This window comes from Tiliqua scincoides, chromosome 2 (assembly GCF_035046505.1).
Source record: "Tiliqua scincoides isolate rTilSci1 chromosome 2, rTilSci1.hap2, whole genome shotgun sequence".
NCBI lineage: Eukaryota > Metazoa > Chordata > Lepidosauria > Squamata > Scincidae > Tiliqua > Tiliqua scincoides.
Window position 1 is genome coordinate 116,245,883 of NC_089822.1, and position 51,938 is coordinate 116,297,820.

Here is a 51,938-nt window from a genome sequence, read left to right on the forward strand (position 1 = left end):
AGTCCACCCACATTGCAGGTTGCCTCCAACACTCCTGAGACTGGTGGGAGGCTGGTAGACTGGTACTTATCCCATCTAGGAGACAGCATGGAGTGAGGTGTGGGTGGCTCCCCTCCACTGTGTTAGGAAGGTAAGCTGGTGTCCTGAGCACTCTGTGGTCCCTCTAGCACTTAAGGGAAATAGTTACAAAGGATGGCAAAAGAGCATGCCGTTCTAGGAATGTGGATATATGATGTGATGTGTAGGATATTATGAGGCACTGTGATTCAGGGGCCAGAACACCGAGCCTCAAGACTTGAATTCAGTACCCTTGCTTTATTTATTTAAATTTATCTTCCACTTTTCCATCCCAAAGTTGCTCACCATCATCAAATTAAAAATAACAAATTCATACAACATAAAACAAAAGCAGCAGCAACTAGTGACACATAACTATAGGAGTAGAAGAACTTTCCTCCCAAGCAAGGTAAAAGCATGCCCCCCCCCCAAGTTTTCAGATGGCAATGGAAGGAGCTTACCTAATTTCATGAAGCAGGGAGTTCCATAAAATATGTGCCACTGCAGAAAAGGGTCTTTCATTCATCACCTCCAATTGCAGTTCTGAGGTCAGAAAGGCTTCAGCAGATGCATCCAGGGATGGCAATCCTTCAAGTATCTTGATCCTAAGCCATCTATTTGTATATGGCCCCTCTTGTCATATGACCCTATGGATATTTAGGTAGATGGTATAGTGTAGTTTTAGCAAGGCCTGCCAAGATTTTGGACTGACAATCAGCCTGAAGAAAACACAGGTCATGGTTCAGGATGTGGACTTACCTCCCTGCATTACAATCTCTGAGCATGAACTGGAGGTTGTCCATGACTTTGTGTACCTTGGCTCAACGATCTCCGACACTCGTTCTCTCGATGCCGAGCTGGACAGGCGCATCGGTAAAGCAGCTACCACGTTTTCCAGACTCACAAAGAGAGTCTGGTCCAACAAGAAGCTGACGGAACATACCAAGATCCAGGTCTACAGAGCTTTCGTCCTGAGTACACTTCTGTACTGCAGCGAGTCATGGACTCTTCGCTCACAACAGGAGAGGAAACTGAGCGCTTTCCACATGCGCTGCCTCCGACGCATCCTCGGCATCACCTGGCAGGACAAAGTTCCAAACAACACAGTCCTGGAACGTGCTGGAATCCCTAGCATGTATTCACTGCTGAAACAGAGACGCCTGCGTTGGCTTGGTCATGTCGTGAGAATGGATGATGGCCGGATCCCAAAGGATCTCCTCTATGGAGAACTCGTGCAAGGAAAGCGCCCTACAGGTAGACCACAGCTGCGATACAAGGACATCTGCAAGAGGGATCTGAAGGCCTTAGGGATGGACCTCAACAAGTGGGAAACCCTGGCCTCTGAGCGGCCCGCTTGGAGGCAGGCTGTGCAGCATGGCCTTTCCCAGTTTGAAGAGACACTTGGCCAACAGTCTGAGGCTAAGAGGCAAAGAAGGAAGGCCCATAGCCAGGGAGACAGACCAGGGACAGACTGCACTTGCTCCCAGTGTGGAAGGGATTGTCACTCCCGGATTGGCCTTTTCAGCCACACTAGACGCTGTGCCAGAACCACCTTTCAGAGCGCGATACCATAGTCTTTCGAGACTGAAGGTTGCCAATACAATAGTGTAGTGTCCAAGACCAAGTGACTATAGATAAGAAAATAACTTGTTCAGCTTTTGCTTCTCTCATGAGCATCCTACAACATGGCCTTGGGGCAAGCTATTCTGCCTCTGCTGGGGATAAAAACAGATACAGGTTGAGTCTCATTATTCTGGAGGGGTTCCCAGAACTCAGTAGATGGCAAAAATTGCCAAATCATTTAAAAAAAAAAAAAGTCCCTTTGCTGGGTGATTTAAAAACAGCCTTGCTGACCTTTGTGATGTTAAGACAGAGTCATTAGGCAGACAATCCAACAGTCTCTCTCCAGTGACTCCTCCCTTCACTCGGAGCAAAGTGATCTTTCTTTCACATGCTCAGGGGGAAGGGAGGGGTCTCTTGGAGTAAAGCCTGGAGAGAGAATGATTGATGGATTGTCAGCTGACTGCCCTCTCTCACATTAAGGAGGCTATTGTTAAACAACCCTTTTCATTTAAAGGGCCCTTCTCATTGAGTTGAGATAGAAAAATCTGTGGAAACTGTGGATAATTAAGTTATACCTGTAATCCCTTGCATGACTCTCTCTACAATAGTAAGGAAAACAGTTTTTAAAACTGTGATTTTAAAGGGATACATTTTTCCCCTTCTTAGCAGTGAAGAGGGCTAATTCCAAGCTTGGGATCATTAGGAAAGGCATTGAGAATAAGACAGCTAATATTATAATGCCATTGTACAAATCGATGGTAAGGCCATACCTGGAGTTTTGCGTCCAGTTCTGGTCCCCACATCTCAAAAAGGATATAGTGGAGATGGAAAAGGTGCAAAAGAGAGCAACCAAAATGACTTCTGGGCTGAGGAAAGGCTACAGCATTTGGGCCTCTTCAGCCTAGAAAAGAGACGCCTGAGGGGGGACATGATTGAGACATACAAAATTATGCATGCAAAGGAGAAAGTGGATAGAGAGATGTTCTTTACACCCTCACATAACACCAGAACCAGGGGACATCCACTAAAATTGAGTGTTGGGAGAGTTAGGACAGACAAAAGAAAATATTTCTTTACTCAGTGTGTGGTTGGTCTGTGGAACTCCTTGCCACAGGATGTGGTGATGGCATCTGGCCTGGGTGCCTTTAAAAGGGGATTGGACAAGTTTCTGGAGAAAAAATCCACTATGGGTTACATGCCATGATGTGTATGTGCAACCTCCTGATTTTAGAAATGGGCTATGTCAGATGCAAGGATGCATCTTGTTATCCAGGATGCAGGTCTCTTGTTATCAGGTGTGCTCCCTGGGGCATTTGGTGGGGCTGCTGTGAGATACAGGAAGCTGGACTAGATGGGCCTATGGCTTAATCCAGTGGGCTGTTCTTGTGTTCTTAAAAGGAACGCAGAAGAGATAAGATAGGCAGCTTGTACCAGGCCATCCTAATGAGGGATGAGTAAGTTCTGCCCAGAAAATATCTTATGAAGTCAGTCTTCACACCTGTCTTTGTGTTATACTGCTCTCTTTTAATGAGGTTAGTAAGAGGACATGTCAAATTACTCTTAATTGAAATGATTGATGTGAATTAGGTTCAAAACTGAGTAAATGATGTTACAGCACATCCTACTGGTTTCTGAAAACTTTGTAATTCAGTATGTTTAAATGTCTGATTTTACCTTTTATGCAAACCTGTAACCTGAAACACACCTATCAGGTGTCTCTAAGGTTATCTACAGCCAATTAGGAGTTTGCCCCATCTATGATGTGGCTTTTCAGCGAATAGGAAGTCTAGATTTTCAGACAAAGAACCAAGAATTGTATAAAGGTTCTGGAAACTCCCAAAACCAGTCTCTCATGCTTTGAGACATTAGTCCCATGAGATGCCCATTGCTTGCAATGCAATAAAAGCCTGTGAACCATCACTCCTGGGTACTGAATTATTCTTGAGTTGCATTTTCAACCTTGCAACATGTTTTCAGCCTTCCCCCTTTTTCCTTCTATCTCCTTTGGGGGGGGGGTACTTCCCATGTTGGCTGCTATTGTAAGACAAAAGGCACAAGCCTAGCTAGGTCTACTCAGAAGTAAGTGCTATTGTGTTCAATGGAACTTACTTCCAGGAAAGTGAGGTTAGGATTGCAGCCAGTCTTTGAGTCTGTTTGCAATTAGCAGATACACACAAAACAAAGTCTTCCCCTCCCTCAGCAAATTCATCACTCCCCCCCCTTTCCAAAACCCTCCAGGTGTCCTGCTAACAAACTCAGGGCACAATCCTAACCACATCTACTCAGAAGTAAGTCCTATTTTGTTCAATAGGGCTTACTCTCAGGTAAGGGTTGTTTCCGATTGCAGCCTTTGCCTCCTAGCCTGGGCTAGCCCTGGAGTTTCCTGCCAATTTCATGAGTGCTGTGTGCATTTTAGGAAGCAAGGCCACTCTGCCAGTCAAAGCTGTTTGAGTGTGTTTTAGCTGCACCTTTGTTTTGTGTCTGATTTAAATATCATATGAGAGCAGGGTCATTTTCTGGGCATATTTGCTTAGGAGAGATCTGTGTTTATGTCAAATGCAAAACTAGAAACATAGGGAACTATCCCCAGAAAAGAAGGTTGTGTTTTATGACAGCCTTGCAGGATTAGATGCACTGATTTTAGTCCCGGAAAAATATCCTGCGCAAATGCACCATTCTGAGCATTTTGGGTTTCATATTATAATGATAACATGGTATACCTCTCTATGGACCCAAACACTTTTACCTTGTAAGTAAATTTAATTTATTTCAGTGTTTCCAAATAAATGTGCTCAGTATTATGGTTTATGGGCAACTTCTTACATTGCGTTTTAAAGAGACAGAACACTTTAGGATTCAGTTGTCCGAGAGAATGCTTTTGATCAGATATTTTCAGAGTTCATAATGCTATTTAAGACAGAACTGTATGTGTGGGAGATGTGCCAAGATTGTAAAATATTCATGACCCTGTGACAACTTGGGGCCCAATCCTATCCAATTTTCCAGTGCCAGTGCAGCTATGCCAGTGGGGCATGCACTTCATCTATGCCACTTCATCTATGCACTTCATCTGTGTGCAGCTATGCCAGTGGGGAGGCAGACACAGAGGCCTCCTCAAGGTAAGGGAACATTTGTTCCCTTACTTTGAGACTGCACTGCAGCTGCACTGGTGCTGGAAAGTTGGATAGGATTGGGCCCTAAGGCTGCAATTCTAACCTCACTTTCCTGGGAGTAGGATCAATTGAACACAATAGGATTTACTTCTGAGTAGACTTGCTTAGGCTTGTGCCCTAACAAAGTAATATGGCCCAAGTTTTTGTAAGTTAAAGTTATTTCATCTACCATTTTACATTGCTGTCTCCTATAATACAGTAATAATAAAAAATTTAATTAGTTTAATCATGGGGGGGGGGGATCGCCAAAATGTTAGTTTGCCTCCCGTGACAGATGGGCTAGGTACACCACTGCCTGGCAGCAGGGGAGTTTTTTCTGTGGTGGGCTTTCTAAAGTGGGGGGGGGGGGCAACTTGACTCAAATCCATTAGAGTCACTAAAGGATGACTTGGAGAGTCAGAAAGTGCCCGTTAGGACTCTTTCTAGTCGACTGGAGTGAAGCCCCGCTGGGTTTTCCCAACACTGCCTGGAATGGCTCCGAAGGGGAGGCAGAGGGGCCCCTGCCAAACTCAGCGCTTTGCAAAGGGGGGCCATCCACACCTCTGTGGCCAGGACCCATTGGCAAGTCACTGCAAGGGCTTGCACTCCGCCACCCCCTCTCTGCAGAAGGCGTAGCGCTGCTGCCCCCACCTTCCTGCTCACTTGCAGCATTAGGCGGCCTGGGGAAAGGAACTCTTTCCACCCCCGTTTCCCCATAAGCAAAATGGGACGGGCCAACCCTGCGGGGTTGTTGTGAACACAGATGAGCAGCGTGAAGCGGTTTGCACGTTTCAAAGCAGCGATTTGTTCCCTGCGGACTTCTGAAATCACAGCCCCGCGTGGCCGCTCGCCCGCCCCTCGGGGGCCAGAGGACAGCGCCGGCAGGACGTGCAGCGCCCGCCCTCCAGCCTCACGTGGTGGAGCAGAAGCAGCGACAGGGGCCGGACCGCGCAGGCGCAGGCAGGAGTGCGGGCTTCTATGGAGCTCACGGGGGCTGGGGGGGCCACGAGCGGCCAGAAAGGTAAGGGGGTGGCGGGCCGGGCGGCGCGCTGGGAAGTGTCGGGGCGCGTGCGGGGAGGGGGCGGAGGAGTGCTCGCGGCGGGGCTGGCGGCAGGTGCAGAGGGGGCGCCTGCCGCAGTTGGCGGGCTTGCCTGGGAAACTTTTGCGGGGAGAGAGCCCCCCGCTCGCCTGCTGACTGCGCTCCCGCCCCGCAGGCCCCGGCAAGAAGAAGAAGCACAGGAAGGAGAAGGCGCCGCCCCCTCCGCAGGCGGAGAGCGAGACCCCCGCCGGGTGAGTGAGTGTGCAGGAGGAGCAGGGCGAGTCCAGGTGTGGCTGCCAGGGGCGCTGTCAGTGGAGCCGTCGAGCCTCTCCCTGCCCCCCGTAGCTGCGCTGCTCAGTGCCAGGGGCGCACGTGAACGCTCGCACTGGCCGGCGGGTGCAGGACTCTGGGCACGCGTGTCCGTCAGTTGATGGCTGCAACACCAGGGCAGTGACTGGTGGGTGCGGGTGGCAACACCCCAGTCCCTGTAGCCTGCAGTACAGGGCTCTGCAGCTGAACGGATTCACACGCTCAAGCAGCCTTTTTCGGGCATGGGCAAATCCAGCGATGCCCGAACCGTCCCTTGCCACTTGCACGTTGGAGAACACTGGTTCTTTCCATTCATGCGTGTTGGCCCATGGTTGGCCAGGTGTCATTTGACCATCTCTATGTGATTGAAGACAAAGTCGGTCAAGAAACGGAGTGGACGTGAAATGGCCTCTTATGTATAATATTAAGAATAAGAATAACTAGGTATTTATCTACTGCCTTGCTGGTCATTGGATTACTCTTCTGACTTTATTCAAGGCGGTTTACACAGGCAGGCATTTCTAAATCCCTCAAGGGGATTTTTACAATCATAGAGGTTCTCTCTTTCAAGAACCAACAACATTTCAGATGGATCTTCCTGGTTTGGTCTCACTTCTGGCCTCCAGTTCTCCCAGGCAGGCTGACAAGCAGCTCCATCTCTCACATGGAGGGCAGCCAAGATGCTTCTTGCTCACACCAAGAGCAGGTGGAATCACTCAGCTGGGCTTGTCAGCTGCTTCAGGGTCTCGCCATTCTCAGCCGTTCAGGGAGCTGCCGGTGTCCTCGAACTGGCGACCTTCTGATGTTATCTTCGGGCTAACCCTTTAGACCAGACCTTCTGTATAAGGGGAGCAGCCCTTAAGTAGGGGCCTAAGGAAGGCATAGGAGGGAGGAATGGGGGTGCTGGAACCTTAATGCAGGGTGCCAGGGGGAGCCTCATCCTGTCAGTGGTGGAAACCAGGCTGTGGGCTATCTTTTGGGGTGCAATCTGTTGTGGGGAAAAGTGCCACAAAATAGTTGGCTGTATGATGCATCCAGATGCCAGAAATGGACTAGTTCTGTGGAAGAGACCTAAGGCTTCTCACCTAAGGTCTCAGTGAGACCATTCTCACTGAGATGGTAAATCTGTGTCTTGAGGCAGCGTGTGGGGGCTTGCATGATGGAATGCTCCTCTCTCCAGACGAAAGAAAAATACTTAGCCATCTAGGAAACCACCAGGTGAGGGAGAGAATTTCTTGTGTGGCCTTAGCCCTGATGTGCTTGGCTCCTCTGTGTATGGAGGAGCATCCTGCTGTGGTGGGCATCTCTACCTGCAGCCTGAGGTGACACAGCTAGACATAGGATTAACACCTTGGTGAAAACTAGGCCTGAACCACACAGGACTGATGGATTTTCTTTGCCCGTCTCATCCCTTCCCTTCCCTCCTTCCAGATTCCATTCCCATCCTGGGCGGCAGCTGCTGGGCCTGTTGGGCTATTTTTAACACCCTGTCTGTCTCCTGTGTCTATGCACATTTGGGCTCTGACAGGGTAGAGAGTTCTGAGCTCACAAGGTATTAATTCCTCTTTTACTAATGAGGGGAGCATGTGGGACAAATAAAGTCCCCAGCATCAGTATGTTCTGGCTGAACAGAGCCTTCGCTTTCCATCTCAAGGCCGCTGCTCCAGTCTGCCTTTCACACCAGGATCAGCAGCTCCTACCCCAGTCTTAGGAACTTTCTCTTAGGAGTATCTTCTCCCTAGTGTTGGCATCACAGTGGAGGTTAGCAGCAATAAATGGGATAAGCATACCCATTTTGCCAATTAGTTTCAATTAATGGTTGACCCATGCCTCTCATTCCCTGGGGATGGAGGAGATGGCACAAGAAGGGCTGGAAGGCAGTAGGTATGTACTGAATTTTGTCAAGTGTGGTGATATTCTTGTTGGGCCATTGATGAATATGCCATTTCACAGAATAAAAAAGCGGGTGAAGATGAATGCCTCCAGAGGTGGCTCTCAAACTGAAAAGGGCAAAAGATGTCTGTTAGTGGCTGTATTGGAATTGTGGAAGATCTGGGGAGCAGGTAGATGTGGTATCAGCAGTGGCCCCTTTAAGGGTAAGGCCTGGGAATCCAGCAGAGTGTGCTGCATAGCTGCAGCCACTTGAAGGCAATAGGGCCCTAAGACATAAAAGCACCTGATGAAGCTGGAGAGTTTGGTGTGGGTAGCAGATGGAGGAAAGCTTGAGGAAGGACAGTGGATTAATGGACTGCTGGAACTGCTGGTGGACTGATGCATGAATGGACTTTGGAAGCTGCTGGAGCAGAAACTATAGGAGACACTAAGACTGGTGTTTGGCTGCTGTGCCCAAGACCTGCTGAGGACCAAGGGGCTGCTGTAGTGGCGGGAGGCTGCTGGCAGGAAGGAGGTTAAACAGGTGAGCTACTCTGGTGGTGGGGTCCAGCAGTACTGCTGGGCAGAACCAGAGTCATTTTTTGAGGAAAGAAGGGGAGCTAATTAGCTAAAAGTGGGCATAATTCTCCAGGTGGAGCTTGGACTGGGAATCTGGCAGAACAGTGGCCACTCTCAACACTGGAATACTGATCATGCCTTTAGGATGTAGTATGTGCTCTTGGTGGATTTTGATTACTCTCTTTGCCTTCCCACCTCACAGGCCTCTGAGTCTCTCCTGCTCAGATGACACTCCACGCACCCCCCCAATACCTCCTTTGCCTCTCCCTGCTTCAGTCGGAGAGGGGCTCTTGGGATCAGATGATGAAGAACAAGAGGACCCCCGAGATTATTGCCGAGGTATTTCAGCATTGGGAGAATGGGGGGGGGTGTCCTTTGAAGTTTGGGGGGAGGGGCTGTCAGAGGCAGCATTTCTTTTTGTGCTCTGCTTGTGGCTGGCTGTTGGTGGACACTGAGTGCTGGGTTAGAGGGAGCACTGATCAGACCCAGCAAGGCCATTTCTTATGAACCATGATGGTTAAAGTTCTAAGGCAGTGGACATCTGGCTACCAGCTGCTGGGGCAAGCAGAAGGAATTGTGATCTGTTTGTGGGCTCTCCAGAGACATCTGGGTGATCATAGTTGGAGATAGGATGCTGAACTAGATGGACTCTTGACCTGAGCCCAGGAAGGCCCTTCTGATGTTTTTGAACATCTACCCCTTGCTATCCCAGCTAAAGGAGACACATTTCAGAGTGAGGTCCTCTTATATTTAGCAAGGGGATAGCAACCGTCCCTCTTCAACCTAGCATGGTGTCTTTTCCAGTAGCTGTTGCTGGTGCCTTTTCTGTATATTTTTTTAGATTGTGAGCCCTTTGGGTACAGGAAACCATGTACTGGTTTATTTTACTATGTAAATAACTTTGGGCACAATCCTAAGTAGGTCTACTCAGAAGTAAGTCCTAGTGTGTTCAATGGGACTTACTCCCAGGAAAGTGAGGTTAGGATTGCAGCCTTTGTGAACTACTCATGTTGAAAAACGGTGTATATTCTTAATAACAAACAACAGTAATAACAACAAATTATAAATATTATTATAAATGATTCACTTACAGCACAGTCCTATGCATGTTTTTTCAGAAGTCCCATTGAATCCAAAGGGACTTACAGGTGTAACCTAATTATCCACGGATTTTTCACCTGAAGTTTTATCTCAAGGCAATGAGAAGGACCCTTTAAATTAAAATTAAAAAGTTGTTTAACAATAGTGTTGTTAATGCAAGAGAGGGCAGCGGGCTGACTATTTTTTATCCATTGATCATTCTCTCCAGGCATTTAGAACAGCTTCACTCCAAGGCAAGCAACCCCACCCTTCCCCCTGAGTACTTGGAAGAAAGATAATCACTTTGCATTCTTTCTCAGTGCTGCACTCTGGGTGAAGGGAGGGATCCCTGAGTGAAGTCTTTCTAAGTGCCTGGAGAGAGACTGATTGATGGATTGTCTGCCTAATGAGTCTGTCTTATTTCAAAAAGGTAAGCAAGGCTGTTTTTAAATTGCCTAGCAAAGGGACATTGTTTTTTAAATAGACTTGCTTTAATGCAATTTTTGCCATCTATGTGAGTTCTGGGAGCAGAACCCTTGCGAATAAGGAGACTCAACCTATACTTCTAAGTAGGTGTGTATAGGATTGCAGCTTTAGAGACTATTTGTGCTATTCTTCATAAGCTATTCATATGCCATTCAGAGTGCAATACCATAGTCTTTCGAGACTGAAGGTTGCCAACAGAAAATTCATATGCTGTTATTGTGGCAAATTGCATAATTTCCTAACTTCCCCTTGTTTCATTTACCAGGTGGGTATTATCCAGTAAAGATTGGGGACCTATTTAATGGGCGCTACCATGTGGTGCGGAAACTCGGCTGGGGGCACTTTTCTACTGTCTGGCTCTGCTGGGATATACAGTGAGTATAGGGTCAAGAGGATAGGGTGGCGGGAAGGACATCCTCTCAAATTTTGTACCCCACCAAAGAGGGAGGGAAGGTTAGCTCATTGTTAGACAGTCCATTCCAATCTTCTTGAGAAAGCACAAAAGAATTTCAGAATTGTAAATGTTTGTGCCATACAGATCTGGACTGAGGAGTGGGGGTGGTGTGAGGAGTGTGAGAGATTGTGTGTTCGTGGTTTTCTTTGTCTTTATGAGGACGAGAAACTTGGTGGTGTTTTGTTTTTTAAAAAAGATTGTCTGTGATAATCAAGGCTCTAACTATGATCTTTGAATTTGCCCCAAAGCCCATTTGGTGACATTATGCACAATTTATCCAATCTAGTGTCCTGTTGGCAGGGAAATTTTCATTATGTAAGCTGCTAAGTGGTCCATTCTGTTTTTATGAGATGACTTAATGTTTTTTAAATAATAAACTTATTTACCATGAGTTTAGCTTTATTGTTGTGAGTATATTCCACCAAGTCTCAAAAGAAGATCAAATTTTTAAATAGTAACAGAGATCCCAGGATTGACTATTCCCTTCCTCTCTCCCACCAGGCGAAAACGTTTTGTGGCCCTCAAAGTGGTGAAGAGTGCTGTGCACTATACAGAGACAGCAGTGGACGAGATAAAGTTGTTGAAATGTGTGAGTTTTCTTCCCTTGCCATCTGTACCCCCAGTGCTGCTAGAGTTCCCCTAAATGTACTTTTCCCCCCTCCTCCCCCCAAGGGTTGGAAGTAGGCTTAGTTTCTAAAAAGAGAGGTGGTAGGCCTCAAGTGTGCCTGGATGCTCTGACTCTTAAACAGCCCTCATCCTCAAAATGATGGCAGTTTGCTGTAGGAAATGAAACATATTTTGCCCATGCAAATATATAGTCTAGTGTTGAGATTTGTCACTGGTTGTGGTTTTTAATCTAAACCCTGACCAGCCATGGCTTAGGTGAAGCGGTTAATGGGTGAACTTTCTGCTTCCTGCTTCTACCTTGGCCTTTTTCCATTTCCTCTAGGGTTTGATTTACCATTTAGAGCCAGTCTTTATGGTCAAGTGTAGTTCCTTTTTTCAGGAACATCCTAGAGCAGTTTTGAGTACAAGTTGATGGGGATGGCAGGGAAAGACACCCAACACAGCCTGCTTCCTATGATAAAGGGCAATAGCCTGAGGCAGTTGCTGTAGGAACTCGGAGCTTTTCTTGCCTGCTGGCTACTCTGCTGCCCCTTTCTTGGGTTTCAAGGGGATTCTTGAGAAAAACCTCATGTCTCTGCTGTACCCGCATATACTCCTTTCAGCTTAAAACAGTTGTTTTGTGACATTGTCAAAAATCATCCTTTGGCTCTAAGATGAGCAATGGACACATCCAGAATAATCCCCAGTTCACATTTCTGTTGGAACAGTACCAGTTCAGACGGTCAGTTACCTGTTTGAATACTCCCTCCTCCATGTTACTGGCTGTACTTGGAGAGCTAGCTTTCTGGGGAAGAGAGGTTTTAATCTTTTCCTCTCCCTCCTGTGCAAGTTACCTACGTGTGTGTGTGTGGGGGGGGGGGGGTTGCACTTGTTAGAAGCATTTAAATCTGCAGTCCTAAGTGATAGTTGCACTGTGTACCATGTGAACAAGTAGAGGGGGAATTTGAGTTATAACAAGGTTGAACTAGTAGCTAGTTCTCCCGCTGTTGGGAAGGGGGTCTTCCAACAAGTTAACTTGTCACAACTTGTCACTTGTTAACTCTTCTCTGCATCTCTTAAGTTGGCAACTGGCAGGTTCCGTTTTGACTGACAGGCCTCTTGATGCTCCTGGCTAGGATGTTTAGAGCCCCTGTTTCACTTAGGACATTTCTTTCCACCCTCTAGGTTCGGGACTCTGACCCCAGTGACTCCAAACGGGATAACATTGTGCAACTCATTGATGATTTCAAGATCTCAGGGATCAACGGTGTCCGTATCCTTCCATAGTGGATCAGAGCAGCAATTGGAGCTGTTTCTATTCAGATGTTGCTGGGATCCCTCTCTCATTCAAAAGCTTTGGTATCTAAAAGTATCTGACCTGGAAATCAAAGGCCAAAACTAGACAAATTGCTTGTGGAGTCGGGGGGGGGGGGGACTGTTCCTACAACTTCAGGTGGGGGAAACTGCATAATTGAATACCCCTTGCTAAAACAAGTAACAGTAACAACAAAGCTAAACTCTTTTTCCATGCACATAGAAAGTTAGCATATCAGGAGAAAGCTAGTCTAGAACCTTTCTCTCAACTTCTAGTTTTCTATGTGCAAGGTGGGCTTTCTATGGTATTCAGTCATGCAGTCTACCCCCTTTTTTCTGAAGTAGTACAGTCCAGATCAATTTGACCAAGCAATGAACAAGAGTTTTGGGCATAAATGCTTGCAGGTTTTTTCAAGTGGTCATTGTATTGTAGCATACATGCTCAGTTTTTGCTAGGCTTCTGGAAGTTCCCCCCAGCAAGTGTTCCTGTTGGGGGGGGGGAATTGTGCCTTTCACAGGAATAAGCTACAAGGCATTTTTGGAGTGTCCTTATTGTGGATGTGTTGAAGAAAAGGCACCTATTGACTGATAGCTCCTTCTCCACCTTCCCAATGCCTTCTTGAGTCAAATGTTTTAATTTTGAGTCTTTCCTGCACTACCACAGGAGTTCTCAAGTAACCTGTCCCAAAAAAAATTGTGTGAAGGGAATGAGCTGGGAAGAAACCTGTAGAACACCAGTAGGGCTACCCCTCTCCTGCAGCAGTTCCCTGCTGTTTGACAAGCAATTCCATATTGGTAGTCCTGAGACTATGAACTTCCTTTCTCCAGTGCTGGATTACACTTCTGCCCCATATAGTGAAACCAAATGGGGAAAATTAGTAAACAGACCAAACCTCCTGCAGCAGGGCTAGATCTGCTCATCCACTGCACAGGGTGCTCTGAGAAACGAATCCAGATGTTGTGATTGGCTGTAAAGACTCTTGGTCTTCATGTTAAGCAATCGGGTATCTCAAGAATTGGTGTTCAGCATTCTCCTTGGGGCAGAGCCCTGGCCCAGTGCTGGGTTTCTTTCTCATTTTACCCCATATCCAGTACTAGCTGAAGCCCTCGCCCTCCTGCCTGAGGCAGTATGTCACCTTGCTGGCCAGTTTTCTTGTTTTGCATGCATACACCCTCTGTAGTCTGCCCTACCTACGCTCTGATTTTAAAAGTATTGAAGACGGCCAGGGGCTGGAGTGAGCAGAAGAGGGATTCTGTGAGTAGAGTGGGGTGACCTCTAGAGCATCTCCCAGAAAAAACACACTTTCTGCATGTTTGAACTGACTTATAGATGCTCTAGGCCACACCATTCTCCTGTTCTCCACCTCTTTCCTCTTCTGCTTGTTCCCAAGGCTCTAGACCTGAGGCAGAGTCACTGAATAAGTGGCTGACCTGGTGTTGAGGGAGAGCAGGAGGGTAGGTGACCAGCAGAGGTGACAGGCAGGTAGGGATGTGTGTGTGGAACAATCCCCAGCAGTCTGCTGCTTCCCACCACTTGGATAGATGCATCACCCCACCTCATGACTGTTCCAGTTCTCTCATTAAGATTATTATTCATTAATAATTAGACTGGCAGGAGGAAGAGGAGAGACTGGCAGGAGGAACAATGTTCTGGTGTGTTATGCAAGAACTAGCTGGGTCATTGTGACAACTGTTGGGTTCTGACTCTCCTTGACTTAGCCCCTGCCCAGATGTCTGCATGGTCCTTGAAGTTTTAGGGCACCAGCTGTTAAAATGGATCATCAAATCCAACTATCAAGGGCTTCCTATACCCTGTGTCAAGAGCATTCTGCGTCAGGTAAAGTGGATTTGTGGGCTGGGTTGGTATAGACTGCTAGTATTTGTTTGTTTAAAAGTTTCATATGCAGCATTTCCTCCTAAGAACAAAGAAGACTAAGGTAACCTGCAAGCAGTAAAATGAAATACAGCAAAAACGATAAATGCAAAAACTTAATCAAAATGCCGCTCATTTGAAAAGAACAGAATAAAAACGGGGAAGCAGCCTATGGTGAGGGGGTGAGTGGGAACAAACCCCTAAAAGGAGAAACTAACTTAAACAGGTCTTCAGTTCCTATCTGAAGGTCACCAGGGAAGAGGCAGTTCTTAACTCTGTTGGGAGGGATTTCAGAGTTGTGGTGCCATTGAGAAGGCCCTCCCCTTCATTGTCACCCACCTCGACTTGAACAGTGGTGCACACACAGGAGCACCCTTCCAGGTGATTTCAAAGGATGGTTCATCAGAAGGGGGGAGGTGTTTTTCAGATATCCTGGTCTCAAACCCTGAAAGGTTTTAATAGTGAAGACCAGCACTTTGAATTGCATCTGGAAGTGAATCGGCAGCCACAGGAGCAGTGGTTTGACCACCACACCCCCATGGCCACCATGTTTTGCATTAATTGCAGTTTCTGGGCAATCCTCATGGGCAGTGTTTCTCAAACTGTGGGTTGGGACCCACTAGGTGGGTCGCAAGCCAATTTCAGGTGGGTCCCCATTCATTTCAGTATTCTATTTTTAATAGATTAGACTTAATGCCTCCATGGTATGTGATTGCATTTGGGGAGATGTGATAGATCTGTACTTTTAACAGGCTACTGTGTATATACTTTTAACAATGATAGTAAATGGGACTTACTCTTGGGTAAGTGTGGGTAGGATTGCAGCCTAGGATTGTTAAAAATTTTCCTGCTTGATGATGTCACTTCCAGTCATGACATCATTTCCGATGGATCCTGACAGGTTTTCATTCTAAAAAGTGGATCCTGGTGCTAAATGTTTGAGAACCACTGCTCAAGGGAGCCCCATCTAGTTTTGATGTCACCGGCACATGGACCATTCTGGTCAAGTCTGATCAGCTCAGGTAGGGTCACAGTTGGCACATCAGCCAAAGCTGGGAAAATGCCCCACTAGTCACTGCTGCAACATGATTATCGAGGAGTTGTGAATAGTCCAGGAGGACACCCAGACTGCAAAACTGCTCCTGTAGGGTTATTCCTACCCTTCTTGTTTAACCTATTCAGATTAGTAGGCATGAAATGCCTTCATTTTGTGTTATTCTTTGCAACAATTTTGGAAAATAGAATAGATGAAGGCCATCCAGTAAGCTTCATGACTAAGCAGGAATTCAGATGGTAGAGTCCTTTCTTGACCATATCATTCCAGACTATTAGTGGAGAATTGCATGTTGCAGGACTTCCCCATGAAAGAAAAAGAACATTTCCTGCATATGGAATGCTAGCACATTAGAGAGAAGACTAGGCTAAAACTCTTCTTTTTTTTATATTCTACTTTCTCACACACAGGAAGTTGTTTTGCTTTGGGGAGCACTCAAACAAGTTACTATGACTCGTGCACTCTGAAATGGTACAATTCAAGACCATGAACTTTTTGTGTATGTTTGAACTGGCTTTTAGAGTGGGGAAGTTCATAGAAAATCTGTTACCTGCTAAGTGTTCCTGTGTGACCTACAAACTGAAATAAAATAACTTGAGTCATGATGTCTGTAGCATCCTGGCTACTGAATACTGGGTCCATGAGGGCTAGAATTGTGCTTTTTAATTTTTGTTAGTTGGTCAAGGATTTTTGCATTCAAATCCAGAATTGAGTGCCAGCTGTTGCCTGGAAGAGCAGAAGCAGGGTTATAAATAACCATTCATTTGGTTGCCTGAAACAAGGAATAGACTGCCAGTTTTCAAACATGGAAAGACAGAATTAAAATAAGGAATTGCCTCCAGGTAACCAGATAAGTCATGAAATTTTGTATATGAAATGTGAAATTTTGTAAAGTTCTGGAGGCAGCCTGTGTTATGTAGGTTCTTCTTTTTACCTTCCTGGAAGATGGAGGGATAGAGAGAGAGAGAACCCAGAGTACCTTGAGAACACAGCCCCCTAAGACACCTTCATTTCAGTGTGGCATACTGAGCTAGCAATCTCTGTCTCTTCTCTTCCTGGAAGGGAGACAGCAATAGAGTTCCACTTAGCCTTCCAAATGGAACCCTGTGGATGGCATTGTGGGGGGAGAAGGGCGGGCAGCCATTATATTGGGGCGGGCAAAGAGAGAGAGGCCCTAGCACTCAGCCCTCCTTGAGAATAGGCAAGGCTGCATTTGAGGACATTGCTGGAGGGGTCCCTCTTCCTTCCAGATCTGAGCTTCAGAATGGAGAGAGGAAAAAAAGAGACCCCTGAGCTGACCTCAAGCAGATTGGAGCTACTTTAAAGCAGAAGCAAGTTTTCAACTCTTATTTTATTTTTTGCTTCAAGAGGACACCATTTGGAATATTCACCTCAGGATGAACGTGTATTGATTTGAGCCACCTCTGCCCTTTTAGCAGAGCTTGTGGGGTTTGTTTGTTGGACTCCAAGAGTGGGAGCAACCACTGTTAGCAGTGCATCGTGATAAGACAGCCTGGTGCTAATGGCAGCTTCCCCCTCTGTCTTGGTCTTCTTATAGCAGGAAGGAGGATGGGAGGGTTAGGAGTGCATGGAGTTAGTGGGGGTAAGGGGGCTCACATGAATGAAACAAGGTATGAGAGTTATCTGCCAGGGCCATGGACAGCCATTCCCACATCTAGACCTTCCTCCTCAGGTTTGCTGATGTCACTGGTTTGATTTGGAAGCCTAGCCCTGAAATGCAGCTGTCATTTATGTAGTGCTTCTTGAAGGACTTCACAAACATTGTTCGTTGTCATATTGACAGCAAACCCTGTGAGATGGGACAGAGGTATTATGATTATCCACACACTGCAGATGGTGGGCTGATGTTGAGAGGGAGTGGCTTGCCTTGAAGAGAGGGACCAAAATGATTACAGGGCTGAGGCACCTCCCTTACAAGAAAAGGCTATAATGCCTGGGGCTCTTCAGTCTAGAAAGAAGGTGCCTGCAGGGGGATATGATAGAGATGTACATTATTCATGGGGTGGACAGAGGGAAGTTTCTTCTAGCACAGTGGTTCTCAGACATTGAGGGAGCTTTACACGCTCAGTAAGTTCTTGCGGGGGAGGGGCTAGGGCAGCAAAATGGAAGTGCTTTGCACCCGCTTTCAGGGAAAGTTCCAAGCCTGGGGAAGCGTTGCGGAGGGCTGCGCAGGGCTCCCCGCACCTCCTGCAGCCTGCTGCAGCCTTGCCTTCACAAGCACAAGTAAGTCACGAGCACCCTCCTTGCCCCTGATACGGATGCGATCCTGGGGATCGCTTCCCTGCCTCTCCCCTTCCTTTACACGAACTGGTGGGTCATGACCCACCAGTTCATGGACCACTGCTCTAGCACAATGTCAGACAAAGTATTTCTTTGCCCAGCGTATAAATATTTCTTTGCCCATTACCACGTGATGTTGTAATTGCAGCTGGCCTAAATGCATTTAAAAGGAGATTGGACAGATTTATGAAGGAAATGTCTATCACAATTACAAGTCATAATGACTGTATGGAACCTCTAGGTTTTAGAGGTAACCTATCTCTGAATGCCGGATGCAAGAGAATGGCATCCAGATACTGGTATCTTATCTTGTGTTCTCCCAGAGGCATCAGGTGGGCCATTGTGAGATATAGGAAGCTGGACTAGCAAGGCTACACTTGGTTGTAGCAAGGCTTTTATGTTCTTATGCCTAAGGCCATTTAGTGAGATAACATTTGAACTGAAGACTTGCTGATTTGAAGCTCAGGCCTGAATTGCACTGGCAGCCAAATGAGGTAGTAGAATCCTGAGGTGGTGAAGCGAAATGTATGATTTCAGGCTGCAGTTGAGTCAGGGGCGGGGATACCATTTCTAAATGAAAAAGAAAAAGGCCCTCCTTGTAAACATAAAACTAGTGCATGCCAAAGGAAAGAGGTTCTGTTCCCTGCTGTGCTAGCCTTCAGTTTGCATGGAATTTTTAAAAGTCAATTCTGCCACTTGAGCAACCTCCCGCCTCATTCTGCTAAATGGGTAGCCCAGTTGTTAGTCACTGCACCGCACCAGCCACTGTCTGTTGTAAGTCCAGAGGCTTCATAATGCATGCCATTTGCAGGGACTGATGTTATGTACATCTATTTCCTTCTGCTTCCCAAGAGGACTCCAGGGCTTAACTGAAAGTAATTCACTGTGTTTATTTAAAATACTTCCACCTTGCCTTTCCCCCACTAACTTGGGTGCTCAAGATGACTTACATAAAATCAAGGAAATATGGTACATCATCAGGTAGGTGAAAGAGCTCCAGATTTTAAGTTAAAGTCCCAGAGTACTCAACATTTGAATGTCTTGAAGGTTTCCTCCTCTTCAAAGAACCCTGCATTTATTCTTTCATTTGAGCAGGCATCTCCTTTTTCAGGTATTGCAGGGCCTCGACTACCTCCACACCAAGTGCAAAATAATTCACACGGACATAAAGCCAGAAAACATCCTGCTGTGTGTGGATGAGGGTTATGTGCGGCGCCTGGCAGCTGAGGCAACTCTCTGGCAACAGGCAGGAGGGCCTCCCCCTTCTGGCTCTTCAGGTAAATAATTCCATGCTACTGTTGTTCTTTGATCTTCATATAGGTACTGTATCGAGGAGGACAATCCCTGTGCAAACAAGCAAACTTCTCAGTCAGATTGACTTCAGAAGGTGATGGGCTCCAAGTTCCAGCTTGTGTAAACACAGCTGTTACTCAATGATATTGCAGTAGTATAGGGTATCCAATGAATGTACAAAGCATTGCAGCAGGAGGAAAAGGCAACTCTGCTTGCAGGGAATGCCTGAATAACAAAAGTGCAGTGATCTTACTGCAGGACTTACTTGGATTGATTGTATGGTGGTCATGGCATAGAGAAGAGTGAGCTTGAGGCAAGAAGCTGAGGTGAAAGTGTATGAAAGGCTAGAGCCTGCCCAAGAGCTAGATTTGCAGAAGGGGAACTTTGAAGAAGAGGTGGAAAATGGCAAGCCAGGGTTATTGTTTGGTCCCTATTGCTGTTGCTGCTGCTTTTTCCACCCACAAACTTCATGCATCTGCCGTGACAATTGTGGATCAGTGGGGGGCAGCTTTTGCATATGAAGAAGCAAACCTGGCCCTGGGGATCCCATTAGTGATTTCTAGGCTGAAGATTCAGATATGGAAGGAAAATGATTGGATGTGCAGAAAATGGGAGGATGCTTTAAACAGCTTAGTGGAAGACACAAAAATTGGAAAGGGCTAAAACGAGAATTGCTCACAAACAAAAGTAAAGTGGCTTCCCTTGTCCCATGCTTGGGTTCCTGCTTTGTGAACAGCGTTCTCAGTTGTAAGGTAAAAGTTTAGTCTCTTCCCCCCCCCACACACACACACCTGTGTCTGTCAGTGTGTGGGCAAGTTGCGGCAGGTCAGTAAAAGAGATGAGGGGAGAAGGTGGAGAAAGGACATGCAAGTGTCACAAGTGGAGACATAAGTGGACAGTCACAAAAAAGCTCAAGAGGTGGCAGAGAGAGCAAGATGAAGCAGACTTGCGCTTCCTGGGTTCTATAACTCATTCTGCTTTGCCTAGTCACTGGGAGCTATCAAGACCTAGGTACTAGGTACTGAGCCCCTCTTCCTCCCCTGCTAGAAACATAGCCTCCATTTCTGCCTTCAGAAATTTTAGCAGATGCTAACAACTTATATCCTTGCAAACATAAGGAATAGAACAGTGCTTCCCAAACTTTTTTGCACTGGGACCCACTTTTTAAAACAATTTATCATGACCCACATAGCTTTATTAGACAGAAAAAGCAATTAATTAAATTATTAATATAAAATTATTAATTAATAATCCGGGTCTTATGTTCCCGAGGCTGTTAGAGACCTTACATATAGTATGTATGTAGACATTTGCTAGACTCTCCCTAGAAATGGAGTTCAAAGAGTGTTTCCCCAAAACAGTCATTCCAGGGTACCCAGAAGGTTGAACTGGAGAGCAAGATATGCAGTTAGGTACTTTCAGGCCAGACAAAAGGTTGAAACAAGGTTCACACATGATCTTTGGCTCACATTGGGAGAGGTTACTAGAGAGAATCGGAAAGTATGACATTTTAATTTGGGGGTAATGAGATGACCTGATACCACAGGTTAGCATTCCAGCCTTGACAGCAGTCTCTCTGTCCGGATTTCTTGCTGCTGCAGTTTTCTTTTGCAAACTGGGCAAGGGTGCTTGCAAAGGTTTTTTTTAATATTTCAGAAACTTCTTGTGACCCACCAAAAAGCAGCTCGTGACCCGTTTGGCGGGTCTCAACCCACAGTTTGGAAAACACTGGATTAGACCCATGAATGAAGGTTGTGTTGTAAAGATTAATTTGATCAGATTCCAATTTGGTTCAGCATCAGGAAAAATAATAGTTGATTATTCAAACCTCTGTGTCAACTGTGGTGGGACTCTTAAGATGAAGGCAAGGTGGGGGGTGTGGGTGGAATATCTGTTTTTTGCTCTGGTTCAAGTAGATTCACCTCGCCACACTGAGAAGCGTGGATTCTCTTCTTCACATACCCTCTAAAGGGAAAGTGTTACTGATTTGATGTTTGTTTGCTCGGATTTCCGGGTATTTGATTCTGGAAATCATGTCTGTCTCTTTCTCTCCCCCCACTACCCTCTCCTTTCTCTCCTCTCACTCCATCTGTGCATCTCTTCCCCCAGTCAGCTCTGCACCCCAGGAGAGCCTGGTAAGTTCCCTCTCAGTGCCACAACCCATCTAGGGGTGGGGAAACAATTAAGTTTTGAATTGCTTGTTTTTGAGCTTGCTGGCACTCTGCAGCTAGCCATTGCCCACTTCCATGTGTTGGCCATATAAGGATGTGTCTTTCTCTTGCCACACCTGTATTCACCAGTAGCCCAGACTTATGGACGTGTCCATGGATGATTTTTCACTTGGGCTCATGATGATTTTTTTAGCCTTTGCTGGATATGAAAACTAACTAGAGGGACCCAGAGCATTACAGCCTCATGTGGGTTGTTCTCAATGCAGATATGGCATTGTTGGCTCCGAGTGAGACAACACTGGGTGTCCTCTTACTAGTTGAAAGCCAGTGCAAGCTATTTTATTGGACTGAATTGGAAACAGATTGACTTGGATTGAATTGGAAACATACGCTCTCCCGTTAAAGTAGTAAATAGGCTACTAGTCCTGTGTAGCTTCCTTTCTTTTATTGGGGCTCCCTTGCACCAGAGAACTTCCCAATGGATTGTGCCACGTGAGTCAGCTCTGTGCCCCAAATACATTTGTCAAGAAGTTCAACTTCTTGGACAACCGGCCTCGGGCTTGGCCCTTCAGAGGAGGTGAAGTGGGAAAGGAGATGAGAATGAAAGGATTGCCATGCTGAATCAGTAAAGATTGATCACTTGCTATCATTCTCTCTTGATAGTTGTTACATAGATGCCTCAGGGAGCTTTGTCAGAAGGGACTACTGTCTGTATTCCCAGCACGTGATAATCCTACATTATTGTTCCTAAACATGGTGATTCCAATAATTGCTACTGAGAGAGCTATCAACTAGAGTCCCCCGTATCCACCGATTTGGTTATTCCATGGATTGGGTCCGGACCCCCCAACTTAACTCCCCTAGCCTCTGGAAGGGCTTCTGAGTCCAGAGACACTCCCTGGCCTCTGATGGGCTCAGATGGAGCTATATAACCCAAAACATGTGACTTCTGGATAAACCAGAAGTGACATTTTTAATGCCTTATAAGGCATTGGGAGGCCCAGGGAAGCCCGTATATCTAGAAGTCACGTGTTTTGAGCTGTACAGCTCAGTCTGAGCCTGGTAGAGATTGTCCTTGGCCTCTGCTGGGCTCAGACTCCCTGGCCCTTGGACTGTGGGGATGGGTGTTTGCCTGTATCCATGGTTTCAGGTATCCGCAGGAGTTTCTAGAATGGAGGTTCTATTGTAGTTTTTCGAATCTTTTCCCTCCTCTGCCAGCAAGTGCAGTTCTAAGACATCCCTCTATTACCCAGGCTCCTAATCACTTTCTCCCTCAGTTTTTGGGTTTCTGCAGCCATACATACAGGCGCACCAGAATGCAAACTAATATCTTCAATTCTGTGTTTATAATACAATGCTTTGTTGGGGGATGAAATTTGCATAGATTCAGTTGACTTGTGGAGGCGCTGATTGGGCAGTGTGCAGAACAGCAATGAATTGCCTCTTTTTGCTACGTACAGCCCTGATTCCTGGAGATATTAGCAGCTGCTACTTTTGTCTCTTCAGTATTTCCCTCCCTGCTAAGTGATTCAGGAACTTGTTATTAGACAAAATAATTTGAGATTATCTAGATCGATACTACTTGAATTAAAAGGATTTCATACCAGAAGCCAAGTAGAGATTTTTCATCAAATGCTAATAATGTCACAGGGGGCATCCTGAACAGCATAGCAAACAGCATGTTCCCAGTGTCATTGGATACAATTAATACACTTAATGCTAAAGTTGTGTGAGCTCATAAAGTTGGCACTGTCTTAGAGCCCAATCCTGGGCTTTGCATGTTTGCAGGCCCTACCACCAGGTGAACACCAGAGGTAGCCCAGCGCTGGCCAGTGCCAGATTACCGCTGGGTGGGCACCCAACCTCTGCCGCTTGGCAGTTGTACTGGCCACTGAGCAGCAGAGATGTAAGCTTGGGCGTGGGGGGAGGCGGGGAGGAGGGGTTCAGGGGAGGCAGGGAGAGGCATGCCAGGGGGAGGGAGCAGGGAGGGAGGGAGGTGAGACTAGTGGAGTGACACTCCATCGGATCCAAAGCCTCTGCGTCGGGCTTGCCACCCAACACTTGATTCACCAGCGACCTTTTTGTTGGCAGTGAATCGAGTAGCCCCATTGCAGGGCTACTCACTTTACCCGGGGGAAGGGGGCAAAAGTCCTGTTCTCCTGAGGAGCCGGTGGCAGCTGCTTGAAGTGCGCAGGTTGCGATTGGCGCCACTGTAGCCACACACCCTGGACAGCTCAGGTTTTGGCTGCCCACCATGGTTAAGAGATGGAGAATGGGTAGCAAGACCATATCATCCTTCTCATCTTGCATATGAATTCTCCCTGCTTGTCACCCATGCATGATTAAACATCACCATCATTAGTCATGGGCAATACCAACCTGGGTTCTCTCTTTTCTAGGGTTTGAAGCGGGAATTCTTTTGCTATTAAACCAAGATTGATATTAGTGCTGATATGGCACAGCCACAATGAAGGACATGGGAAAGGGAGGATCTGGAGAACGGGAGTGTTCTATCTAAGGGAATACTTCCAAATGCATAATGGTGGTTGAAAAAAATCTCCAGTTTTATATGTGCTATAGCTTCAAATGCTGCATTTATGATCCGTTTTTCTCTGTTATGTGTTTATGAGACTGTAGCCCATCTTCCATCCATCTCTTCCTAAAGGCTGCTGTGGCTAAACGTCTGGTCCTTCTGCATTCTTGCAGTCTTTTACCACATTTTGTGACTCGTCTGTTCACATGCTACTCTGTAGGGCTTGCTTTGTCCTGGGAGAGTGCAGAATTAACTGCCTTATAACTTTTAGTCTAAAAGCACCAGGAGAGAGTTTGACATGAGTATCATTTTTTTTTTTTGCTTGCTTCCAAGTTATGCCACTTGAAAAAAGAAAAAAAAGTGCCAGTAAAACCTAACACTATACACAAATAGCGTGGAGAAAGTTGTATAAAATTTAATTCTGAACTTGGCCACTATGGGGTCTGCCTTCACCCTGCCCCCCCCCCGCCAACTGGATTTTAAAAATAGTCCAAACATTACTTGATGATGACTAGCTGAACATATGTTACTGTTCTCTGAGTAGCTCCGTTGTGTGGTATGAGAGGCACAGCTCATGATCCATTGGTGTCACGGAGTGCTCAGGTGCAGCTCTTGAGCTGTCTGCCATTATATTTATATTGGTTGAAAAACTGTTCTGTATGAAGTCCTCAAAAGTTATTTGCTTAGTAAAATTGGGCAAATATTAGACCTTCCTAAGACTTCTAAATGCTCAAGTGTTCACTACACTCTGCCATAAACAGGACTACCCTGACATTTTGTAAGCCTCATCATTCTCAGAAAGGAGATTCACCACAGAAAACACAGCCCTAGTTCTCACTGAGGTGGTAAACATGTGTCTAGGCTGCACTGCTTCAGACTTGGAGTTTGGAACTCTTACAGTTGGATGCTCTGCCTATCACATCCATCTGGTGGCTGCTCCATCCCAGGGGGGAGTGGTACATTAAAGGGGTTGCTGTCTGACATCAGGGGGAGGCTTACCACAGAGAAGGTACAGACCAGGACCTTTGCTCCTATTTGCCATTTGCTCCTATTGAGAACATAAGAGGACGCCCTGCTGGATCAGGCCAAAGGTCCAGCTTCCTGTATCTCACAGTGGCCCACCAAACGCTTCAGAAAGCACACAAAACAACAGACACAACCTACGTCCTGGTGTCCTCCTCTGCATCTGGTAATCAGGCAGGCTGCCTCTAAAACCAAGAATTTGCACATACCTACTATAACTTGTAACCCGTAATGAATTTTTCCTCCAGAAATTTGTCCAATCCCCTCTTAGAGGCATCTAGGCAAGATGCCATCACTACTTTCTGTGGCAAAGAGTTCCACAGACTAATTACATGCTAGGTAAAGAAATATTTTCTTTTGTCTGTCCTAACTCTCCCAACACTCAATTTTAGCGGATGTCCCGTGGTGCTGGTGTTGTGTGAGAGGGAAAAGAACATCCCCCTATTCACTTTATCCATCCCCTGCACAATTTTGTATATCTCAGTCATGATCCCCCCCCCACCCTAGCACCTCTTTTCTAGACTGAAGAGACCCAAACACTGTAGCCTTTCCTCGTAAGGGAGGTGCCCCAGTCCAGTAGTCATTTTGGTCACTCTGCACCTTTTCCATTTCCACAGTATCCTTTTTGAGATGTAGTGACCAGAACTGGACACAATACTCCAAGTGTGGCCTTACCATCGATTTGTACAACGGCATTACAGTATTAGCTGTCTTATTCTCAATGCCTTTTCTAATAATACCAAGCATGGAATTAGCCTTCTTCACTGCTGCCACACATTGGGTCGACACTTTCATTGAACTGTCCACACGCACCCCAAGATCTCTCTCCTGTTCTGTCACAGACAGCTCAGAACCCATTATTTTTTGCATGTTTTTGCTATTCATACTGTTGTGCATTGTGGGGGTCACAGCTGTGCAGCGTACTCTGAGAGGTAGTGATTTGGGAGTTGGTCTTACTGGAAGATTCAGTTCAAATCCCTGCTTAGCCATGAAGCTTCTTGGGTGACTTTGACCAGTCATGATCTCTCAGGCTCACACACCTTACAGGGTTGTTGTGAGTACAAAAGGAGGGGGGAACCATGTACATATGCCCTGAGTTCCTTGGAGGAAGGGTGGTATAAAAATGTGAAAAAATAAATCAGTAAATCCTCAGTGCACATACTGAATCATTTACCCACTTTGAACCGGGTTGCACTCCCCTTGCAAGACTGGGTACACAGCTTAGGAGTTCTAGACTCTCAGCTCTCTAGAAAATCAGGAGGCAGCAGTTGCTAGAAGTGCGTTCACCCAGCATCGGCTGGTGTGCCAACTGAGGGTCCAGTCCTATCCAACATTCCAGCACTGGTGCAACCCCAATGTAGCTCGGAGGTAAGGGAACAAGTGTTCCTATAGCTTGAGGAGGCCTCTGTGACTGCCCCCACCACCACCACAGGATGCAGTGCATGTCCTACTGGCATGGCTGCACCGGCACTGGAAAATTGGATAGGATTGGGCCCTGAGACCATACTTAAGAAAAGCCTGACTGGATCAAGCCAAAAGCCCATCTAGGCCAGCCTCCTGTATCTCACAGTGACCCACCAGATGCCTCAGGGTGCACACAAGACAACAGGAGACCAGCATGCTGATGCTCTTCCTCGCATCTGTCATGCTGAGATATTCAGAGCCGTTCAGACCTGGCCAGGTGATCCATGTTTTAGGAATTTCAAGACTAGACTGCTGTAACATACTCTGTATGGGTCTACCCTCTAAAACAGTTCAGAAACTGCATGTAGTGCAGAATGCAGCTGTTCGGGTGTTTACAGGGACTAGATGATATGCCTTGGTTGGACCACTGTTTCAGCAGCTATGCTGGTTGCCCATTTGCTTCCAGTTCCAATTCAAGGTGCTAGTTCTAACCTTTAAGGCCCTCCATGTTTTGGCTCCAGGCTATCTGAAAGACCAACTACTTCCATGCATTCCAACCCACCCTCTTAGGTCATCTGAAGGGCTCTTCTACAAGTGCTGTCTCTGTCACAAGAGGGATGGCAGTTTGGGGGTAAGCCTTCACTGTAGTGGCGCCACAACTATGAAATTCCTTTCCAGGAGAATTGAGAACTACTCCCTCCCTCATTGCTTTTTGGCAAGGGCTTCAAAACATACCTGTTTCATCTGATATTGGCCTTCTGCCCCTCTGAAATACTTATGTGACTTGATTGCCTCCCTCTACTTATTTGCTCCCCTAATGGCTCAATGGTATGTGTAAGTTCTTGCTTTGTTTTTGTTTTTATGTTTCACTGTTTAATGTTGAAATTCATGTTTTTAATGCTTCTTACCTGATATGATACTTTGTACTTTATTATGGAGCTTTGTAAGCTGCCTTGGCCGTAGGGAAGGCGGGATATAAATTTCTCAAATCAATAAATAAGCAAGCAAGCCATTCTGACTTTACTATAGCAGTGGTTAAGGGACCAGTCAAGAGCAGTCATTGGATTCCAGTTCACATGTACAGCAGTGCATGAAGGAGATTTGCATTGAGGAGCCCCCTCCCCATTTTGCAATCAGAATAAATTATGCACATTGAGTGATGTGACCTATCTGCTTTGCACAGTTGTTTGGAAGATTCAGTTCTCCTCACAATTTGTCAGGGTTGGAAGCAGTGTCAGAACCAGCCCTAGTGCAGTTGAAGGCAGGATGAGCTGGAAAGATCAGGGCTTGGTTGCTCAGAAGAATAAAGCCTGATTTGGAAGATCACCTGATCCATTCAGGCCTGTTGCTGAAAGGAGGCTTCTTTAGGTGATAGGGCTGATCTCCCTGCAATTTCCTCCTAGAGCCTGTACTGGGTGGTGGTGCCCAGGCTAAATCTCCTGCTGATGCCACTCAGATCTCCCATGGCATTTGATCCTTGACAAACACCATCTTGGCAGATCACTGTCTTCTCCTGCTATGCAATGATTCTGATGGGTCTGAATCCCCCTACTGGCTGGTTCAGACCCTAACCCTGGGCACAGTCTGAGAATTCATGGAACAGCTACCTTGCTAAAGTTAAGCATTTTGGACAGTACTGAGATGGAAGCAGTGACATTACTAAGGTTTGTGTCACCTGGTACCGGAGGCCTGCAGGTCACCCCTATGATGGACCTCCTCCTGTGCAATGGGTGGGGCACCGCCCCAGATGGTGGGTGTGGTGATGCACCATTGCCACGCCTCCACTGGTTTTTGGCTATAACTTTTGATAAAATAGAGATATTTCAAAGCGGTTTGTTTCCTTGCATTCTTCATGAAATTACACATATTACATGATGGTATTATTTGAAAATTTTGGCCAGTAGTGGTGTCAAACCCCCCCCCCCCGTGTGTGTCAGCCAGTGCTGCCCACATATCCTTCATCCCCCTAGCAGTGCCACGGGATTGGAGACTGCTTGGCACTAATGAAAGGAAGGCAGAATGCAATTTAAAAAGTTAAGCCCTACTGGAAGGAAGCCAAGTCCTATGGGAGCGCAGCACATTGGTTTGTATGAAGGACTGCCTGTAGTTATAGTGATTGTGAGCATATCCTCTCTAAGGAAAATTTCCTGATGGTGGAGTGAGTATATTTGATTAGTGTCAAATACAGTGGGCTCAAGCCATGTCACTGGGTCTCCAAATCAAATGGACTGCCCCTCCTACAGACCAATTACGTCCCTTGTATTTTTCCTTCCTGGTGGCAAAACACTGCTGGCATCATGTGTCACACATGGAGCAGATTCTCATGTTGTAGTTAAGCAGGGGGACAGGAAGTAGCCCTATCTTGTGCTTTCTCTTACTACATCTCTGTATGAAAAAGTATGCCCACTCCAGAGGGTAGTAAGGTTTGCTGGGGCCCCAGTGCTGCTAAGGGGCTTCATGCTCCAATGGTGCCACCATTCTTACTTTGTATGGTGCATGTGTTGTACGCAAGAAGGTTTGCAGTAGCGTGAAAGAATGCACACACTACTGCTCCTTTCAAGCTAAAGGGGATCTCTTAAGAGTGTCTTGCCCAACAGCCCTCAAGATTATGGAACCAGTACTATGAAAAGGGCAGTTGCAAGGGTAGGGTGCAAATGCTTCTGCTGCAAAAACCACTTGTGCTTCTCACCCTGCAGGATCAAAGGCATTGGGGAGAAAAGTTGGGAGGCCCTTTGAAAAATCCACAAGGCCCCTGACTTGTCTCCATCACATTCAAAAATAGCAGCTTAAGGAGACATCTGAAGAGATATGGGGGAGCAAGCCCCTCCTATGATGTAATCACTGCTCAGAAGCATGGGAAAGGGAAGCACAACTGTCACACTTTCTCTTCTACCTGCTTCACTGTAATATGCAGCTCTTCATCTGAGGTAAAGGTCATGTGCTAGAACCTTGTGACATTGGTCCAGTTCCCACCTTGAATCCCTGAACACTAGGTTCACTCTCATTCACCAGGATTCCTTTTTGGGGACTGGATAGGTAACGTGGCTTCCAGATGTGCACATGAGGCAGAGAATGCATTACGCGCATGTGTCCATGCAGTCATGCACACACCCTCCGTGAGGCCAACTGAAGCTGTCATCTCAGGCAACAGATTGGCGCAATGCCCAGTCGTGTCCACTGGTCCTCCTCTTCCTCCTCCCACTCCCTGGACTGGGAAAAGGTGATGGGGTCAGAGCAGAAGTGTGGAGGGGAGAGCAGAGAACTGGAGGAGCAGAGACTGACACATCACCAGGGAAGGGGGAGCAGCATTTGGCATGGTGCCTCAGGCACTGGGATGTCTTGGGCCAGCCCTGTGCACATGTGCGCACATGCACACACCTGGTATAGGTTTATGAACCGGCTTCTTTAGGAAGATAGTTCCTAATGAAGTTACTTTATGATTTTCCCTGCTGCTCTCTTAAGCTTGTGGTGGATTCTGCCATGACTGTTGCCCTGATTGCTGAGAAAGGGCTGTAGCTCATATCATTCAGCTTTTCTTTGTTCCATTTTCACATTCATGTGCACTTTCTTTTCCACCTTAAAAATACATGTATGTGCACACTCACACACACAATTGCCTTGTATATCATTTTTTGCCTGTGCAGGCACAAGGTGGTACCCCTTGCACACCCATTTTGGTTTCTTTGTCTTCTCATTCCTAGTTGCATGCTCTCCATGCCTTTGTTCTCCGGAGTTCATGCTTCTATCACCGAGCACGCCCTTGTTTCCGCACCTTGTTGATTTGCTCCAGTTCCTGGTTTTCACTTTGTCCTTGCTTAGGGCAGGCCCTTGATGTTTTGCTACTGCAAGCACCAACTCCATGCGATCATAGCAATGTACCTCAGGATCCCTTGTGGTATTGTGAGGGATTCTGAGCCTGCATCATGCATTGCTTTCTTGCTATCCCTGAATATATTATTTCCCCAAATGACCACGCAAGTTACTTCTACTCTCACACTGTCTTGAACCCAGTGTGTTTTGGAGGCCTGGTTCTTGCACACCTCACCCCTTTTCCACTCTGGCTCTCCCATTCTGCTTGTTTCTGTACCTGGTCACACTTGAGCCTATTCCCAAGCCCCTCTTTTCTGCCAGGCTATTGGTTATTTAAGCGTAGATCTCACTGAAGTAGTCAGTCTGTCCCAGGGCTATCCTACTTCCGGCTTCTGATGTGGAGGGGGACTGCCATGGTTGAATGCTCTTCCATAGAACCAACCTCTCCTTGAAAACTAGCATGCCTGAGAGGACAACACAGAACTCTTCTCCCTGCCTTGCTAATTACCTGTGCTGAGAAAATATGTTTGTATGGAGGGGCATTCTGTCATTTGAACCCTCATCAGCAATCTTCAGTGGTACAACTCAAACACAGGCTTACCACGAGGCCTTCATTCCCAGTCATTTGCTCACCCAGTCTTGCATGTGTAACAGTCATGCTGCTTATATGGTTCCTTAGGGATTTTACAGATTTGCAGTACCTTTTTTCCCACAATGTTTTGTTTCCTGTGCTACACTTAGGGCGCAGTCCTAACCCCTTATGTCAGTGCTTTCCAGCACTGGCATAGCAGTGCCAATGGGACATGTGCTGTATCCTGCAGTTGGGTGTCACTCACAGAGGCCTCCTCAAAGTAAGGGAATGTTTGTTCCCTTACCTCAGAGCTGCATTGCCCTTACATCAGTGCTGGAAAGTGCAGTGTTAGGGTTGCGCCCTCATTTGTTTGCTACTCACTTGCACTTTGTGTGTGTGATGTGAGATCCCATCCTGCTGTTTCTGGCCCTCCTGGATGTTACTTGGTTTGCTCCTGATTCCCTGTGGCTTCCCCAAATCTTGCACACTGGCCTGTATGTGTGTCACTTGCATGCTTCCCACACAGCCCTGAAAAGATGAATCCTAGGGCTGTAACATGGGGCTGTTTCCCCTCCCAGAACGGGAAGCTTTCAAAGAACAAGCGGAAGAAACTGAAGAGGAAGCAGAAGCGGCAGAGTCAGCTGCTGGCCGAGCGGATCCGTGACCTGCAGCAGCTGGATGACCTGGCAGCCACAGCAGGAGGGGATGCCAGCGAGTCTGCAGCAACCCAAGGTGAGATGGCCTGGGGAAGGTGCTGTCTAGTCGTGGCTGACTCACCCTCACCTGCGTTCTCTTTGCTCACTTGCTCCAGTACCCCTTTGCATAACTTAAAGCAGTGGTTCCCAGCCTGTGAGCTATGGCTCCTGGGGAGCCGCAGAATCCTTGCAAAAAACCCACCACCCTATACAGTTCAGCAAGACCTCTATTGGCATAAAATACAGAGAAAAAAGCAAAACAAGACACAAATATACAACAACATCACAAACTTCAGTCCTTTCCTCACCACCCTATACAATGTATAGGATTATAGCCCTACTGGGGAGCTGTGCCCAATGGCCCAGTAGGTCAAGGGAGCTGCCAGTCAAAAAGGTTTGTGAACCACTGGCTCAAAGATTTGTGCTCGCATCATTCATGTTCTCTTGTATGTTTGTGTTTTTAGTGTGCATGGTTTGTGCCCCTTCTTGCATGCCTATGCCCCTTGATCGCCTGTTCTCCTTTCTTGTAGTGTTATGTTAGTTATCCAGCTAGGCTGGTTTTGTTCCACACATTCACCTTTGCGTGCTTGTTTGGTATCAGCAAGGATTTGTAATGAGAGTAATGCGTAGTAATACACATTCTGTGCCCTTTTCCAAATGCCAGGGTACAAAAACCTGTTGATTATAAAAAACCAAGCGTTAACAGCATTTACTAAACATGCAGGTACATGCAGGTTGATTACAAAGATCCTAGCATTAGCAGCATTTATAAAATATGCAGGTACTGTTGTCATGATGTACTAATATTTGAACATTGATCAACACTGTCTTGCCAAGATGACCATGTTGCACACATTAGCACATCAGATTTGAAGTAATCACAAATATTTTGCTGCACATATACCCATATTTGAAACAGAAGCACATGGATTGCCTGCAGGAGAGCCTGGGTTCAATTCCTGGTGTCATCTCCAAGTAGGGCTGGGAAGTACCCTCACCTGAAACACTAGAGAGTTTCTAACAGTCAGTATTGACCATACTAAGCTAGATGGACCAGGAGCCTGACTTGGCAGCTTCATGTGCAAAATGCCCAGTCAAGCTCTGATGTGATAGTGTGTGCAAATCCATGACACTGTCAAAACACTTTGATTTTTAATGCTCTGTTTTAAACTTGTAGTATGTGGGTCTAGTTCGCATTGGGATGATAAACCTTTGTCTGGGCAGTACGCTGTGTCAAACTGCTGGGGAGGGTTCACATGATGGAATGCTCCTCCAAACAAAAGAATTATAAAGTTTATAATTGCCTACACATGGAAAACTAATATATGAAAGAGAGTTGTCCAGGCTCGAAACTGCTGTGATGTTCTCTTTTCAAGAATTTGGGGGGGGGGGCATTGGAGGAGCCTTCGCTCATGTGACCCCCACACATGCTGATGCACTGTACCCCACTGTATTGATGCAGCATAATGTGGACACAGATTTACCACCTCAATGAGAACTAGGCTATAGAGATAATAGTAGCCAGCTTGTTTTATGAATAATGTTAAAACTGGAATATTTGTAACAAATCTGTTTTTGATATTTTGGACCCCGACTCTTAAAATCAAAAGCAGTATACTTATTTGACAGGCATTCCCTACTTTCATCTTTTTGTCGCCCTGCGTCCCATGCTTCTCTCCTTATTCTTGCATAAATGCTGCTTTGTTGGCCGCTGTACTCTCTGCTTGCCTCTTGGTTTGTCACAGTCTGTGTTGGCAATCCTGATTCTCTTCTTCCCTCTAGAGCTGCACGTTGGAGCCCCCATCTCAATCTCCACTGCTGAAAGTGCAGAACCCTCTGGGGGGTCGCTGGCCTGCAGCCCCCAGAGCCTGACGTCATCGTCTGGCTTCTACACACACAATGCCTACGACAGCTGCAACGGGCACTCTCCACCAGGCACAGCCAGCCGCCACTTCAGCCCTGATTCAGCAACCTCTGGCTTCTCAGGGTCCCTTTTCTCTGGCTCGGCCATGTCAGGGGTTTCTAATCAGAGGGAGCACGGGGGTCTTCTCTCCCCCAGCAGTGAGTATTTCCAGCTCCAATCACATGATCGTACGGGGTAAGAAGGCAGTGGTGACCAGTATGCCCCAAAGTTGGTGAACATTCCTGTCCTTCCATCTTGGAGTCTTCTGTTCAGCACACCTCAGGGCCATCATCCCCCCCAGGCCATCATTTCTTAAAGCTATGATGGCTGCTAAGACACACCTTTTGAGTGCATATGACTAAAAACATGCTTTATGATGATCACATGCCCTGTTAGCTATTTAATTGGATAACAAATAAATAGTGGGATGTTCTTTTCCTTCTCACAGGACACCAAAACCAGGGGATGCCCACTAAAATTGAGTGTTGGGAAGGTTAGAACAGACGAAAGAAAATATTTCTTTCCCCAGCGTGTAATTATTCTGTGGAACTCCTTGCCACAGGATGTGGTGATTGTGTCTGGCCTAGATCCCTTTAAAAGTGGATTGGACAGAATTCTGGAGGAAAACTCCATCACGTGTACAAGCTATGATGGGTGTGTGCAGCCTCCTGGATTTAAACGTAGGCTACCTCAGAATGCCAGGTACAAGGGAGTGGCAACAGGATGCAGTTATCTTATTGTCTTGTGTGTTCTCTGAGGCATCTGGTGGGCCACAGTGAGATACAGGATGGTGGAATAGATGGGCCCGTGGCCTGATCTAATAGAGCTCTTCCTGTGTTTTTATGTATACTGTCCTTCACTATTTCATTATTATTTATATATTTTTAAAGTACCTTGCTCTATGAAGCTTACATAAAATCAATAAAACCAGCAAATCATTGGAACATTTAAAGGGTTTTCATTTTCCCTGCCTGACTGGCTGCTGCTGTGAGGCAATCAGCAGGGGACCTAATTAAACTAGAGGAGCAGCAATGCAGTTTGCAGTTTACGGGGGGGGGGACGGGGACACGATGACGACAAAATAGGTGTGTGGATTACCATTCCACTAGTTAGTTAGCTCGTTAGTTTATTAGGACCCAGTCCTATCCAACTTTCCAGCACCGGTGTAGCTGGTGCTTCTATCCCGGTAAGGGATCAAATGTTTCCATACCATGAAGAGTCCTCTGTGACTGCCTTCCCACCACAGGATGCAGTGCGCGCCTCATTGGCACAGCTATGTCAGTGCTGGAAAGTTGGATAGGATTGGGCCTTTAGTTTGTTCGTACTCAATCCCCCATTCTGGACTTCCTCTGCAGCTTTTGGCACCTCTGAATTCCTGGTGAACCCTTTGGAACCCCAAAATGCAGAAAAGATCAGAGTGAAGATAGCAGATCTGGGCAATGCCTGCTGGGTGGTAAGTGTGATATTGAGATGAATGGCTTTTTTCTCCTCCTCTTATGCACCTCCCACTGGTGAGACTGACCATGAGGAGTTCGATGTGGCGGTCTGTACTGCAAAGGGTGGCAGTGCACGGATGGTTTAGGAATAGAAGTTACAGGGTTATATGTCAGACTCTGATGTGGGGAGCCAGTTACAGAGAAGGGGCTTTGGGGAGACTGCATATTCTCAGGGTGAGGCTCCTTCCCTGCAGAGTGTCTACCACAAGGACTAGGGTAGAGATGGGTGATCCTACTCTGCATTACTGGAGAATAAAATGCAGGGGCCATGGAGCCAGGGAGGCTTCTCAAGTTGCTTTTGCTACTTAGGGCCACCAGAGGTTCAAGTTGCTCTCCTTTTTGTCCACTGAAAAATAGGAATTTTAGGAAGAAAGATGGTTGGGGTGGTGGTGGAATAGGAGTCATCCCTTTCCTTCCTCAGCCAGTCTTTTTCCTGCCTTTTAAGTGCAAGGATTCAGGTTCTGCCCTTAGACACTACACAGTTCTCTTTTCAATAGGCATTTAATGACTTTATTTAAATTTTCACCCTGTCTGATGCTAAAGGTTTTTGACACATTACAATGTGAATTATGATACAGTTGTATAAACTGTAGAGATTGTTCCCTTTGCTCTTCCCCATCCAAGTGCACTGAGCCCTACTGTGGCTGCTCTCCAGAGTGCCAAGAGGGAAGCTATGCAGCCACATGGCCATGCAGCCTAGATGGAGTTCTGCCCCAGAGGTTTGTGGTGAAAGGTAGAGGGTGCTCTGCTTTACTGGGTAGAACACACAAATGGTGGGAGGGGCATTTTGGTTAGCCATCTCAAGAGGATTGTATTGTGTCGAGTGAGGGGCATGATCTGTCCTGAAAGGAGTTTTCACCTTGTTTCTGGTTCTCCTCAGCACAAACATTTTACAGAGGACATTCAGACCCGCCAATATCGGGCCCTAGAAGTCCTGATTGGTGCCGTCTACAGCACCCCAGCAGACATTTGGAGCACAGCATGTATGGTACGCTGAAGTGGTTCCTCCGCATATCTTGTTTCCCTCTTGTTTCTCTCTTTCTGTGCCATATTCCGGTTGACATTTGTTGGTTGCTGTGTGAAAGACTCTTACGTTGTCGTTCAGGTTTAGTGCAGATCTGCTTCAAGTGGAATAAATTAAGTGGTTGGGGGTTATTCAATTAAATATATTAATTGAGTTGTGTTGAGTTTATAAAATTGCCACCCACACCCACCCACCCGCACACATACACACAAACAACAGCACACTGACAAAAGAATTTCTGCTAATATGTCATGACCTTTAGAAGTTTTAAACCACCCAGAGCCAGACTGGGTGAAGAGGCCTGAAGCCTGGTTTATATGCCCCATATTTTCCACACAGAAGCCACTTTGAAATGGCTGCCTGTAGTGCTCGTTTCACACGACCAAACCATTCTTGTGGATTTAGAGGTTGTTTCTTTCAAGACTAGTACAGATGTCTGAAAATGAAAGCTTTGGGTGGGTTGGTGTTAAGAAGCTTTGCCCAAACACCACTATACAAACGCTTCAACCATAGGATAATAGCCACTGAAGTAGACTCCTCATAATGACTATATGATGGATAAGTTGGGCCTTAAGGCACATCATTGAGATGCTTGCGCTCTGAGAATACCTCCTGAATGCTATTGCTGTGTGCTTTTGGTGATTGGGTGAATGTTCAGGTATCAGACCCAGTCTCTGTCAAGAGGCAGTCTTGCTACAAGGAGCGGCAGCAGAATCCATTTGCTACTCAGACTAAGGAGAAAGACTGCCCTGAAGGGAGTTGTGTAATTCTACATTAACTGTTCTCTTATTGGCCCAAGGTTGGTGTTTGCAAACAGGTTGAGAGCACAATCCTATACTTGTCTACTCAGAAGTAAGTCACATTGTCTTCAATGGAGACTCTTAGGAAAGAGTGCATAAGTTTGCAGCCTGAATCTCCATCATACCTATCCTAGACAGAGGATGTTTGGAGGGTTCTCAAGTCCTGACATAGGGTGACAGGAAACATTGTGATGGGGAGGCGATGTGGCAGAGGGCAGGAACAAGTGTATTGGCTCTGTAGTTATGGCTTTTCCCATAAGTGAGTCAAGGTCTCTGTGTATTCCTTTCCTTGACAGGCATTTGAACTGGCAACTGGTGATTACCTCTTTGAGCCACACTCGGGTGAAGATTATACCAGGGATGAAGGTAGGTAGCATTTCCTTTGTTGAGCTGTTGGGAGTAGAGAGCATACACAGAGTGGAGTGGAGGCTTAGCTGGCCTTGATATTTTCAACTGAAAATAAAGGCGGGAATGATGCAAGTCGTTGGTAATGTGCATGCCAGATCATGAAACATTAGGATGTACTGGGAAAAACTGGAAACCTTTTGGTCTTGTGACCTCTCTGAAAGGATATGGTGGTGGAAAGCAGAGAGAACTTCAGGATGGGGAGGGGCTGTGTGGGATCTGAGGTGGAGGAGTGGAAGTGTCTAGGGATCTATTATTCCAAGAATGGAACCTATATTAGCCATCCCTTAATACTTTCTGTTCTCTGGTGGTCTCTCCATGACAGGGTCAGTTTGATGAGATGGGTAGCTGCTCCCTCTCAGGGAGTCAGGTAAAGTCTTCCTGAGGGGAGGAACTCCCCTTGCCTCCCCAGACTGACCTGGTCTCCAGAAGAGCAGGCTGGGTTTTGACCATCCAGGCTGACCAACGAGTCCTTAGAATTTTTCTCTTTCTGCCTCAGCAGACCTCTTTTTTTGAGGGGTGACAGGCTCCTCACCTCTTAACCTGCAGGAGCCTCCAGAACTGGAGTTCCCAGCGTTGCCCATTTACTTTTTAAATTTTCACACCGGTTTAGCGCCGTTTCGCGCCTCCCTGGCTCTCCTGGCACACAGCGGCCATCTTGGCCACCTGGCAGCATGTGTGCTACTGCTGCTCTCCCAACTGCTGGTCCAGTTGAAGCAGAAGAAGGGGAGCACACGCGGCCAGACAGGGCCCCCTGCTCTCCCAGGAGGAATCGAGCCTACTGGGGGCTTGGCCACCGACGAGCTCCATCACCCATGTGAAGCCAGCCTCAGAGCTCCACCAGTGCTGCCTCCATCCACCATGAGAAGAGGGGGATGTCAGGGAGGACATGGCCAACCCCACTAAAGAGACACCCATTTCCACTTCCCTGGCGTCAGGAGCTGTGTCTGCCATTAATTTGGAGGAGCTCTTGGCCACCATCCAGAGCATGGTCCAAGCTTCCGTTTCTGCCAGCATGTCATGGTATTGCCACCATCCAGGGCTCACTTCCCACCCCGGGGTCCCCCCAGCAGCAAAGTCCCAGCAGCTCCCCCGGCACCTCCCAAGTTTCCCGAGGATCAAGCCTCCCAGGGCGTCCCCTCTGAGATAAAGGTGGATCTTCTCCCCCCCAAGAAGGCCAAGAGATTGGGGGACCTCAACAACATGCTCTGAGTTGCCTCTGGACAAGGAGGAGACCTCCATGGGTTCTTCTTCTGAGGAGGGGGAGATTTCCAAGGATGAGGGCCTGAACTCTGACCAACAGTGCACTACCCTGTTTGCCCCAGATTTTTTTCCTAGACTGTTCCAGGGAATTGCCAGCATCCTGGAGCTCAACCTTCCCAGCCCCCTGTGGATTCTCAGCCCTCCTCTTCCCTCTGGGGTGCTGCCTCCATTCTCCCTAGCCAGCAGGAGGCCCTCCAGGGGTTTCTCCTTCCTGATTACTTCAAGCAGATCATAGACAAGGAATGGGCTACCCCAGCCAAGGCCAGGGACTCCAACCCAACTCCTGCAGATTTTGCAGGATAGAGAAGGATGACCTCCCCAGATTCAAGTCACACCTAGTGGATGCGCCTGTGGCAGCACTGGATTCCCCTTTGATCCTGCCTTCGGACAGTGAGAGTCTCTCCAAGGACCAGTGGATTAGAGCAGGGGTCTCCAAACCCCAGCCCAGGGGCCAGATGCAGCCTGCACAAGCCTCTTTCTGGCCCACGGCCAACCTCTTGTCCCCTGAAAGCCTCTGGCCCACTCAACTGAACATGACCAGAACTGTGCTCTGATTGTGTCTGGAGGGTGTTCTGAGGGCCAGAGAGGTTGAATGAATGAGCCCATTCATTCATGTATTTACTCATCTAAGTTCCATCTCTAATTTATTTATTTAAATTTTATATGACCCTCCACACCACGCCAGATATTTGATGCGGCCTTCTGGCCAAAAAGTTTGGAGACCCCTGGATTAGAGGATTGAGATAGCTTCCAGGCGCACCTTTGAGTCCTCTGCCAATTTCCTCAAGGCCTCTATAGCCTCTTCCCTCTGCATCAGGACCCTCGTGCTCTGGTTGCAGCAGTTTGCAGAGCACCATCAGGTCCCCAGCAGGGCACAATCTGATCTCTGGAAGATAGCTGCCCCGAGAGGGGACTGGGGTTCTAATTCCCCAAGAAGTTTGGGGCAGCCAAACCATTCTCTGCCTCAAGTGGTTAAACAGGTGGATGCAACACCAGAAGTTCAAGATGGAGACCCTAAGATCCATAGTGAGGGCCATCTGGAGGAACAACTACCATCTGGAGGAACAACTCACTGGACCTCTAGGAAGCTTATTTGCATGTGCCATTCCTCCCCTCTCAAAGAAGATTTCTGCCCACTACCCATACTGGGCTCTTCCATTCAGTCTAGCCTCTGCCCTGAGAGTGTTCTCCAAAGTCCTGGTTGTGCTCGTGGCCCACCTGTGCACCCAAGGAGTGGCGCTTTCCCCCTATCTCAACTATGTCCGCCTGAGAGCCAAATCAGCTTTGCAAGGACAACACCACATCATCCAGACCATCTGCTGCCTGATGCATCACAGCTTCATCATGAACCGGGAGAAAAACCATCTGGTCCCCTCCCAGTCCATCCTCCACCTGGGGGGCAATCATAGATTCTGTACGCCACAAGGTTTTCCTGTCACAAGAAAGGTGGGACGAGATCAGATAACTTGCTTCCTTGGTTCTGGCCAGACGTTCTGACCCTGGCACACCTCCTCAACATGCTAACCTCCTGCCAGGACATCATCCCGTGGACCAGATTCCAAGCCAGGGCTCTTCAACACCTCCTCACCCCTTTCCTGGACCACATTGTCCTCCAGAGGCACAGGTGTGGCTGGCTGGACCCACATACCCACATGGATCTGCGCTGGTGGCTGCAGCCACCCAGGCTGAACCAGGGTTCTCCAGTCCAGGTTCCCTACCAGACAGTGACCCACACCAAAATCAGCCTTCTCGGATGGGGGGCTAGCTGGAGGAGCTTTCAGCCCAGGGCAGGTGGTCTCCAAGCAACGCCAAAAGAAGCATCAATTACCTGGAGCTGCCCACTATCTAGCTCTGAAGACCTTTTCACCACATTTCAGGTCAAGGGACATCCTGGTGTATACAGACAACATCTTGGCCAGGGCGTACTTCAACTGCCAAGGGGGAACGAGATAGTTGACCCTGCGGAGCCACGCATGCTGGATGTTCCGTGGGTTGAGAGGAACTTCTGTTCCCTCAGGGCAGAGTACATTCCAGGCATCGACAACACCATGGCAGACTGGCTGAGTCGGAAGGACCTCGAGCAGTCAGAGTGGCAGCTTCATATACAGATCTTCCAGATGCTCAGCAGTTGCTTTGGGTCCTTTGCCCTGGACCTCTTTGTGTGTCACCTCAACAGCCACTCCTTCCTGCCCCACTTCCTCTCCAAAGTTCTTTCGCAGGGTAGCCCTCCTGAACCCCCTCAATTCTCAGGGACCTCTCCTGAGATCTATCCCTGGTCCTCTGGGCTCTCACCTGCCCTCCTTTCAAACCCGTGGCCACCTGTTCCTTCCAGATTCTCATTCAAAAGATAGTGTTCTTGATCAGCATAACATCGGCCAGGAGGTTCTCCGAGATAGTAGCCCTCTCCTTGTTCAAGGAACTCTGCCATTTTCTCAAGGACTGTGTGGTTCTCCAGCCTGACCCGTCCTTCCTCAGTATGTAGTTAGTCTACTCAGCGTGTAGTTAGTTTGTGGAACTCCTTGCCACAGGATGAGGTGATGGCATCTGGCCTAGATGTCTTTAAAAGGAGATTGGACAGATTTCTGGAGGAAAAGTCCATCATGGGTTACAAGCCATGATGTGTATGTGAAATCTCCTGATTTTAGAAGTGGGTTACCTCAGAATGCAAGGGATGGCACCAGGTCTCTTGTTGTCTTGTGTGCTCCCTGAGGCATTTGGTGAGCCACTGTGAGATACAGGAAGCTGGACTAGATGGGCCTATGGCCTGATCCAGTGGGGTTGTTCTTATGTTCCTGCCCAAGGTCAACTCTGTATTCCACCGATTCCAAGAGGTAGTCATCCCTTCCTTCTGCCCTAACTCCAAGGAGACGGACTGGCATACCTTAGACATGCACTGGGCCATCAGCTTCTATTTAGACATGAGCTCTGCCTTCAGGAAAACCAAAGCCCTGTTTGTTTCCTACAAGCCAAAGAAGCAGGGGCTCAAGATGTTGCCCTCAACCATGTGAATGAGGGAGGTGAAAGGTGAGGCCTTCAGGACCTGCAGCCTGGAGCTTCCCTCCCCATGCATCCTGGCCCATTCCTTGAGGGGAGTCGCCATGTCTGTGACTTTCAAGGCCCATCTGTCCCTGGAGCAGGTGTGTAGAGTGGCGACCTGGAGCTCACCTCACACTTTCATTAAGTACTATAAGATGGACACCTTCCCCTACGAGGATGCAGCCTTTGCTAGGCGGGTTTTGCAGAGTGTGGTCTCCTACACTTCAGGCAGCTCCTACCCTTGAGGGGTATGGCTTGGGTAGATCCCATCTCATCAGGCTGACCCTGCCATGGAGAGCCCACTGGAGAAAGGGGACTTACCTGTGAATTCCCTTTCTCAGTGGACTGGAGTCCTCAGTGGACTGGCGGGGTCAGTCACCCCCCTTCACAGCCTGAATGGGGGACACTCATACTTCAAAAGAAGAAGTAGAAGAAAGGCAATAGAATAGAATGATTTTTAGATTGTGAGCCCTTTTGGGCCAGGGAGCCATTAGTTGTTTGTTTGATTTTTTTCTGTAAAGTGCTTTGTGAACTTTCTGTTGAAAAGCGGTATATAAATACTATTAATAATAATTAATAATAATGATAGGTGGAGCCCCTATTAGGAGCAGGATGCCTTAGCATACAGAGGGTACCTAGGCCGTGACCCTGTGCCCATGAGGGTCTTTTCTGTGGTGGCTGCCGTCTCACATTATCCGGAGCAATCAGTCCGCAGCAGCCTGGATTGGATTCATTGTTTCCATTGGTGGTGAACCAAGCACCTTGAGACTGCGGGCGCTGGAACTGGGAAGCGGGTTCTTCCTCTTTGCTTTCTCAGTCTGGGGAGGCAAGGGGAGCCCCTACCCTCAGGAATACTTTACCTGACCCGCCTACCTGAGAGGGAGGAGCTATCCATCTCATCAAACCGATCCTGCCTTGGAGTCCACTGAGAAAGGAAATTCACAGGTAAGTCCAAATCTCATTTGTATTATTGAGCAAGAACTCAGCTTGTATTTTCTGCCTTGATTTTATTCAGATTCATGAAGCCAGAGTTCTGTATAATAATAGCAGCAGCAGCAGCAACAACAGAAAGCGAGTCTTGCTTGGAACAGTACAATTTTATGAAAATATCTGTGAATATCCCAGGTCCCTGGGAAGGACCTGATATTCTGCAGTCCAAACCCAGCTATCAGTTTGTGGCAGGCTATGCATAAGAACCATAATATTCATCAGCTAAAACACAGGCATGGCATGGCTGTGCCACAAAGGGAGACTCCCATGCCAAGCCCCAGGTCTCTAACATTTTATCTTCTTTTTCCTATGCCAGATCATATTGCCCACATTGTTGAGTTACTGGGTGATATCCCTCCGCACTTTGCTCTTTCAGGACGCTATTCCCGAGAATACTTCAATCGGCGAGGTAAGATGGGAAGGGATTAGAAGGAGTCTTTTCCTTCCCACCATGTGGCTAATGTTCAGAGCTTGCACATATATATGAGAGAGTGAGAGGAAAAAAGGGGGGGAGTGTGAGTGCAAGAGGTTGGCAGAACTATGTAGTAGAGAATTGTGGGAGAAGATGCTAGGCAGGAGGAAATTTTGGTGAGAAAACCTTTGTTGGGTGAAACAAGATCTCTAGAGGGAAAACTTTGAACATGGGAGTTTGCTACAAGCTCTGCCTACTATAAATTTCATGAAGGTCACAACATTTTTTTGGATGGTAGTGTCCAGAACCAGTTTGTGCTCATTCATGAGTATCAGTACCACTCCCATTGTTGCAACTGCATTAGTGCTCTGTAGAGGTTGGTCTGGAGCAGTGGCATAGTGGTACATTTTGAAATGCAGGAACTCAGCAGGACACACACACACACACCCATAGCCAAGTCCCACTACGACAGCAGTTTTTAACTGCTGTGCTATAGCATACTGGTGTGCTGTGAATGGGCCTCAGGTGCACCATGGGGCAAGAGGAGGCAGACATCAGCCGTGCAGGAGAAGGCACGGCTACCCTGAGCCTCGCACAGCATCCAAGTAAAAGATGCAGCCAGCAAAGAGGGCGGAACTGGCTGCATTTGTATTTTGCCAAGTGGAACCTGCCACTTTAAGAATACAGTGGCTGTTGCCTCTCCTGTGTGCTGATTGGACAGCCAGAGAAGCCTGAAGGAGCTCCAGGTAGGAGCCCTGCAGTGAGCACACAAGTAAGCCAGAGGGCAGGCAGCAGGAATAAAGCAAGTGAGTGAGAGGGAATCTGCCCAGGGCCACTGGCTGAGGTTTTTCTTCCAAAGAAGCCAGAACAGCTGGCATATTTCCAGTTCATTTCAGTGAGGCTTGAACAGGCAAATTGTCTGGTGGATTGTGACCCTCTCCCCAAATGCCACAGGTTGCCTGTTGCTGTTTTATTCAGTTTTCAGGGTTTGGGGGAACTTCCTCTGAACACAAACAATGGAATGCCCCAGTTAAATGCAGTTTTTTAATCCCAGTGACTCACCACAGTTTGCCTGCCACACTCTGAAGGGACCCTTCAGCCTTGCCTCCGCTGGCAGGATGCTTTTTCTCCCTTACTGTAAGGACATTATTCACACTCTTTCTCGCATATACAAGCAGGCACTTGGCACATCATTCTTTTCTCTCACCCCACTTCTTCCCTCATGCAGAACTCATTCTTGCCCTCCTAAAATCATTTAGCATTTTAACACCTTCCTTTCTGTCCCTCTCCTCACTTATCCCCATTTTCCAAAGGTAATAATCCTTTGCCTTGCATCCTCTCTCTCCCCCCACCAAAGTTGAATCCCACACCTTGTTTCAGTCATACCTTGTCATTGCTCCTACTAAAATCTGACTACCCTACTTTCACACGTTTTCCTTCTTTCCAAAAACCACATGCAGGGTCCCCCCCCCCCTTATCTGTGGATCTTGTATCCATGGTTTGACTTATCCAAGGATCAGGGATCTGTGGGGTCCTCACATGCCCCCTCCAGAGGTTGTTGCCTTCAGAGGGTCTTCTGAGCCCCACAGAGGCTGCACGCAGTTTCCCCTGGCTGAGCCTCTGGCTGCCCGAAACTTAGGCTGGATACAGCGCAGGCCCGTCAGCCTGCCTGTTCCAGCACAAGTTAAGACAGGCTGTAAAAGGCGTTATGAGGGCCTGGGAAGCCGCAGGTATTCAAGTTCAGAGAAGTTTGATCACAGCTTGTTGTGAATTTCTTTAATTGCCAAGTAATGTTTTAATTAAATTAAGGTTAAAGTAATTACATTGTATTTATTAATTGTATTGTAATTTAAAAACTGGTGTTGTGCCTCAACAATTTTAGCATGTTTTCAGTGTGCAGGGAACTACGCGTAAAAAAGGTTAAAAACCGCTGCACTAGGATTGTACAGCAAAAAATTAACTGTCAGAGTTCTTTGTTAGGGTGTTTTCTCTTTCTGCCTCTTATTTCTGCTTTTAAACTTGAAAGATGTATGGGTCCAATCCTAATTAAAAGTTGCCCACAGGGCATAGCAGCACCATCATAGATTCCACTGCATCCTGCAAGCAGTCAGAAACCATGTGGGGATGGAGAGGAAAGCAAACATTTCTTTTACTTATTTTACTCCCACATGAATGTATTCCAGTGGTTTCCAACCTTTAGGAGCCTATGAACCTCTGAGACAAAAATTGGAATTGGCGTGGCAGGCCTGGTTAGTACTTGGATGGGAGTCCACCTGGGAATACTGGGTGCTGTAGGTTTGTACCATAGTCTTTCGAGACTGAAGGTTGCCAACCATTTTTACATACAACCATGCCTCCTAGTGGATTTTTATCAGGGGGTACAAATGTTTCTTTTGGGCCCCTTCCCAAAGGGGGATGGGAGAGGTGAAACAGAGTGGAGGAGGGTGTGATAGGTGCAGGCAGAACAGAGGTGGGGAGGGGGCAAAACAGGGCAGGGGGAGCAGGAAGAGGGCAACAGCAGAAAGAGTTTTTGGAGCCCTGGTCTACTCTACTTCCCAATATGGAGCTCATGTCTACCTGCCCACAGAATGTCAGCAGCTAGATATAGTAATACAGAAAACCACACACACTCTTAAGACTCTAAAATTTTTTAAATTTTAAAAATCGTTGTAGAAAACTAGATTATCATATTTAGGCTCACACTAGAATGGGAAGTGTCCTGTGTGTACCAAAATGTACTTCTACAGCAGCTATAGTTCCACAGCTGTCCTTGATACCCTCCTTCATGGTAAGCTGATCCACAAGCCAAAGAGCTGCTGTAGCAGGCCAGTTTCCTCCCATGTTTGACATGTTCAGGAGTGTCATATATGCATTCCTTTGCCCAGCACATGGCTTGCGGCGGCCACCATGCACCCAGCATCCCACGTGGGCAGCAAGTCTGGGTGAGGTTGGAAAATATACAATCCCAGGAAATTTCTGGTGGTCCTCCTTTGCCTCCTGGACCCCCTTTTTGACCCTGGACCCAAGTACAAATTACCCCCAGAGTCCTGCATGCAACCCCCACCTCTTCACACAAAAAATACAATTAAATTTGTAATAATTAGAGATTTATTAGATGTATTATTTATAGCGAAGATTTCTGGGTTGTTGCTTTTGTTGCTGGCTGTGGGCAGTTCATTCTCTGTCCTCTCTGGTGGTCCATGGGGGAACATCTGGATGTGATCAAAGGCAATCTTTTTTTTTTCCTGAGACATTACGGACCATTTCTCAGGATCTTGTGGTCCACCTGTGGTCCCTGGACCACAGGCTGGGAACCAGTGATCTATCTGGACCTGCACTTAGCACAAGTCTGAGTAGAGGCAAGAGGGTGTGTCAAGGCCAGAACTGAGCAGAGGATGTTGGTGGAGCCATTATTTCCAATAACTGTCCTCCACCCACCACACACCTCTGAGGCCTTGATCCCCATCCTGCTCCCCCCACCCTATTCTGCCCACCCTGCTGACTTACCATTGGTGTAGGGCAGGGGTGCTCAAACTTTCAACTTTAGGGATGCTGGACCTTTAACAAGTGTATAGAAGAGAGAATTACAGCAGGTGCAACTTGTCATCCCACAGATGACAAGCTACACCTGCTGAAATTCTCTCTTCTATACACTTGTTAAAGGTCCAGCATCCCTAAAGTTGAAAGTTTGAGCACCCCTGGTGTAGGGGGTTGCTGGATCCAGTAGTGAAGTGAGTCTTCAGCACTGGTGCTGTTTGTGGCAGCACTTTTTAAATGGCTTTTAAATGATCCTGACAGTGGCGCACTGTGCATACCTTCTGAAACCATTTTACCTACCATTTTACAACAGTGGCACCTTGTTTTGCTGCTATTCAAGTGGGCCCAGCCATAGGTAGGATTGGGCTGCCCAGCTATAATCCTATGCTAATTTACCTGGGAGTAAGTCTTCTTGAACACAGTGGACTTAGGGCCAAATCCTATCCAACTTTCCAGCTGTGGTGTAGCCATGCCAGTGAGGTGTGTGCTGTATCCTGTGGTGGGAGTGTAGTTCTGGAGGCCTCCATAAGGTAAGGGAACATTTTTTTCCCTTGCCTTGGGGCTACATTACAGCTGCACTTGTACTGGAAAGTTGGATAGGATTACTTCTCAATAAAAATGCACATATACCTGGCATTGCAGGAGTATAGGAAGAATACAAAATGTGCTGGGTACAGAATTCAGCTTCCTGAAAATCTCCATTTTTGTTTTATTTTGTCTGTTTAAAAAGCAAATCCCTAGCCCTTGTACTTGAAAACATGTAGGCAATGCCTACTTAAATCTTATCAGGTTGAAATGGCTGAATAAGATTCCCAGTGTCTAAGGATGAGGTTTCAGTGCCCTGCATAGCATCACTCAATAACTAAAAAATCAGAATCGAATATACAAAATGAGATAAATTATGCACATATATAATCAGTGGTGGCAGAATTCAGCATTCCTTGATGCAGAATTTTATTATTTTCCCAGCACAAAATACATACAGCCCTAGACTGACCTCCTCCAATGCTGCTTTTTCTCTGCTTCTCTCTTCCCAGGGGACCTGCGTCACATTAAGAACTTGAAGCACTGGGGCCTGTATGAGGTTTTGGTAGAGAAATATGAGTGGCCTCTTGAGCAAGCGGCCCAATTCACAGACTTCCTGTTGCCCATGATGGAATACATCCCAGAAGAACGTGCCACAGCTGCCCAGTGTCTGCAGCACCCATGGCTCAATTCCTAAGGCCCAACATTGTTTCTTTGGACTGTCTGCTGAAGCAAGGAGATTCTCGCTTGCATGAGTTTCTTTGGCATGGAACTTAATCCCATTGCCAGAGTGGAAGGTGGAAGGTTTTATTCTCTCCTGGCTCTTCCCCTTAAGTGGAGGGCATTCAAGGAATTGGGACAACAGGCTGATTAGTGGGGAGTTATAAGACTTGACTGAACCCCAGTAGCTGGTATTGTTGTGTGGCCATTTCTGAAGCTCAGCCAGAAGGTATGGGCTTCACCCCAGTTCCTTCCCAAGAAGTTGCTTCTTTTGAGTTGTCAGTAGCCATCTTCCCAACTTTGCCTTTGACTGATGCTGTTTGACTTTTAAAATTAGCCTTGGGAATCTTTTTTTTTTTTTTTTTTTAGTCTTTGACTGATGCTGTTTGACTTTTAAAATTTGTCTTGGGGATTCTTGTGGACTTTTTTCTTCCTTTAGAGGAGAAGGAAAAAGTCTCCCATCCTTCCTAACCCAAGTGGGCCTGAGTGTGAATGTGAACTAGTTTGAGGGGGGAACGTGCCCAGCATGTATGAGTGTGGGTGTAGTACAGGCTAACTGTGAATAAGGTTTGGATAGTAAACCTGAAGATGTGTTTGAATGTTCAATCAAGCTGCTGGAAATGATAGTGTGACTTCTTTGTTTTGCACATGCAGCCTTTCTGGAAGTGGCAGAGGTACCACAGTTCCCTGCGTATGTGTGTGTCTCCCTTGTCCAAGTGCCCATGCCAATGAAATGTGGCTCCTCTGAGCAAAAATTATTGTGCAAATGAATCAATGTATGAAAGTTACATGACTTTGGCTTGGTGGAATTGTAGGGGGAGGGAAAAGCAATAAAGCTACCAATGGAGAAAGCAAGTGGAAATGTGTAAGTAGCAAAGTGGAAAGGAGGGACTTCTGCTCAGTGTTCCTGCTAAGGTGTATGACAGTGGGCCATGCACCTCCCAGCCAGACTCCATGCAGCACAGGGTTCAGCCTCCTGGAAGTTTGGTGATGCAGAGGTGGCATCGTGATTCATCATGATGCTGTGTAGCTGCTGAAGGGCACCAGTGCAGACTCCTTGGAGGGAACGGTGCTCCTGTTGCCAGCTGACCATCAGATGCTGTCCTTGCTACCTGATGTGTCTGTGCTTATGGGCTTTGCTGGAAGCATTGTCCCATATTGTGAGTGACAGTTGAGTAAACAAGGAAGAGATTCCCACCCAAAGGACATTTTGCGAGTCCTGTACCCCGATGCCTGAATCACACTGTAGTCTCTAACATGCATGCTTTACAAGGGGCTCAGTTGTGAGAATTTGCTCGTAATTTGGCATTCTAAGAATTTCAACTTTTTAATAAGCAAATTCTAGCTCTCATTGTGAAGAAAATGTCTTTGGGAAAAGATAGTAAAAGAGAATCTTTTCTACTTAGTAGAGTTCTTTGTCTCCTTCTCACTCTGATTTCCCTTGGTTCTTACATTGGCTCTGCTTCCTTCATCAGTTCAATCCTTGTCCCAGTTTTGGGGGAGCAAGGGAAACAATGATCCTGACAGCTTGGGTGATTACACAATTTATTTCAGGCTCTTTTCTAGCTGACAAATTATGGTTACTGGATATGTATATGTGAGCTTGTTGATAACCCTTTTTGCTGGTGGATGGTTGGGCATGGCAGGAATTGTTACCAGGTTGAACTGCTATTGCAGCCCCATACCTCCCTCCAGTTCCTACTGTTATGTTTCCTGATGGTTTTGTTACCTGTGAGCAGCTTCTCATGTTTTTAAGGCTAAGAGAACAGCTGCTCCAGAAAGTTTGGCAGCAGGAAGCAAAATGCTCAAGCTATGTGCCTTTGAGAAGGAGTCTTTCTTTATGATGAAGGATTCAGCAAGGGAGCTAAACTGCCAGCCCCCTGTGGCCTTTCCCCAAAATATGTTGGGCACAGAAAAAGAGAAACCTACAGCTAAAGGAAAGACACAGACTGCAGTGCCTGGGGTAAAACTGTTACAAGAGCCAGGCTGAAACCTCACAGTTCCAGGCCCTCCTCACTCTTCCCCCAGGAGTTCCACTGGAACCCAGGAATTGTTGTTCTGGCTCCCTTGCATTCTGCAGACTCCGTTTGTGATGGTGTGTGTAAAGCTGCTTGGGTATGGGAAACAGTTGAAAGCAACGTTACCCAAGAGAGAGCAGTGACTTTAAACCAAAGTTATGGCGTGGGAGAACTGGGCATTGGGAGAGTGGCAGTAATATTTTCTTGCACTGCAGTTCTTTATTTAGAAGTCAGGGCCTTGCTTTAGGTTTGGCCTCTGTGTGTGCCTGTGAGAGTGTGCGTGCGCGGGTGTTTTCAGCCTCCCCCCCTGTGCTGTTGCAGGGATTGAATTCAAGACTTTTCATTAAAGTGTTTGCAATAGCCTCTGCCTCTTCCTCTTTTGGGAAACTGGGGTTTGGGAAAATCACAGCAAATGAGAAGCAGGTTTGTAACTCCTTCAAGGGGAAAGGTTATGGTTCAATGGTAAAGAACATACTTTTCATGCAGCAAGTTCCAGGCTCAAACCCTGGCATCTTCAGATACTGTTGGGAAAGTCCCCTGTCTGAAACCCTGATGTAGTGGAAACATGCAAGATCCCTCAAGGAGATAGGGTGTGGTGTCAACAGAGGCCTGTTGCTCTGACAGGTCTGGGAAGCTTGGGGTCTTAGAATGCGGAGAATGTGCTGCACAGTTGCAGCTACTTGGAGGCAACAGGGTCCTTAGGAACAGAAGCAGCACCTGGAGGAGGGAGAGTTTGTGGGAGGAGGAAAGGTTGGAGGGAGGAAGGAGAGAGGACTGACTGATGGACTAACGGATGATGGACTAACGAACTGGTGGACTGGCTAACTGACGAATGAAGTGGCTAATGGACTAACTGTCTGGCTGGCAAATTGACTAACTGAAAGGAGGCTGCTGGAGACTGGGGTTTAGCTACCAAACCCAGGTGCTGCTGAAAGCTAAAGTACAGCTGCAGCTGGAGAGGCTGCTGACTACAGCAGAGGGGAAGGAGGACCTTTGCAGCCCACAGGCAAGCTACCTACGGGTTACCTCACTGTTGGTGCTGGGGTTCAGCAGCAATTTTGTACACCACTAGAACTAGCCATGTTTGAGCCAGGGGGACTAATTAGCTTAAAGTGGTCATAAGTTCTCTAGACCAGATTTTGACAAAATACCTGATGAGCTGCTGGCACCCAACATAGATGGTACTGAACTAGACAGATCAGTGGTCTGATGAGCATCCAAATCCTTCAATGTCAGTTGCACCCACAGAAGAGAGCTTCCTGGGCAGATCAGCCTTGCTGGATAGGAGCACAAGTTTCTAGCCTTTATGTAGAGGTAAGCCTGAAAGCACATGGGCAATGCTTATGCTTATGCCTGCAGCTCAGGAGAGTAGCTAGTTACTAGTAGAAGCAAAACAGCTGCACAAATCAATAAAATGGACACGGTTTATACAGGTGGCAGCATTCTGCTTTTCTGAGTGCAGAACTTGGATCACCATACAGCAGAGTTTTGGTTCTCAAAGCAGGGATTAACTGCAGCTCTAGTTAGTAGATCTGGTTATGTAATTTGCAGTGGAATACTTCGCATGTCTACTCAGAAGCAAGCCCCATTATGTTCAATAGGGCTTACTCCCAGAAAAGTGTGTCTAGGATTGCAGCCTTGGATAGGGTTGTAGATCCTATCCAACTCCCAGGAAAGTGTGCATAGGATTGCAGCCTTGGGCTACAATCCTATCCACACTTTCCTGGGAGTAAGCTCCATTGACTATAATGGAACCTATTTTGCGTAGATATGCATAGGGTTGGGCTCTTAGTCTCTTGAAAATTAAGCATGTTTTCTTTCAGTTGGTTGGACAATAAAATGATTCAGAAAATGTTACAGAAGAATCACTGAGATGTGAAGAGTATCTTTTTTAAAAAAACCATAAGATGTCCATGTGCAGATGCCCCAGCACTGGCTATAGTTTTAGAAGGAACCAACTCCTTTTTAGAACTAGCAGCCCAATCCTGTATGAGACACACCAGCATAGTTCCACATACACTGGTGCAACAATGGCTCTGCTGGCACAGAAATCCAACAAATGCACCACAGGCACTCACCAGAAGAATACCATGCCAATGTAGGTCAAACACCAGGACAACTCTGCCAGTGGAGAGGCCATTGGGCCTAATGTGGAGACATTGGGGCATAATGTGGGAGGGGGGAAACAAGGAGGATTTAACATATGCCATATCCTAACTCCTGCTTTTAGATTAAGAACATGCCCCTGGTGCCGGAAAAGTTACGTACCAATGACAGAACTGGTGTAGAAAGGAGTAAACCCAACGGGAACAATGAGGAAGGTGAAAACACCAGAAAATTGCACCCCTCCTGCCACTCCCCACCCTGCCCACTTCCCTATAATGGAGCATAGGACACAGGCATTTGGGTGCCAATCATAGCTTAACAACTCCAGTAGGTAAGCTCCTGCCAGGGTGACTAGAAGCTCAGATTATATTACTCATGGCACAGGGCTATACATCTCTGGCTTCTCAAAGAGGAACGTTAGTGATGGGAACCATGGTGAAAGGGTACTTGGTGCACAAAGGAAC

General features: G+C 47.0%; 1 protein-coding gene across 2 annotated transcripts; it reads left to right on the forward strand.

The window, feature by feature from the left end:
• The first annotated feature begins 5,713 nt into the window (after positions 1-5,713).
• SRPK3 (SRSF protein kinase 3) lies at positions 5,714-49,728 on the forward strand. 2 transcript variants are annotated; one of them, XM_066617891.1, is made up of 16 exons: positions 5,714-5,793; positions 5,987-6,062; positions 8,774-8,910; positions 10,403-10,511; positions 11,093-11,180; positions 12,383-12,470; positions 14,242-14,348; positions 18,851-19,016; positions 21,142-21,167; positions 31,123-31,276; positions 33,022-33,300; positions 34,498-34,595; positions 35,519-35,626; positions 36,759-36,828; positions 42,473-42,565; positions 47,143-49,728. In XM_066617891.1, the coding sequence occupies exons 1-16, from the start codon at positions 5,751-5,753 to the stop codon at positions 47,325-47,327; spliced, it is 1,827 nt and encodes a 608-aa protein (XP_066473988.1). In that variant the 5' UTR covers positions 5,714-5,750; the 3' UTR covers positions 47,328-49,728. The 2 variants fall into 2 exon arrangements, with proteins under 2 accessions (XP_066473988.1, XP_066473989.1); XM_066617892.1 differs by lacking the exons at positions 5,714-5,793; positions 5,987-6,062 and adding an exon at positions 7,784-8,004.
• Positions 49,729-51,938: the final 2,210 nt, after the last annotated feature.

What these genes read in the sequence shown, in the direction of transcription:
- SRPK3 (XM_066617891.1), top strand. Translation starts at nt 5,751, where the DNA reads ATGGAGCTCACGGGGGCTGGGGGGGCCACGAGCGGCCAGAAAG. An exon ending in TGGCTCTGCTGGGATATACA is followed by an intron (nt 10,512 to 11,092) that starts GTGAGTATAGGG and finishes CTCTCCCACCAG; the next exon opens with GCGAAAACGTTTTGTGGCCC. An exon ending in AGATAAAGTTGTTGAAATGT is followed by an intron (nt 11,181 to 12,382) that starts GTGAGTTTTCTT and finishes TCCACCCTCTAG; the next exon opens with GTTCGGGACTCTGACCCCAG.